The sequence below is a fragment of the Nesoenas mayeri genome, assembly GCF_963082525.1.
Source record: "Nesoenas mayeri genome assembly, chromosome: Z".
NCBI lineage: Eukaryota > Metazoa > Chordata > Aves > Columbiformes > Columbidae > Nesoenas > Nesoenas mayeri.
This window is the reverse complement of record NC_137542.1, coordinates 30,937,429-31,009,517: the sequence shown is the minus strand read 5'-3', so window position 1 is coordinate 31,009,517 and position 72,089 is coordinate 30,937,429. Positions and strand designations below refer to the sequence as shown.

At 37.8% G+C, this 72,089-nt stretch overlaps 2 protein-coding genes across 4 annotated transcripts in view; both read left to right on the top strand.

The window, feature by feature from the left end:
* The first annotated feature begins 15,500 nt into the window (after positions 1-15,500).
* Positions 15,501-50,658, top strand: SPTLC1 (serine palmitoyltransferase long chain base subunit 1). Of its 3 annotated transcripts, XM_080362936.1 has the most exons (15): positions 15,501-15,583; positions 17,312-17,419; positions 24,822-24,916; positions 28,824-28,917; positions 29,383-29,455; positions 35,054-35,186; positions 36,947-37,076; positions 38,881-38,970; positions 39,689-39,796; positions 41,286-41,381; positions 41,691-41,787; positions 43,020-43,074; positions 47,719-47,836; positions 48,705-48,778; positions 49,259-50,658. In XM_080362936.1, exons 1-15 carry the CDS (start codon positions 15,521-15,523, stop codon positions 49,350-49,352), a joined length of 1,428 nt encoding a protein of 475 aa, XP_080219062.1. In that variant the 5' UTR covers positions 15,501-15,520; the 3' UTR covers positions 49,353-50,658. The 3 variants fall into 3 exon arrangements, 2 of the variants coding, with proteins under 2 accessions (XP_080219062.1, XP_080219063.1); XM_080362937.1 differs by lacking the exon at positions 41,286-41,381; XR_013923548.1 differs by lacking the exons at positions 43,020-43,074; positions 49,259-50,658 and having other exon boundaries at positions 48,705-48,771.
* Positions 50,659-72,042: 21,384 nt separating this feature from the next.
* The window catches only part of ROR2 (receptor tyrosine kinase like orphan receptor 2), a gene marked incomplete at its 3' end in the record, with an annotated part of 144,992 nt that continues 144,945 nt past the window's right edge, over positions 72,043-72,089 (top strand). Inside the window, exon 1 of the mRNA XM_080362410.1 lies at positions 72,043-72,089. This exon is cut by the window's right edge and continues 149 nt beyond it.

Genomic DNA, 72,089 nt, shown 5'->3' with positions numbered 1-72,089 from the left:
TCTGGCAGTAGTTGATCAATCTTTCGTAATACTGACTTAATGTATCATCAGGGTAGGTTGAGCAACCATAAGAAGAAATATAATAAAAAAAGAGTTAATTTTGTGTGAACTGTGCAGGTTTTTATCAGGTTCAAATCAGCAAGCCTGAAAGCTTGTAAGACTGGAATGTCAATTCTCAATGCACGTACGTATGATTACCCATCAGTAACATTTCTTTCCCTTTAAGCTAGGAAGTAACGATAGAAATAGGAGACAGCAATGTAATTAGGTCATTTTAATAATTTCCCAGTTACATCTTTCCTCGCATAAGTTTTCAAGACAGATTTCAAGAATGACCGGGAAAAGATTGCACAATTGAATTTACAGAGTCTACTGATTTCAGTTTGGAGACTTGTAAACCTTATTATTAACCCCTGAAACCATGACTGTGTTTAGATCAGGCTGAGTAGTACAACCTTTTCTAGCTTTACAGCCACTTCATTCTTCATTTTAGTAATTCACACATAAATGTCTGTTCACTCATGATTGAACTACAGTAGAATAGCTAAATTGGCCATGACTCCCACCTGCCAGTAACTGGCTGAAATGCATACAGTGATTGAGGAACGTGCTACCAGTTTCTAGTTCAGGAAGTAAAGGCTACCCAAAAGTGACCATTTTAATATGCAGGAGTTCAGCAGCAGCTAGGTGTGTATTTTTAGCTGGGGGCACAGTGAGTAGGGTGATGACCAGTTATGCTATAGCCTCCAACATACCTCATACTTGAGAGCATATTGACAGTATAAAATTGAGTTTTATGAGCACTTAAGAGGATTTAAGTGACTTAAGAAATATTTGGAGTACTCCTAATATGAATGTATTTGTATGATATTTGGTGGATTTCTCAGATGTTCAGTAAAAGACTAAGAAGAGTGGAAAAAGAATGGCTTAACATACAAAATGAGGTTGCACTTCATTACAAAGAGAGCCCTTTTAGACTTTCTTAATTGCCAGCACCCAAGTCTGGGAAGAGAATGAAGAACAACAGCTTCTGGAAACTCTCTTTTTAGGCACTGCAGTAAAAGGTTTATATCAGTTGAAGTCCCAACTCTGGATTTTCAAGACAGGAACTCATTTGGAAATGTAAATGCACACAGCTGCAAAGCCTGTGCACCTGCTGGTCAAGAACACCTACAAATAGCTAATCCATTAGCACTTTCTCCCTGCTATGTTTTTGCACTGCACAATAGTTTCTTCTTGGCTCTATTCTTATACCACAACTAGGCAACAGCCCTGTCTAAAAATCAACTGATCCTTTCCCCAAACAGCTATCAATCTAAGGGACCAATGTGGCAACAGTTGAATATAACTCAATATGTAAGACAGACAAAACTGGTCTGCGTAACAGAAGCCATCAGAGTGCAGCAGCTACTTAAATAGCAAAAATGCTCTATGCTGGCAGAGTACAGAGGATGATCTGCTGGGACACTTAGAGAGGGTGACAAGGTTGTTTAGTGTTTGTACAAAGCTCCTTGAAGCTTGCATTTTGCAGTACTTGCAGATTCCTGTTATGATCAGGTTGCTGTATAAAGCCAATCAAAGTTCCATGTGAAGTAGACACACTTGTGTGTGTGTGTGTCTGTGTCTGTGTGTACAGAAAAATGCAGTTATGGGAAACTAGTGCCTGGGGAGCTGTTCAATTCTGTAAGAACTGGACACCTGGATGTTCTGTCCCAGACATACCTTAGATGGGCACTCTATAAGCCTCTGTTGGTATATCTACCCACACTACTATTCTACAACATGAAAAAATATCTGCAGTACTAAATTCAAACCTAGTTTGGCTCAATATTATGCTACAATGTCAAGGGATACCAATTCAACTTAATTCTACTTAAATCCAGATAGATTAACATTAGGATGCATGTTAAATTTGAAGACACAAGTTTTAAAGAAAATTTGGAGCACAAGCTAGGAAAAAATGAAGACTATTTCTTATGGAGTCAGTACTACAAAATAAACAGTTCAGATAGCTTACCTGAATTTTCCAATTAAAGTACCCAGGACAGTTAAGGTGGTACGGAAACAGCTGCACCTGCTATTGTTCCCTGACTGATCTGTGTACATATGTATGGTAAGTGTGCAAGAAAATCTCATAATCTCTCCTCATAAGGCGATGATCTAGCTTGGTTCCAAATCACCCAACATCACTATTTTTTTAAGCAAGGATTGCCATTTCTACTCACAGCCTGTGATAATGGGATATTGTGACTTTACATTGTTCCTTTTGTATGATGTTTAAAAGCACTTGCATAACTGTAAAAGATGTGTATAACCATAAAAGACTGTCTCTAGTTAAACCAGTCCAAAGTTAACAAGTTTTTAACTCACTGCTCCACAGCTGTAGTTTCCAATAATTATGAGATTACTACAGATATAACCTGCTGCTTTTAGGAAGTATTGTGTCAGATATAACTTGCACCACTTCTAAATGACTTGAGAAAATAGAGGCAAAGCAGTGCTGCTTACAGCATGCCTAACGGCAGAAATTGCTCAAAAGATTCTTGGCTAGTGTTTCTCAGGAAGTCAAACAGAAAATTAATCAGCATGCCAGAAGATATATATGTGCAAACTAAGCTTTTATCTGGGGAGAAAACTGTCATAAGACATTTGTATTGGACCTGGGAGGGTGAGGGGTGATCATCAAAAAGTAGAAACACTGAGTACTGGAGAAGGAATGGAAGGTCTTGTGGTTAAGATAACAAGCCTCACAGCATGACTCAGGAATGAATTACTAGCCACAGGAAGAATGTAGTGCAGCATGTCAGATACAGGAATTATATTTTTCCAGTGAAACAGTGTCAGCATTTAGTCCTTTCTGGCTTGATCTTCCTCCTTCCATTAGTTGTTTCTAATTTTTAGACTGTTATCGAAAAACTACTCTTGACAGTATAATATAATTGGCAGTTTGATCAAGGATAAAACATGATGGTTTGAGGGCATTCTCTGCTTTAGGGCATTCAGATTTACTGTTTTATAAGAAAATCTTAAGCATGTTTTGATACAGATAGAAAACTCTCCTGACCTGAAAACCCTGAAAACTGGGCCTAGAATTAGGTAACAGCTTTGTTTTCATTCTGGTCCCCTCTCATTACCAAAAATGAAATTTAGGAACTGCAATTTTTTCCCCCCACTTTTTCTCACCCAGATAACTTTTTTACTAATTCCTTGAGTAGAATGTGGATCAATAGTGCTTAAAGGAAAAACATCCCAACCCTCCTGCTCCGGGAAAAAAAGGAAAACAACCAAACAACAAACCAATCTGCCCCAAAAAACAAACAAACAAAAAACCACAAACAAACAAACAAAAAATCAGACCAACCAATCAACAAAAAAAAAAAACAACTCAAACAAACAAGCAAACAAATGGCATGAAAAACAAGAAAAACCTTTAGTTTATATTAAATTTACATGCATTAAACACTCAATATGTGTTTGTGGGCCAACTGCTATGATTTGGGTAATAAAAAACAGGTAATGAATGAATTATTCTTCACAAGTTAAACTCTCCCTTAAACAGTCTATCACGCTACAACCCCAGCATAAAAGCTTTCTGCAACATCAGTGCATCTTCCCATTTCAGCACCTTCCAACCCCCCTCAGAAACCACCTGGATAAGACCACCTTTCTATTGCTTCTGTGTTCTCACTCAGCACCTGTCCCCATGGTGTCTGAGCTCCTGCTAGGTCTTAAAACAGCGTAGATAACATCTGCCATATGTTGTTTGTACTCTCATCCTTCCCCCAGGGAGGAAGTGTGCTGTAGAGTTGTGTTTTCAAGAGGATTTGCTTTTGTTGGTTTTTTTTTTTTTTTTTTTTTTTTTTTTTGTTTTGGGGTTGTTTTGTTTTGTTTTCTGTAGCACATGTGGAAAATAAAGTTATGAGAGGTTTGGCCCCCCAAAAAGGGAAATTCATTTGGAGTCAGGCTGACAAATATCGCTGAGTCAACAAGGTTCCCTTTGTGGGTGGCAGAGCTCACCTCAAGAGCATCCTCACTGCAGCTGCCATATTACTTTGTGGTCTGTCTCCACCCATAGGAGTGCCAGAGATCAGCTCCCAAGCCCCTGAATTTCATGTGGAAATCCAGAGACACACAATCACCTCAATATTATAGTTACTTGGTTCAAGGCACCAAGCAGTGACATGTTCAATTTCTGAGCAGTATTAAGGTTAAGACCTATGTACAGATCTATGTGGCCTAATATTGTGGTGTATGCAACTTCTTTCTGTCATTAATGACTCAACCAGGAAATACACTTAATCACAGCTACCATCTAACAAGGTTAATATCTAGCAAGGCGGGGGGGGGGGGTGGTGTCCTGAATCTTCTTCTACACTGTTTTGTGGTTTTAGTTGTTTTGGTTTGGTTTGGTTTTTGATTTTAAAAACCAGAGCAAGTCCATATAGTTCAGAGCATGGGAATCATCTGCACTTTTTTTTCTGATCCCTGCAATTATTTTGCTTAGCCTTCTCTGAAATTGCTTTAGGTAGCTAATCTTTAATGGTTCCTGACTGCCACAATGTTTTTATCAGTAAAGCACATGAAATGTTTTTGAAATTGTGACAGTGAACACACTGACTATGTGTAACACTGGGAAGTCAAAAGATATTTGAAAAATCCCTTTTAACATCTTAGTTTTGTCTTTACAGTAATTTGTTTGTCTCTTGACATTTAGGTTAAATGCCCTTATTAATAGGAATACTCTTACTGATAGGAAGTGCACTTTCTTAGCCCCCTCTCACTCCCAAGAGTAAATACCATAAAAAAAAGATAAATGTATGTCTGAAAAAAATTACTGCAGCTGTCTAATGATAGACACCATGGTATAGATTTTCCAAATTGAAAACTAGCATAACTCTGGCATCTGAAAGTTATACAACTACAAATAGATGAGGTGCCAGGAATAAATAGCTCATAATTTTTCCAGTGAAATATCAGTGTGCTCCTATCTAAAACCCCTCTGACAATCACTCTGACAACACCCTTTCCACACTGAATAGATTTAAGAAAATAAATTTCTCAGTATCACTGTTGCCTTTTACCCATGGATATATTTGCTAGGGACTGAGTCAAGACTGCTAACCAATCCTATCCAAATCACATATACTTCAAATATAAAGTTATGTGATGGGACCACCACCAGGTCAGACTCGAACTTCCTGGTCCTACTGTTTACCCACAGCACACAACTGTTCCATGAAGGAGTCTATAGGGTTCAGCTAACACCTTGTTTGGCTGAATGAAAGGGCTTTCAGGATTTTTAGAGACTACAACAGTTATACCAAGGAACATAACCATCACTTCAAAGAGCTGTTGAAGCATCTAGGTGAGCAAGCCCTTCTTACAGCTTGGAGGTGAACAAATCAAAGAAGATCTGGTTTTCCAGCTACCCCATCATGCCTTATTGCTGCCCTTTCATAACACATAACACACAAAAACAAGCACACACACACACACAAATCCTCAGATCTCTCCTGGAGTCTGGCACCAATGTGTGAGGTTAGCATGACCTCTGTTATTTCTACTTCCTTACAACACTATTGCATGAACTCTAGTGTCAACTGGCTTCAGTGCATTGCCTCTTGCTGGCAGCAGATGTCCTCTTGCAGCCATCACGCTGCAGTTGTAAAAAAAGGTTAGCAGTGGCCAAATTACATGAACAGTTTTCATCTGCTGAACAACATAATTTTTTTACTTCATTTATTTTGACAAAGGCCTGGGAATATGCAAAATATGTTGCTTCTATGTTCCTGTAAATCAAGACTGAATAATCAAAAGAAAATATCAAAATTCTGTGAATTTCAATTCAGTTTTTACTTTATGCATTCAAAGAGAAAATCAGGATGATTATTCTTAGTTGACTTTGTCAATTTGCCACAAAAATCATAACTCAGTCCATAAAAGACACTCCACTGGGATGTAAATACAATTCCTCTCTACACAGAGCTTGTTTTTTGTAACTGGCCACCTAAATGTCCATTTTCAGATCCTGGTTTTGGCAGATTAGAAGTCTAAACCAGAAAGCAAGTAAAATAACTGGTAAGTTTTGGATTTGATATCTTGTTCTTGATCCTGCATTTCTGAGGGCAGCAAAATTCATTTCTGAGTGTGCACTACTTTACGTATGCATAAGTTTATAGCTGTGGATGCTTGAACACCACAGCTCTTCTAAGTTAGTAGGAGCAGGACTAATCCTCTTGAGTCAGTTACAGCAGGCAGCCACTGTTAGCTGTCAGAGCTACTTCAGCGGAGTTAGAAATTTACACCAGTGACCAAGAATTGCTTTAGTCGCAGGGTCTCAGGGTCTTGCCAGTAATTACGTTATTTCAAATCCTGCAATGTACTTTTGCAGTCTTAAGGAAAACAATCTGGTACAGAAGTTTTGCACAAGAGGCAATACAAGTGTGGTTAGGGGGAGAAAGGGCCTTCTTTCTGTAGCTAGCCACACATGTCCAATTTTGGTTAAAATATTTAACAGAAAAAACACTTGGAAAATGTACTGCAATTTTGCAAATGGTTTTTACACATTTGTTTCTCCATATGGAATAAAGAAATGTGTCTGGGAATGCTGGTACCACAACTCCAAATTCTTATTGTCTTGCTCACTTCCTGATGAGATCCATACACAAAAAGCCTTGAAATATGAATTGACTGTAAGAACTCCTGTTGCATAAGCCACCCGTTTCATGACAAGATTGTTGGGCAATTTAACAATGTACAATTCTTGTTTCACCAGCTGTGCTTGGAGAAGAAGGAAATTCAGGTAATGTTACAGCGTCACAAAACTGAACCCAAAAATTAAGGAACCACCAAAGGAAAAATGCCACAGAAACTATCTAATGGTTTCCTTTCCTTTCTACATAAATACAGATACAATCCAAATAATCAAACCAAGACTTTTTACCCTCCAGATCCAGAAAGAACTAAGATTTGCTTGGAAGTACCTCTAAATGTTCTCAATGGTTTTGCCTTTTTGCTAAAAAGTAAAAGCATTATTGAAAAACACAGCAAACCTACCAGGATAGAAAGTGATTAGATTACATTACTTCCTGGTTTTGATAGCAAGCATCAGAGCTGATAAAGTTGATCAGCTTCTTTGCACAGAGATTTAGCAGAAAGTGTCTTTTTCAAGAATGAAGCATTTATCAGACCTTTCGTCAGATTTCTTCCCCTCCCTCAATAATCAATCATTTGTATTTGCATCAGTCAGTGGTCTCTGCTACAGATATTATTTGAAGAAACTAAGATCTCATCTCACCTTCTTTGTTTGATAAATGCCCAAATAGTGAACATATTTGTCCTTTCCTGCCTCCTGGAAAAATAAATCAGAATCTATGGACAGTTGTTCTGTTTTGTTATTATGTTTAAGCAAAGACCAACTGATTGTAAGCTGCTCTATCATCTTACATGTTAATTAAGACTAGCATAATATTTTCAAATAATCAGTCAGAATATAACCCAGGAGTACAGAAATAAAAGTCACAAAGAAGAAATAGCAACTGACAACTGGCTTGCTTGTTTTCCAAACCAAAAAGACACAAGCTAGGCAAGCTCCAAGCCACTGCATTTCTCAGAAAACTGTTCTAAGACGTCACCTGTCCTATTTTTAATATGAATTCTAAAGTGAAACAATGGTATAAATGGGAATCTTTATTAAAAATATCCTAGCATGACAGCTGCAAAATTGCAACCATTTTCTTCAAAGGAAAAAAACTATTATGATAATAGAATAATTAGGGGATTATTCAGAAGAACGGCAAGCCAATTTGTGCCAGTTTTTTTCACTTGAAACTGTGGACTAGCTTCAGCAGCTGATGTAAACAATTACATGTAGCAGAATTGCCTTCCAGTGCAAAGACCTAACAGAAGCAAAGCTACAAAACCATTAAGTGTTTTACAGTGCTGAAGAGTGCACTGGGAAATTCAGAAAAGCTTAAAAAAACAAGTTATATTTTATTCCAGTAGGCTTTCACTTAGATTTTCAGAGGTGTCAGAAAGATCAGAATCTGTCTTATAAAGCCACCAGCACTCACCCATTAATAAGGATGGTGTTGTTGTCTCAGTACCCTTTTCAACCCTACTGTTCAGATCCCTCTGAAAGACATATTTCAACAATTACTTTGTGTGGTAAAAGTGTGTGGAGGGGTTCTCAATCACTTTATTTCCTGGCATTATTATTTTATCTAGTTTATTTTACCTTTTAAATGTCAACTGGTTACAAGTACCTAGTTTTGTGAAATGTTTAGAGTGCCCGTGGATGCGTAACAATGGAGAATACAGTTTATATTTCACTAATAGGATATGAAACAGCTGATGAGTAAGTAACTATGTTTTTACTCAGGCCTTACTCAGGTACAATCATACAGTTTAAAAGCCAGATAAGAATTTCAGAGCTTGAAAGAACATTGCTCTATCAATTCAAAAATGTTTTCAGCCACATCTGTTCTGAATTCATAGCAGTTAAGTTGCAACTCTCTGGGTAGCAAACATATGCAAGGTGTTGCCTGTCAGACTTGACTGGCTCTGCCAACACATGCACACACATTTTAGCCATAACCACAAAGAATTTCAGGTTGTGTTCTGGTATGTGTTACGTGGATCTGTAAACAATACAGTGCCTTTCTGTGCTGTGGGAGATTGGCAAGAATTATGAGTTGGCAAAGGACCACCGTGTGTTTTTCTAGCCGAAATTTAGTTGCTTCTTTTACATGCAGTTTCACAAATTCAAGGAGCCAGCTCCATGCACTAAAGTTACCATACCATACCATGGTTACCATACCATGCTGAAGTTACCATAACTTTTCAAACTTCTCTCTATTCTGATAACACCACCTGAAGTCTTTTGTTTCTGAACTCAAGTATGCTAGTAGGAGATTTACAATCACATGCAGACTACACTGCTACCGTTCAAATGCAGTATGACCTAAAGAGCAAAGGAGCTGAACTGAAAAAAACAACCAACCAAACAAGAAAGCTCCATCAATATCTGTAGAAGGTGTCACAGAGTCAATGAACACATTAGTAATCAACATTTGCTAGAGTCAGAACAATGGAGTTACTGAGAGCACTGAATATTCTGCAGACCTGAGTGAAGAAACCCAGTCATTACAGTGAAAAACAAAGATTATGTCCTCATAGACAACTCAACCTGCTCTCAAAGCTCCTGGAAATGGTTTGTGAAGATTTACAGCTTGCTTAGAACTTGAAATAAAAATTAAGTCTGAGGATGTTAAGACAGCATGGGATACTAAAATACTTTAACACCTCATGTTGTTACATGGATATAAGGAGCTACCAGAAATTTGAACCATGTCCACTACAGTGAAGGTATTATCAAGAGATGCTTTTGCTTTCACCAAAATGTGCAACTATTTGCTGTCATTTCATCCTTCCTAAGAATGAACGAAAGGTGAAACAAAGGTGAGGAAAAATAGTGACTGCACAGAGCACAATTTCATCCCAGTTTTGATCTGAATTCTGCAATATTGCAGGCCTGAAAATGTTCAACAGTTCTTTTCCACTTTTCATCAGAAAGATTTGTTGGCAGTTAACTGTGGAAGAATGAGGAGGATAAATCTGTTGTTAATCTTTAAACATGATCTGCTGCCTGAATGGATTTACCATTCATTCAAATTTAAGACTATGAACTGAGTGTGTGGTACTTGATCCAAAGCCAATTCATTAAGGCTGGTTCTAGAAGATAGGTATATGATGCATCTATTTGTATCAGAAGGAAAAACTGCCATTTTAATCTTAAAAATTCAGCTTTGGATCCACTATACATTGTTCCCATAAGGTTCATTGCATCTGGAGAACACTCTAAACCTGGAATTTTAGGGAACGCTTACAGTCACAGTCCAGTGCAGGAAAGAGCTTCTCTCTGGTATGGGCACAATCTTTCACAGTCTCTGGGTAAGATCTCTTTTCAAACTGAGGTAGGAGATAGCCAATTACCTATAACATCATGACTTTGTAATTGCCTATTCATGTTCTTTGCGGGCAAATGAAATCTACAGTACACACTGCTCCAAAAAAATTGATTGAATTATCAGTATCTGATTAGAACAACCAAATCCTTACCTCCATCTAGGACTCAAAGCATACTGGTACTCTCATAACTTTAAATGGGCAGATTCGTGCTCATTTACTTTTAAAAAACTGATCCTTTTTTAAGGCATCTGGTTGCAACTATGGGAGGTGACTGTTGTATACATCACACTTCCGTGCCTCTCAGCACTTTGTTATGTCAAAGGCTCTATGCATCAGAATAACCTGCAAAAGATGGTTTCACTGTTTGTTGTTGTTAAAGCACTCATTAGAGACCCCATTTTTATGTAAGACAGCCAGTGGGTAACCATACTGTAAAAGTAGAGGTGTTTGTACAAATCAGTGTGACCTTTATGTAACCACACAGAGGTTAAAAGGCTATTGAGGCTGCATGAGAGACAGCATTTTACCTCAACAGAGCATGAAAAGAATAGTTCTTCACCATGAGCGTAGCGAAGCACTGGAACACGTTTTTCCCAGAGAACCTGTGGATGCCCACACCTGGGAGCATTCAAGGTCAAGTTGGACACGGCTTTGAGCAACCTGGTCTAGCTGGAAGCAATCCCTGCCCATGGCAGCAGGGTTGGAACTAGATGATCTCTGAAGTTCCTTCCAACCTAAACCATTCTATGATTCTGTAAAGTTCTCCTTTAAAATGTCTATTACAAAATAGTAAGCATGGAAAACACCACTGACAAGAAAGCGCCTTAGACATTTTGTTTTAGATTAGAGCCCAAATCTTCAGGCCAATAAGATGAATTGACTCAGGGTTAACATCCCTTTGCTTTTTTTCTAGTTTCATTCTCAACAGAGGAGGCCTACATGGTGGTTGTTAAAGGAGGTGTGGAATGTGAACCTTTAGAGCCAAACCTCATGAACTTCTGTTGGTCGCTGTAACAATAGATGGCATTTATGTCAATTGTGGTTTTATTTTTCATCTTGCAGGTCATGAGCTCTAACTTGCATATGGTGCATGTTACGTGTGTTACATAAAATTCATGCCAGATTAGTCCATTAAAACACTTTTTTTTTAAAAAAAAAATAGCTTATGAAACTTACTTTTCAGCTTAGAAAAAGTAAGTCTGATGCATACGCATATAGTTATGACATATTCTGCACACACTTTAGAATCCAGTCAGGTTGGACAAGTATCTCACAATATACTGTAGTATCTATTTTGACTGAATTACTTTCTTCCTGAAGTGATTGTGACTTCATTGTGGCCAACCTGCTTCAACTCCATCAGAATGACCTGGGTACAAACTTTCCATCAGGTCTGCCATGCTTCTAATTCAAATATGCTGTGTGAAACAGCAATTAGTCAATCCAGTATGAGCAAAAAGAAGAATAAGTGAAGAACACCAATTCCTAGCTAATCTATTTAATACAGCGTTCATGTTTCTAAAATAAAGGAGATTTAAACTGACACAATGTGGAGTGCTGTTTGGACTAAGGTTTTGAAGTAAAAAGTAGATATCAGTCCAGAGGCCTATTGAGGCAGGGGAAGGAAACAGCTGAGCAACCCAACTATTTTCTTCTGCAGTACATACAACCAGCCCAGCAGAAACTTCTAGGCTGCAAATCCCCACCCTGAATATGTCTGAAGTCCCTAATCAGAGATACATGAGATTTATCACACAGGATACAAAATCTAGCTCTGCAACAGCAATATTGCAACACCACATGTGGGTAACTGTGTCTCTGCAATGCAAACACTCCCATTTAAATTAGCATCTGTTCTGCTAGTGGTCCCAGTAGCCTGGCTGAGCAGCTCTTACAAGTTTCTAATACAAGTTTTCTCTAGTCATCACAGAATTGGGCCTATCTGGTGTCAGTTCTATTTAAAGACACTTAATTCTGCCATGTATAGGAAACTTAGGTGCTGAGTGCAGTGCTGCCAAGCCCACATAGGGAAGAGACACTGAAAAGAGCTATAAGCAGGAGATTGACTGCTATGCCCATATTCACCTCTGTGATAGATTACCTTTTCTTCCAAAGGTCCACCTTTGGCTGAGTATGCTTTAAAAAGAGGACTTTGACCCTCACATACAGTTAAAACAGTCGTTAACTCACAACAGTTGAGGTCAAATTTACTCCCCATCATATGCCAGGAAAACATCATGACATTTCCACTTCATACTTCTTTGTCACTACAGTTGTTCAGAGTGCCATGGTACAGTTTGGATAGATAGAATGCAGCAGTGCTGTGACCAGTAAGTATCCTTAGTCCTACAGAAAGCTTGTGTGAAAGGTGTGCAATCTCCAGATGTTTCCCAGGCAGATCTAAGATAGGCTTCTGCTGGTGAAGTTAATGCAGAGCTAATTCACTATAAAACTAGGATTAAGCACATTTCCAAGATGCGGTGGTGCATGGCTTGAGACAACACTAAATTTATCCTGCACTCCACTTGCCTTGTGAATAATTACTCCTTTGCACATCAGGTATATTGCAGAACTTGACATTCAAGTTCTTCTTGGCACTTGCACAGGACTCTTGCAACATTTTTCTACTTCCCACTAGGAGCTGGGACACGATTTTTCAGCTTAATACTAAGCTTCCAACTGACTTTGGACATTTTCTGTGCTTGCTGCCAGCACCATCTTTGTTGAGCATTAGATTTCAAGACAACAAAAACTAATAAAGACTAACTAGTATTATCCTGCTATTCTCCTTCTCATAACAGGATTGCTTTCCCAATGTTTGCTTTATCTTTTTTATTATTTTTTGAGGGTAGCCACAGAGCCAACAAGTTATAACTAGGCACACTAAAAACACAATAATATAAGCTAAGATTTCACCACCTAGAACATCTGAGAATGGTTGCAAACATTTCCTTATGTCCCTAATTTTCTTAGCCCTCATGCCCCTCTGGGTGTGTGGTTGGAGAAGGCAGGGGGAAAGTAAATGACTCTCAGGACCTATTCCCACCAGTTCCCGCATTTCTCTTCCCACCATGCCCTCCATGTGCTTATCTCCAGTGCAGCGATAGCAGTAGGATGGCAGCAACCATGGTTATGTGTCAGTTCCTACTGCCATTCTCTTGCCTCCCTAGCTGATAAAGTATCAGGTTGAAAGGAGCTAGCAGTGAGACCCAAGACTGCAGAAAGAGGGTGGACATCATTCCCTCACTTTCACTTCCAGCTGCTACTATGTCTCAGACTTGACAGAGTAAGAACCAAGAAGCCAGAGGAAGAGCTAGTAGAGCAAAGAGGACCAAAGATAACTGGCACTTGTTACCTTGGTGATATTTAGGAAAAGAACAACAACAAAAAAATCCTGATAGCCACACCAAGTCATGTTTTTCTGTTTCTGGACTGATGAGAGAACAACTGCAGATAACTGGCATGCCAGCACTGACCCAAGGGGACTGAGCTGGGAATTCAAAGCAGAGTGTGGGAAATGAGTGGGTGAGGATGGACCAGAATAAGAACGGTTTAGGAATACTGTGCAACTGGGGGGTATAAGGGGATGACAAAATTTGCCACTTACAGAGCAGGAATTTCCATAGGGCACTATCTCAATAGCTTTTTTTCAGGAATTTAAGTCCAGAGATAGACTCTCTGCTTTCTTTCCAGCCATAAACTGCCATTGTAAAGGATTTCTCCCTTCACCTCCCCCTTTTTTGCTGTCAGAAGTATAGCAGCCTTAAGCAATTAACAGCAGTTGTGTTGGAACAATGAAATTGCTGAACAATAGGGATAGGCTCATTACTATGACAGACCCAACCCTATGCTAATCCAGACCAGGAACTCTGAATTCACTGCCAGAAGAATTACTAGTTAGTACAATATTAACTTGACTGCATTTCAATCTGGAAACAATTCATCCAGTGTTTCACAAGATCAATACACATATATGTTGGACATTTAAAGACAGAATCTGATGTTGAGAGCAGGGGTGTAACTTACTTTGCAGCCCACCAATATAACTAATGTGGCCCACTCTTCTAGAGACAGTTTGGGACTGGGATGCATATCAGACACATTATTTGAGGCTAGCAGTAGCAGCCATGTCCCAAGAGCCCAAAACTCCTCTACAGCACAATGCAATGGGCAAAGAAGTACTTAACAGCGAACAGAATGATCTTCCTGCAGCTAAAAAACAAAAGGGACATTTATTGTCGCTGTCTTGACTTTTCAGATAGCCTCAAACCACATTTTCTCTCTTTAATGTGTAGAGCCTGGAATTTGACAAGTGTATCATTAAGTTCTGAAACTCGGGGACAAGATTCGCTATTATGCACTTCAGTCAGCATGGAAGTGAAGTTTACTGACTTTAACCATCCACTACTGTAAAACTATAACTTAATGTTTGCTTACAGTTAGCCAAAGCACCCAAGGTTTTCACTGTCATCTGTTTAATCAACTACTGCTCCAGGTTCCTCTTCTCTAACCATGGTGAAGACTAGCAAGTGGAGCCCCAAGGGGTACAGTTCCACAGTACTCTCCCAGAAGACCATCAGAAGCATTTCCTAAACATCTGTAGCAGCAATGTCATTTGTTCCCTTTGCATCAAGTGTCACCTCACTTTCTAAGCCAACTTTTTTCCAGCTCCTACTCCTCACCATTGCTCAAGTCCCACACATCTGTGCACAAGGATTCAGTCACCGCCTCACACTCAGGTGCAACTGCGCGCAATCTTCACCATTTGTCTCTTTCTCCATGGGGCTTTTCCCTCTCCAACAGTGCTCAGCTTTTATGACTCTTAAAGCTGTAATTTCTCTCATTTCACTCATTATTTCCATTGTACTCTGGTTTTCCTTTTGCCATTCGTTAGCCAAGTATCAGAACAACTGTCACTTAGAGCAAGGAAGCCACCAGGCAGGTGTAGAGGTAGCGAACACCCTGGCAGAAGCCAGCAGGTGTGGAGAAAGCAACACCAAAACTACGCCGTCAGGTTCAACAAACAGGGCCAGGTCTGAGATTTAGTGAGGAACTACGCACTGATGCACCCGTGTTCGGCTTCTTACAGAAGTTCAATTTATAGCTAATTTCACTTATTTAACACTGAAGAGGGCTTCTTCCCAGTCCAGCCATGCTCCCTGAACCGGGCCGCCGGGACAAGCAGCAGTTTGGGGCGAGGATGGGAGCAGCAGCTGTGGAGTTACCACACGCAGGACCGCGGGACGGCCACGCTGCCACAAAAGACGTTTCACGATAAACCACCGTTACAGAATTTACGACAAGTGGCCCGAAGCCCGCGCCTCCTCCCGCGCCCTCCGTGGCGGCGCCGAGCCGGCACGGCACCGCCCGGCCGCTGCGAGGCTGCACAGCCCGGCCCTCCGCCCGTTGACGTGCCGCCTGCCCCGCTCCGCCGGGCCGGAGGGGGCGCTGTCCCTCGCGGCCGTGCGCCGGCCCCTCGGCCCGCGACGCCGGCGTGCGGCGGCGGAGACGCCCGGACGCGGCGCGGAGGCGGAAGTGGGCAGGCGCGGCGATGGCGGCGACGGGCATGGGGCAGCAGTGGGTGCTGGTGGAGATGGTGCAGGCCTTCTACGAGGTGCGGCCAGGGGCGCGGGCCCGGAGTGCTGCCCGACCGCCGGCGCGGGGCGGCCGTCGCCGGGAGCGAGGGGGTGGGTGTGCCGGAGGGGTCCTGCCGCCGGGATCCTGCCGCCGGGCCGGGCGGCGTCGAGGCGGGCGGGGTCCGTGGCGCCCCGTGGCTGGCGAGTGTCGGGACGCCGCTGCCCGTGAGCCGCTGATTGCGGCTGCAGGGAGCGGGAAGGTGGGCCCGGGCCTGCCAGGGGGCTGGTAGCCGGGCAGCCTCGCTCGGTGGCAGGGGAGGCGGTGCGGTCCCTTCCCCGCGCTGACTCGACCAGTGCCGCCTGCCTGACAGCGCACTCGCGGAACCGCGAGCACATGTGCACGGTGTTTGTGTATCGAAAAAGTAGATGCACGCACTTACCTTTTTTTTTCTGTTCAAGTTTATAAAGCTACATTTAGTCTTTATACCAGAGCATTAAACCTTAATAAGTTTCACAGCATTCAGGGTTTGAAACTTACAAGTTTTATTTAAAGAGGAAGAAACAACTTTTAAATGTTTACACTTGTCTCGTGGAGGGGATCAGCATGACATGTTTGTATCCAGGCTTTGTTTCATGGTATTAAAAAGGATGTCCTGATGATAAGCAGTATTCTTGTATCAACAGTCTGTTTACACCCTTCCTTTGGCAAAGCTTGGTAGCTTTCTGAGAATTTATAGTAGGGTTTGCAGTACAGCTATGGGAGTGCCTACCTAATGCAGACGGTAGCACAGTCTAGTACACTGAATTCAGGATAATTGTAGGCACCAAAAAGCATGGGAAAGTAGTTTGTATGGACCTGTACTGCACTATGTGTTCTTTAGGTATCATGGTATGCGCATGTATTTTTAATATGTTTGGTGAACTGAAAAGTACTCTGCAGATGAGAAACTTGCCATTTGCATTTGGATATGCCATAGAACTTCTAACTGGTTTTAAAATCCTGTGCAGTTTCCTTTAGTTTTTGGATATGTGGTGCATTCCACTTACTTTTGTTGGCAGTTCAGGTCCCACCAAAATACGCTGATGTGTGGGAGCTGTTCCACTGAGTTGAAGACGGAGTGCAATAGTGTGTGTGCACTTTGAGTCTTTTAAAAGTAGTAGACATCCACAGTGTAGACACAAGAGAGTAAATGACACAGGGGCAAAACTATTTCTCTTGACAGTATTGGGTTATACCTGCTCTAAGTGCCTGTGAAACTAACAAAAATGGGCTATGAGGACAGGATTAGGTTTCTTTGTAAATTATAGAAGCTGGTCGATGCTGGTGGACTATAAATTATAAGAACGAAGGGTTGAAGTTGATGTGTACAGGTGACATTGAAGCTCTCAGGTGACTTCTGCTTGTTGTGAAACCTTTCCACTTTTACAGGTACTGGTGCAACCCGTATGGCTTATCTGCCTTTACTCTCAATATTCAGTTTGTGTGCGTGTGTGGAACCGAAGCCGCTTATCAGTTTAGAGTGTGCCTTCTTTATTAACAACAGAATAAATCTATTCAAACTCAAGTTAACAGCTACAAGTAGTAGTTACAAAGCAGTCCACTTTCATATAATTATAATTTTTACTGATTTGGAGATACACAGTAGCTGATGATCAGCTTTGTCTTTTTTTTCTGAGTGAAACTAGCAAAAAAGAAACTGTTGCATAGTGTTGCACTGATTCAAATAGAATACTGTATAGACTTATTTTCATGCTTTTATTTTCAGGCTCCTGCTTATCATCTCATTTTGGAAGGAATTCTAATCCTATGGATAATCAGACTTCTTTTCTCAAAGACATATAAGCTTCAAGAGCGATCTGATCTAACACCTAAGGTATTGTGGAAAAATACTTTTCTTTAGAGAAACAGTTTATAGCTATTGATATATTTGGCTGTTGGACCACTGCTGCATAATCAATTGTGCCGATTTTTTTTAGGATTTCAAAGTGTAAGCTTACTTTGGACTAAGGAACTACTTATTGCTTAAATGCTTCAGTTTGTGCTTTTAAAATAGCACCGTGATTGAGAGTCTGAGAAATATAAAAGAATTTATATGACCATGATGGCTTAACTATGAGAAGCTGACATAAGCTCTGCTCAGTGGATGGCTTTGTTTTAAAAATGGAAGCTACACTGAAAAAAAACCGCAACAAACAAAATTAGTATAGAGAGTAGGAAAATGATCGGTCTGTACATGTGGTATCTGTGAGTAATAACTCTGAGAGTTTATGGTGTTAAGTAGGTTATAGAAGACTTTGTAGTATAGTGGCAGTTTTCTTCTTTTGCAATCTAGTTGTCTCAAAAAAAGAATGCTGTAATTATTGATGGAAACTGGAATTTCTCCATGATTTCTGACTGGAGATCATCAGGAATGAGTAGAGTTTGTTTTGAAGATGTCCCTGGACTAGTTTGTCTGAGACATGGCCTATAATTTGGCTTGCTGCATAATGTGAGAGGATGCCATTGGATATATTCAAAGGATGATTGGATGCAGTCTCTGAATGTGAAATAGTGAGGCAAACAAGGACACATGGATTATTCTCAGTCAAAGGTGAACTATAGCAATGTATTGCAATGTGACTACCAGCCTATGTATGTAAGGAGTTGATCTGAATGATCTGAAGTCCCATATGACAAACAAGCTTAATTTGCTAGAGCTTCAGAGGAATTGTAACCTTTATGAATTGACTAAACCACTAGAATTTCTTCATGGTACTGGGGAAGTTTCTGAAATAGATTTATAGGTATTTTATTTTACCTTGTATTTCCCATCTATATCATGCTTGCATGCTTTTGATCTTACTCTCGCTGAGGATACATGTTAAGTATGTGAGCTCAATGTAATGTGTTTCAAAATCAGTGAACAGGATGTAGGGTCTGGAGGCACAACGCTGTAGGTGTGAGCTAATCTGCAGGCAGTATCCTCTTTTTGGACTACTCTTACTTTGGAAGTACGTTTGGAAGTACTTTCCATCTACAGGAGGCATCTGTAGCAACAGGAGACATTAGGCTAGCAGGCTCTTGTCCTACTGGGGGATTTCAACCACCCTGACATCTGCTGGAAAAGTAGCATGATGAGCTGTAGGCAATCGAGGAGACTCCTGGAGTGCATTGAGGAAAACTTCTTGAGCTAGGTAATAAATAGACAGCCCTACCAGGAGGGACGTGATACTGGACCTAATGGTCACCAATGCAAATGAGCTAATCTATGACATCAAGATTGGAGACAGCCTGGGTTGCAGTGATCACACGCTCATGGAGTTTGCCTGGGGGATGTGGGACAGGTGAAGAGGAAAGTAAAGGTAGAACCCTGAATTTTAGTAAAGCCAGCTTCCAGCTCATCAAGGAGTTAGTCAGCAGGATCCCCTGGGAAACTGCCCTCAGGGACAAGGGAGCAGAACAGAGCTGGCCGATTTTTAAGAATGTTTTCCATTGAGCACAAGAGCTCTCTATCCCAGGCATAAGAAATCAGGTAAGGTGGGCAAGAAGCCAGCATGGCTGAGTGGAGACCTGGTGGTCAAACTAAAGGGCAAGAGGGAAATGCGGAGGTGGTGGAAGCAGGGACGTGGATCCTGGGACACTGCCTGATTGAGCATGACATTGTATGATATGGAATATCTCTTTGGTTAGTTGAGGTCATCTACCTGGTTGTGTCCCCTCCCAGATTCTTGTGCACCCTCCAATCTATTCACTGTTGGGGCCAAGTGAGAAGCAGAAGGCCTTAACACTATCCAAACACTGCTCAGCAAGAACTACAACATTAGTGTGTTATCAGCATTGTTTTAGTCACAGATCTAAAACACAGACCTGTATGAGCTGCTGTGAAGAATACAGTACAGTCTGTTTTGTACCACACGAGATCACACACAGCCAGGCTTCTGTGTGCGTGTTGAGCTGCATGTCATAACATGCGAGTTGTTCAGTGTGGACACTACTGATTTGCCTTCTGATTTGTTCCAGTTTTATTCATGCTGTGGTACACCAGAAAGAAATACTGGGTTGCTCAGGTACAGGCACTGGAGATAGGCCAGCTCAGGCTGCCTTCATGTCAGCCACTCATGATACTTGGAGCTTCTCTGTGAATTATTGTTGGAGATCCTGCCAGACCAGAGCTGAAGAATACCACTACTGCCATTTTAATGTGATCTGTCAGGACCAGTCTGTCCTGGGGAACCAGAGGTAGATGAGATATTGTGCAACCTAGTCCACTTAGGAGTCATACTTCTAGAACAGTGAAGAAATACACCCTGAAGGTGGCCTCTGGGTTCTGTAGCAAGAGTGCTATAAAATCTAGTGCAGGAATCAGCTTTCAACTGTCTGTTATCCTTTAACAGTGTTTGTATCTATTCTTATTGGTTCTATTACTAAAATAATGAGAACTCCTAAATCATTAACTAAAAAGGTGGAGTACTTCTCTGCGACTCTGAGTTCATGATGGTTTGGGATTTTGGGAAGTACAAATAAGTCTATTGCCAGACAGGGTGCTAGACATACAGATTTGTGTGGGCTTTTCACCCAAAATAAAATCTATGTAAAGCAGCAAAGTACCACTGTAGACTGCAGTGGGCTATGGGAGGTTGCATGGCATCATTTGGCCACAGTCTTTCTCTGCAGCCAACACCCATTTGTATGAAAGCAAGGTGCCCTCCAGATGTATGTCTTTTGCTCTGCAGTAAAAGATACTGAGCTTTTCTCTCAAAATTGCCGCAGTCTTACTAGGAGACACACCTCACCATTTATGGATGGGCGTAATATTTGTTTTCTTTGTTTTTAGAATTTTCACTGCTGTAATAGCGTGGGAGCAGTTCTATTACAGCAATATTAGTCAGGAAGCTGAAAAGTTCCTGTCAGAGACAAGTGTTTAATGCATGACTGTGAACTACTGTAGGCCACAAGAACTCTCTCTTGCAGGAGTAGCCTTGAGAGATCAATCTTCTAGAGGGAAGAGGAGATGTTGTCTGTTCTTATAAAGGTTTTAAGTCACTTTGAGTTAAGACTCCCTATGTAGGTGAAGATTCTCTTAAGTATTAGCATAGCTTGAAAGAGAGAAATTTCTAACTAGCATGCCCATTGTTTGTGCCAGTTTGTGCTGTGCTGATATGTGATTCTATAACTACTGTGAAATTAAAAACCTTTTACTTGACAACCAGCAAGTAAAAAATATAATTGATCTTTGGGTATTGACACAGATGCATGTGTGACACTGTTTCAAAGCACTAGTGCTAACCATGAACTATCTTCTTGAACATAATTGCTAACTTTTCTAAAAAGCCAGGGTGAACAATGCAACTTATTGAAATAATTTGGGTTGGATGTGTTTATACTAAAGTGTTTCTCTTACCCAAGGTATCTGACATTTAAAAAGTAAAAACCAGAACCAGTAAAATATAACCACCTAAAGCAATTTTATTTATATATATGTGTGTATATATTTAGCTTAATATATTTAAAATGCTTATATATTTTATAGAATTTTTAGAAATTTTATATTGACACTTGTATTTTATTTAACATTTGTGTTCATATAAATTAAAAATATTTATAAAAGGGAAAGAGGAAGAGCTGAGAAATGAGTTCATTTACGTTACAGCCCAAGAGAGTGGAAGTGGAAAGTTTTGAGTTAATTGTTTTCATCAAGTGGATATTTCCAGTAGCTTGAACTGAGGAGAAACAAGAGAATAACCACACATTTATGATGTTACATTGTGAATGAAAATCTGGTTTCTCTGTGTGTTTGACAATTAATATTATTGTTCTGAAATTTGGTGCCTCTTCGGAAGGCAGAAGATAAAAGTGCTTCTTCTGGATGTGAGGTCACTGTGCGAAAGTCTGCCTCTGCTCTGTCTTTTTGTTCAGAGGAAGATGGTCATGAACCATCATCAGGATGGACCAGTGTACTAAGATATTTGGTGAATGGAAGGAGGAAAGGGCGTGGACTGTCCCATCTGCAGTGTGGATGCCTGTTTTAGGTTGAGATTTGTACTCATTTTAATCACCAACATCTCCAGTCTCCCACCATAATGAGGGAACTTCTATGATAGAAGCTACTGCCTGTGCTAACTACATGTGGAAAGAGGAGACATAAGATGTGTTTGTTGTTTATGTTCCTCTGTCCATGAAAAAGCAAAATGCCATGTAACAGATGAGGAGAATGAATGTGAGCTAGAATTAGTAAAGTGGTATTGTTTGAAATGAGAATTAGTCTTCTGCTGTAGATCTTATTTTGTGGTAAGAAAAGCATCACGATGTTGCTACATATCATCTGTGGCTTGGCACCTCTGCTGTTAGTTTGTGTGCTACAAACATTTCAAAGGAAAGATTGGAAACTTCTTGCAACTTAGTACAAATGGGAGAGAGAAGTACTAATTAGGTATTGCTCATTATCGTGATGTTCACAGATCTCAACTGCAGTTGTACTGTCTTCATCTATTGTAGCTAAACAGCGTCCTTCTATAAATAATATTTTTCTTTCTACTAGACTCTGTGGAAAAAATATTTCAATTGAATTTGTGTATTGGTTGCTAAGCTGCTTAGTGGCATTTTTGTACCCTTAGTTCAAAAAATTAGATGTAAATGAAAAAGCGGAGTGCATACTTACACAGATTTAGTTCTGCCATCTTTGAAGAAAAGGTATGTTATGTTGCCTACTGTGCCTTTGAACTATGTTGTATAAAAGCTGTTCAAGTGTTGTTTGCATTCAGGTTTTAAAAAGAAGAAACACCATTCTTCTCAAGTCCTTTCCTTTTAGGCATTTGATGTCATCTAATTTTTTCCTTATTTATCCTTCCATAACTGACAGGCTGTACCACTTCTCACCTGATTTATTCTACTTTCTCATTAAAAGAAAAAAACAACAACCAAAACAAACAAAAACCCCCCACCCTGTGCTCTAAAATGAACACAAGATGATTGGTGCAAGCTGCTCCATCTGTCAGGGATGTGGGGCATTTCAACACAACTGTCACAGGAACAGAGGAAAGGTTGCATGAGTGTAAATCTTACTTTCTGATTTTCAGAAGTCTTTCTGAACTCCTGTGAGAAGGTGTAAGATACTACTGGGAAATGGTAACTCAGGATATGGTTGCTCAGTACCATCTGCCAGTCTAGGTTGGAACTATGTTGTATATCCATCCTGCTTTTGCTGAGTTAGTTTTCATCTTGATCATTTTTCTGAACAAGGTTATTGTCTGGTTTTGTAGCTGCCTATCTCAACACAAGGAACAGGAACATGTATGTGTCTGTGAGAGGACTGTACTGTAGCAGCTGCTGGCTTGTGGTGATGTGGGTCAGCACACTTAGTCGTAAATTACATCTTTGATTTTGTTTTTCGAATAGAAACACAAGATTGGGATGCATACTAGTACCTGTTCTGAGACAAGGATGGAATAGCTACTCTCTTTCTTGGATCCATGGAGTTTAACATACAGGGTTATGGTTCTTCTCTGAGATAAAACTGACTTTGGGCGCTCCTTTTCCACCATTTTGGTACTGTAGTGCATATTCATCTTGATAGAGTGCATCATCTGGAAATCTTTTCCTGTAGGGTTCTTGAGATATTTGCGGAGTCACGTCAAACATGAGGATTGATAATAGAATGCAGCAATGAATCATAGTCAATAGTATTTACACAAGCTTAATTTATTATTGTTCTGTTCTCTGGTCCTCAGTTATCCGCTTGGATTTTTTTAATTGAAGCATTGAAATATGCTATTAGACCTTCTACAAGATGGCACTATTACAGGATAAATTAATAAAACCCCTTAGTTTAATGTAGCACATGTAGCAGTATGTATGTTGCGTAGCATTTCGATATTGTGTACAAGGCTCCAGCTGGGGTCTGTCCTGTGGTGGCTAAAGAAAGTAAGCACATTTTCTAACATAAGTGGAGCCACTTCAAAATATTGGATAAATTCAGCTCTGTTGCACATATTAATGACATTTTGTTTCTTTTGAAAGATATGTCCCATGGGTTAAATTTCAGTAGGAAATTTAACATGAGAAAGTTCAATTAAAAGGTATTTAAAGAACCTCTGCAAAATATTAGAAACACAAGTGACTATGCTTGTATAAAAGTTGTATTTTATGAAATACAAGACTATTGAAATTTCCTGTTGTTTTTTTTGAAATAGACCTCTGTGGAGTTCCTGGGATATTAATTAATACTTTGGAAATATCTGGAAACAAAGTTATTAATTAGCTTAGTAAATGGAAAGCTATGAAAATGCAGGATACTAATTGTATTGTTGTGTGTAGGTAATTTTTTCGTATCTTAATTTGGCTTTTACATCAAAGGCTTTGAACAGTCTGTTTGGAAAAAAAGCAAAAATGGAAAAATGTATTTCTGTGGTGTTTTCAAAAAATGTTTGCTGAATTTATATTTTGGTATTGAAATAAGTAGCCTTAAAAATTCTACTGCTTTTTGAAATAGTAGACAATAAAAACCCATTGTATTCATACCGTTCCAAAGTAGTCTGTTAACATCAGATATGTCTTGCTGTGTTAGTAAATAATCCTCTGGAAAAGTTCTGCTTTCATGGTATGAAGGATGATGTTGGTGATTTGCCTGAGTGGTTGCTAATTTGTGTGAAACTAGTCTAATGCACCTGTTATGCTGGTCCACTGCATGTCCTTTGGAAAATCATCTAGCTGAGGTTTTCCAGATAGTTTTAAGCACTTTGAAAATGAATATACATTCAGTATTCCTCCGTGGTTAGGTGTCAGATAAGTGATTTAGTAGTTGTTACCATTTCTTAAGTGTTTGGCAGTTTTTCTCCATTGTGTCCTGCTCACATGTGTGTTACTTTGCCAAGTATTTTAATGCCATGGTTGTTTAAACAGCACTGTTGAAGACTTGAGAATGTAAAGTGAGGCAGTTTATATTCAATTTTTATGTAATTCATATTCAGTTACATAGACTGTAGAGGAGGATTTTAATAATTAATAGATTGAGTGAAATAGTATTGATAAACCTTGGCAGGGACACCAAGTTACTATCTCTTCTCTTGATCATCATATGAGATCTTTAATGCTGGGCTATCTTTATATCCCTTTCCCTTTGAAGAATTCAGAGACCCTCAGTTGAACGTACAGAGATAATATAAATTCTAAGTGTCTCAGAAAGGTGATACCTATTAGCATACATCATTTCTTATACAACTATTACTAACTGGTATTAGCAAAAAATTTCTTTTCTAGTGGAAATCCTTTTTGAGCAGTATTTCTTATCTCCTGTTCAGGAAAAAGAAGAGTTGATTGAAGAATGGCAGCCAGAGCCTCTTGTATCTCCTGTACCAAAAGATCATCCAGCTCTCAACTACAATGTTGTTTCAGGGTAAGTGTAACCAAAACAAATTTTGTTTTTATTTCAACTGAAAGACTTGATATCTCTGTTTTTAAGTGTATTTTGTACTAAGCATTTCCATGTCCTTAAAACCTTTCATAAATGAATTGCATTTTTGGACAGCAGGACTGAATTTGCCACTGAAGAGATGGTTTGGGTTTTACAACATCATCAAGACTACCTTATTAAGAAAGTCTTTCTTTAAATGTTGTAATCTTTTTTTATTTTTTTTAATTTTGGGGTGCGAAGAGGGGCACTATAACTTTGCCTTCATTATGGCTCTCTATTGTTTAGTAGCAGTTTGTGTCATTTTTCTGAATATGTAGCCCCCCAAAATGGTTACCACCTTCTATGTAGAGGTTGGGGGAAAACTGTATCATCACGAATCACTTCAGAAGAAACTGATACTGTGGCCAGCCACTTGGCAATTCATGAAAAGTTGTTTCTCTTTGGCCAATCAGGAGTGGAGATGCTTGGTGGCAAAGTTGTTTTTTGAGGAAATTATGGCTCAGCATTACTTTCTTGTGTGTTACAATGCTTTTAAAATGGGTGCTGACTTTTGTAAGAGTCACAGTATTTCAGAAATTGCTTTGAAATTTCTTTCACAAGCTACAGATTTCTTTATGTTAGTGACTTTTACAATCTAAACATTCTTAATACCTCTCTAGTGACACTAATAATTTAGAATATTTTAGTGACAGAGCACAATTATTTGCTGTCACAGAGAGCTCCATTTTGATGATTCTGCCACCACAGGAAAGTCTTCCTAGGGAAAGATAGGCCTATTTTAATCAACTGTGATGTGAACAATCCTATTATTGTTCAGAATTTTGAAACAAGCAGTACTGTGGAGTTAAAGGAAGTGTTGGATGTTTGAAAAAAATCTGAACAAATATATCTTTTAGATTGGCTGAGAAAACATTTAAATTATTCAGAACTTGCTGGTGCTTACAGTTAGGGAATGTATTGTGACAGAATGTTGATATGTGGTGACTGGTGAACTTAATAGTAACTATGGGGAAAAGTTGGCATTTGTCTTGTGAGATTTAAACTGGCAACTAACTACTGTCCTGCATGTTGCTCAACAGCTACGAAGTTATAACTTGGGCTATAAACTTAACCCATGTTTCAGAATTAATACAGAAATGAGAGTGCATCCTAATTCCAGCTCAAGAGCATTTCTATCCTCTCTTTACTTAGTACTTTAAGAGGATCCTATTGATGCTAATGATATAGTCTTCTCTCAGTGATTTCTGTGTGTTAAAGTCCATGTGAACGGCGATTTACATAGATCTTCCTTATCTTAGTATGTGTTGGTTTAACATTGCATATTTGCAGTAATGCCTGGATAGGCTCATAACCACTGAGGAAGTATGAAATACTTCAGTAAAAATTTTGACCTGCTGTGTGGGGAAGGCAGACTTCCTCCTTGTGTTAGTGTGCTCCTTTCTGCTGAACACTTGCATATCCCAGTAACACCAAATGGTAAGCAAAGCCAATAACACAGAGAATTGTCCAAACCAAAAAAGCGACCAATCTTGAGTCAGTGGTGAAGAAGTTACCTATAATGGCTCGGTCACAGTCCAGAAATCAGTTAGATCTTGTGGTACCCTTTCTGTGAACTAATCTATGCATGATAGATTAGTTGTACAAGATGTGGTTCAGAAAATGTAAACCTATTTCCTGAAACAGTATGTCTGCAAAATTTCCATGCTGATTCTCATTTTGCTTTAAAATAAAAAGGAACTAATGATCTGGCGATGATTAACTTTATAATCTTCTGTGGCTGGTTTTTCAATACATACAACACTTAAGAGATGAGTGAGACGTCCCAATACAGATGGAGTGCTTTCAGTCCTTAAAAGACAATTCCTGAAGGACTTACTGGCAAGTTCTTTGAATGTAGCTTGAAATTTATATTTATATTTTTATTTACAGTTTTATTTACACTTCCAGCTCGATCTTGTCCTAACCATGATACTTAATGAACTGTATTGTACTAGAGGAAGGGAGAAATGTGAAAGAAATTAAGTGTTTCACTCTTTTCCTTTTGCAAAGACTTGTGGTTTTTGATGTTGAAAGGAAGGGTTTATGATTCTGTTAGCATCCATGTTTTGGATATAATTATTCACTGGAATAAACTTTTGTATGAATATTTAGTGCCTAAGCATGAGTGTTCCTTTAGAAGTTTGGGTAAAATTCTGATAGCAAAGTGTGGCCATATTATGAGGGCTGCAGCTTTGTTAGGGGCAAGTTGTTGATGAACATGAGTGTATTTTCTAGGTTTGAGATGTGGAGCTGTGGAGGCAATTTGTTTTAAATTTACCAGGTTCAATAGTATGCTGGGAATATACTGAACCTTGTGTTAATGCCAAAATGGATAGATGCTGGTCTACTCTTGTGATTATCTGTGAACCTAAGCAGTTGTTTCATGTAACAGGACTTGCAGCATTTGATGCAGTTCATTGATGAGCAAGACAGAGGAGTACATCCAGGTGTATTTTTAATGGCAGTGAATTCTCCAAGACAAGGTGCTGTGCATCTGTATGATATGCTACTGCTATGCAGAAGATGCTCAGCTGTAATGCAGGACTGCTCCTTTGTGGAGTCTGCTTGACCTTGTGTCCATTTAATGTCATGGAATGACAGTAATGAAGATGCACGGCACATGCACCGTGTTAGCAGAAAGCTTTCCAAAGCTGCTTGCAAGCTTTGCAATTACTTGGTTGAAGCAACGTGCTTAATTTTTGAAGTGAACTGATACGAAACAAAATCGTGGAGGTTTTTTAAGTGAAGTTCAGGCAGTTCAGTGTTTTTCTTAATTTGTAGTGAATAGCTTAGACTTACAGTTTATTTGCTTTGCACTCCAAAGATGCCCATTGGAATATTGGAGCAGCTCTGCACAGACATTTGGTATTTGAGCAGCCCTGTTTAATTTTGATTGTGAAAATTGCTCAGTACTAGTTTCCACATGGGAAAAGCTTGTTGAAACTATTGTGTTTGAGGAATAGTATATGATCTCATCTGTAATATTTGACAACGCATACAGAAATGGGCAGACATAAGGTTTTGTATTTGGCTTGGCTTTGAAACTTCTCAACACTCTTGAGTGATTAATTGTAACTTTTGATTTTGTAGTATTGAAGTGTATAATTGCCAAAACTGGATTGCTTTAGAATACAGCACACAGATGTGATGTTTGTGTTTAAACGGGTAATAGCTATTTTTAATAACTGTTTTTAGGAATCATAATTTTTTAGGACAGAAAATGTCTCGGCCTTTTGCTGTTCTTGTTTATTTGTTAATATTGAGTGTTTTCACACTTTCTGTATTTCCTGATTACATGAGTTGTTCAAACTGTGATGGATTAAACAGAATTGGAAACTTAAGGTAACAGTTAACACAATACTTTTGTCTGCTTACAGCTAGTACCTATGTTTCAGGAGCCCCACTCAGTACAAGATTGGTATTGTGCATTTGCTTTGTGACAAAAACATTGGTTTTAAATTTGTTTTTATCACGAAAGTAAGCAGCAATGGAATGTCCTTTTTACTTGCAGTATTCCTTCTTTCAAATAGATATTACTTTGCCGCTTCAGCAATCATCTTTGTATGAATTAAGTTTTCCACAAGGAACCATTAAATATCTCAGGAAGGTATTTATGATTTCTTTATTAAAATACAGGAATACAGCTTTTGCTGAATATGGTAGTATATTTGTTACTCAACACTGAACTTAAATATTGATTGGCAGCTGCACAGGAGGAAGTGGAAAGAGGGACTCTTGAAAAATGCTGTGTGCCTTTCACTGTTGAAACACAAAATTCCAGCACTGTTTGACTGTTTATGAAAATAGCAACTGTTCATTCATAACAATAGATCTGACATTTTTTTTCCAGTCCTCCCACCCATATAATCACTGTTAATGGCAAGGAATGTATAAACTTTGCATCATTTAACTTTCTTGGACTTTTGGATAATGAAAAAGTTAAGGTGAGTTTTTCCAGTTACTGTATTTCTGTGGTTATTCCTCTTTGTATGTAATCTTCACATTAAGAATGACTTAAGAAGGCACAGTCTTTGTCAAGGAAGCATGCTTCTAAAGCAGCAAGGGGGATTATAAAACTTGTAATTTTATGCTATTTGAATTTGTCTTTTTACTGAATTTAGTCTGGTGTACCTACTACGTACTAGCTGATTATCAAGCTAGATTAGTATCTAATGTCCTGATCATGAGAATACAGTGAATGATTCTTAAACACTTGTCTGAAATAGTTTTGATGTTAAATTAATTTGTATAATTTAGTTTATTATTATATTTCTATAAAGCAGGTCATGTTGCATGATGCAAGAATTAACCTGTATACATTGGTACAAAATTGTCAGTGTGAAGTATATGGAAGACTTAGAGATCTAGTATATGAAAAAATATTTCTTGTAATTTTTTTCTGTTAAAAGAGTGCAGCACAAGCATCTCTAAAGAAATATGGTGTTGGTACTTGTGGACCTAGAGGATTCTATGGTACTTTTGGTGAGTACATTTCTTTGATCTGTCTTTAACTGTGGTCAAGCTGGTTTCTTAAGTCAGCCAAAATAGTATTATATATAAGCAACACATTATTTCTGTCAGTATGAAGAATAGTTACCCTTTAACACACTTCTTGCTGTTACTGTTAAGGATTAGTAGCGTTTATTGTTTCTGGCTTTGCTGCTTATTATTTTTTTGTGTTGACTTACTCTTTATAATGCTGGTCTTGGAGGAGAGTTGCAAAGTTAAATATCATCTGTTTTAGTTTTGGTAACCATAGTAGAAAGATAAAATAAACATTTTAGAATTTAATATTGCATAGTGAATTTAAGTGTGAATTAATAAGTTTCTAAGTAGACCACAAGAGGGCAGTCCTATTTCTCTGATAAAGATTATTAGTAAAGCTTATATAGTACTGTAGTCAAAATGAAGTTTTCCTTTACTGATAACTTTAGTGTTGTAATCTAGAGATTTTGTGACACAAGCAGGTGTTACTGAGGGTTCTTTCATTCATTTTAAGAAGTAGCAAGTTGTTAAATATAAGTCTCTGGAAATAGTTCTTTACTGGTATTGCTGTTTCAAAATACTGCATGGAAACCAAAGGGTAATGCATGAATTAGCCGCACAGTTGCAGGCGAAAACCATCAACTCATCATCTTGTGAACTTTCCAGTCTTTTTCCAGTCTCTTCAGAGCATGATTGTATTCAAATGATTCCATAGAGTTAGCTTCCCATGCCTTCAAGACAAACTTGAACTTTTCTCAGTTAATCAAGCTAGTCCTTTAAGTGGTAAGCCAGCCACTGTACCTATTTTGATTTGTTAGGAGTGTATATATCAGAGTGAAAATGAGTCTTTGATATTAATCTTGTAGTTTGTTCATTAGCCTATAACCTTAATTAATTTCAAAAGAAGGTGATGGTAGCCCAGTGATTAGTAGAGATCTTTCAGGAAGCTAGATTTCCTCACTGACCACAGTTCAGCAGTGATCTGGTGGAATTCGCACAGGCTTTTTTTTCAAAAAACATTGAAAAACTCAAAGAAACTTGTGAACTAATGCCTCCTGCCTTTTGAGTCCAAGCCAGTTTTAAGTTTTGTGGAATCTTTCACTTCAGTTCTTTCTAGCAATTATTTGAAACTGACTAGTTAAAAGTTTATTTTCTCTGGTGAGAAATTCCTTGAATTGTTTCTTGCCATCTTTAGAGGTCTAATCCTAAGACCCAAACTGTATATGTTTTACAGTTGGTTTAGTTGCTGTTTATTGGCTTGAATTTTTTTGGTAAATGCTCCATTTCACAAAGCAGGGTATAATAATCTGTGATATTGCTGCATGACATCACCAGTGAGGAAATTGTTATACTCAGCTATTTGAGATATCTTTTACAGAAAAAGTAATGGAAAATTGATTTTAAAATTGAGATAAACACCTGCTGGGTTAAGAACTGGCTGGAGGGCCGGGCCCAGAGAGTGCTGGTGAGTGGGGCTGCATCTAGCTGGCGGCCAGTCACTAGTGGTGTCCCCCAGGGGTCAGTGTTGGGTCCAGTCCTGTTTAACATCTTTATTGATGATTTAGATGAGGGGACTGAGACCATCATCAGCAAAGTTGCAGATGACACCAAGTTGGGAGGGAGTGTCGACCTACTAGAAGGCAGGAGAGCTCTGCAGAGGGATCTGGATAGACTGGAAAAATGGGCTGATTCCAATGGGATGAAGTTCAACAAGACCAAGCGCCGGGTCCTGCACTTTGGCCACAACAACCCCCTGCAGCTACAGGCTGGGCACAGAGTGGCTGGAGAGCAGTGAGGCAGAAAGGGACCTGGGGGTGCTAATTGACAGGAAGCTCAACATGAGCCATCAGTGTGCCCAGGTGGCCAAGAAGGCCAATGGTACCCTGTCCCATATCAAAAATAGCGTGGTCAGCAGGACAAGGGAAGTGATCCTTCCCCTGTACTCTGCATTGGTGAGGCCACACCTGGGGTATTGTGTTCAGTTCTGGGCTCCTCAGTTCAGGAAAGACATTGAAGTGCTGGAGCGGGTCCAGAGAAGAGCAACAAGACTGGTGAAGGGACTTGAGCACAAGATCTATGGGGAGAGGCTGAGGCAGCTGGGGTTGTTTAGTCTGGAGAAGAGGAGGCTTAGAGGTGACCTCATCACTCTCTATAACTACCTGAAGGGAAGTTATAGGCAGGTGAGGATTGGTCTCTTCTCCCAGGCGGTCAGCAATAGAACAAGGGGGCATGGGCTTCAACTCTGCCAGGGGAAATTTAGGCTGGATATTAGGAAGAAATTCTTTACAGAGAAAGTGGTAAGGCATTGGAATGGCCTGCCCAGGGAGGTGGTGGACTCACCGTCTCTGGAGGATTTTAAACTGAGATTGGACATGGCACTTAGTGCCATGATCTAGTCAATGGACTGGAGTTGGACCAAGGGTTGGACTTGATGATCTCTAAGGTCTTTTCAACCCAGTTGATTCTGTGATTCTTGCTGGATCACAGACTGTCTCCCTATTTTCCCTTGACTTCAAACATTAGAGATTCACAATCCTGCAATACACAAATGAGAAGCACTTCTTACATCAGCAGTGTTGTGTGCCTCAAACTTTTCATGCAACTTTTTGTGGCTTTGACTTTCGTAAATGAGTCATGTTGTGTCCAGAACTATGTATTTTCCTCTTACTTAACTATTTAGGATTTAATTGATGATTGTCAATTGTTGTCACTCAGAATTATCCCCTCTTAGGGACCAATAATTAGAGGTCTCTTTCTTTGGAAACATAGATACCATGTTATAATTTATTTTGAATGGAGACTTGATTCTTCATATCTCTGCCTGTTTGAAGGGATTTGGTAGATGTAGTTAAGACATTTGTTCTTTGTGCTGTATACCTGAAAACTTTATCCATGCCTTTATTCTATGATAAGCCTGAAATACTATTATATTCACAAATAACTGAATTTTTATGTTGTTGTTCATTTTTATTTTCTCCATAATGACAGCTGAGGGTGTATCACATCTTAAGTGGTGTTTTGGTTTTTTTTTAGTGTTGATAGCCTTGCAGCCACAATTTCAGTGTTACTGTGAAGATGAGGACTGGCTACCTGATAAAATATATAAAAGACAAAGTGGGATTTTGTCTCAGTTCTGCTTTTGACTTGTATGTGAGCACATGCTGGGCACTAAACAGGCACATCATAGCAGCTGTGGACAGTAACAGCTTTGTTAAGGTTTCATAGTTTCATAGAAAGCTTTTCCAATCATATCTTCCTCTGTGCAAATGTACTCTAGGCAGTGTTTGCAGTTTTCACTTAAGCTAGGCTAATCCAAGTAATGTAACCAGACTAAAGCAAATCATTGCAACAAAGAATATGAGAGCCACGGAGTGTTCTGTTTTTATCATTGTAGAATGGTAGTGAAGCCTTAATACTGTCTAAAGCTTTTTAATCTCACAATTATACAAATAATTCATTCCCTTATGTAATGATGTATGAAATTTGTATATACTGTATATCATTCTGAACTTAAATGTTCTTGCCCTTGGTAAAATTTACTAGGCTTGTAAAATTTTTTTCTTAACACAAATCTGATTATATTAATTAGCTCATTGTTGCTGACAGTATTTCTTTCATCTGCTGTTTTTACCTAGACCTTTCTCATTGTAGCTGTGGTTGTTGCTGAGTAAAGCTCAGTGAGAAGCATTGAAGTTTTCATTTTTAACTGTGATGGTCTCACCGTCTTTTCCAGTTTTTTAGTAAAAGGATGTAAGCAGTCTTTTACACTCAAACAAAACATATTTTCCCAGTAGGTATCAATAGCTGGGCACTCAAAGTAGTAGTTCTGTCCTTGTTTCCCATAATTTGTTATCCTCTATGGGCAGGGCTTCACTGATAAACATTTTTGGCTGAATGTTGTTTATATTGCATGATTTAAATACCATGTGGCCAGTCTCTTTTTGTTTGGTGCTTCCTGACAGAAAAAGATCTGTCTTGGGATTTTTGTTCAATAATTGAATTGAAGTTCATCTATCCTGTTTTGAAGGCTGACTGGAGATGGTTTGATTGGTTTTGAAGTCCATATTACAATGAATGAAAAGATACAAAAATTCTGAAAAAGGACTGCTTAAAATCTCTGTCAGAAAGTAGATTAGATAAATCAGTATCCTTCGTTCCAGAGACTTTGGAGAACAAAGGCTGTTCTGGGTTTCTCAAAATGTTTGGTATATCCGATACAGGTGGATCAAAGTAGCAAAAGAAAACTTTCAAATAATAAGTTATTAAAGTTTTTGTTTCAATTTAAAAACCAGTGGAAAAATAAATAAAATAATTCCGTTCCATTTTGGTTTTGATGCCAAAGTAAATATTAGGAAAGCATTGTCAAAGATTTATAGTTTACAGTCTATAGATAAAATTGCTCTTGAGTGTGATTGGAAGGGAGTTGTTTGGAGATAAAAGTTTTACTTCTATTGTAGAAATATATAAATCAATTGGATGTGCCCTTTTAGGTTAAGGTTATGCTAAGTTTTTGTCTAGTATGGTAAAGAGATTTACAAAGTCCTTTTGTCCTACACCTTTGTTGTTGGTCCCTGTCTAGAAATAGCAACATGGACATAACTATGCCTCATAGGCTATTGAAGAATCTGTATTTTTAACTGATGTCTGATTTGATTTTAGTTTCAATGAACTTCCAATAATTGTGGAAAGGTAACATTTGGTCAAAAGTGATCTTTCAAGTCACACACTAAGAACCTCTATTTGCCCTTTAATCTTGCTTATTTCCAGTTGATAAAAGGCATAATTCTCTGAGTAACATTTTCTAGCAGAAGCAGGTAGTGGTAATACAGTTGCACAATTAAAATAACAGCTTGTCTAATACAGGTTATTTTGCTTAGGCAGAATACCTAATGCTGTGGTCACCTTTCTGCAGTGACAATCCACTCACCTTGTGGTATTACCCTTCTTAATCTTTTGATTTAGTGGTGTTTTGTTTCTAACATGGGTCACTTCAAACAAATTGGTTTGGGAAACACTCTGTGTGTAATTGTGTCGATTTATCTTAAGGGTGAGTGATGTCTGGCATGGAGATGATGACCTTTTCAATTGTCTGAAGTGTGTTCAGGAGATGGTATGTGATTGCAACCTGACGAGCTGTTTTCTGTTACGATAGCTGTGCTGTGTGCAGTGGAAGCATCAGCTTGGGAGAATGGACAGTCTGCCAACAGGACCTCATAATCACTATAAATTACATAGCTATTTGTTGTCTGACTGTAGTAAGTGTGCCCCCTAGTCATAGTCCATGAGCGCTGCATCGTTCACTTGTAGTCTAATCACAAGTAGATTTTAATCACCATTGCATAAGAACATGAGAGAACCACATTACATAAATGTTTTCAGATCTATCAAAGCTTCTACTTAATATTGTGTTACTTATCAGTTTGAGTGAGGCTGGATCAGTTGCAGCTGTTTTTTGGAAGTTATTTGTTGTAATGCTCTTCCTATGAATGAGTGTTCTGTTTGCTTCAATTAGGTGGTTGCTGAAAGCAACAATAGTCTTTCTGATATGAAAACAAGTAAACGATCTAAGATCTTTTCAATTCTTCTTTCAAATAGATGTGCACTTAGAATTAGAAGAACGACTAGCAAAATTCATGAGGACAGAGGAAGCTATTATATACTCCTACGGATTTGCAACAATTGCTAGTGCAATTCCTGCATATTCAAAAAGAGGTGACATTGTGTTTGTGTAAGTATTGTGATCTACCAGGGAAACTGCAGATTAGAGTTTTCCTTTCATTTTTTCCTTTTCAGTATTGTTAATCATATTAAATTAACTGTTGAGAAAATGATGCTGCTTTTGATCAAGTATTTTGTTGTACAAAGCTCAAGTATCTTTTCTTCATCAAATACACCAAATCAAATCAGCTCCTGCTTTTATTGTGGAAGAGCAGACTTAGGCACTCCACTGAAAAAAAAACAACAAAACAAACAAACAAACCAACAACAGACTCAAACTAAACTAAACTTGTGAATGCCAGAACCAACAGAAGTCTAATACCTCGTTTTCTTCTTGAGAAACTGTACAGTCATATTTGCTTTCCTGCTATTTACTGCTGGCTTTTCACCTTCCTTGCAAGACAGTTGTTCCCATCATGCATATTTGCAATGGATTAGTTGAATAAATATTGGTACATTTTAAAATAACACAAAACCAGCTATGCAGGATTCAGCAAGCCCAGTATGTGGTCTGTGAGAGTAGCCAGTTGTAATTTCTCCAAGGAGAATTAAAAAGCAGGAGAAACAATGTACCTATACTCAAAACTTTCTGAGCCAGAGAGGAGGGTTTTGATTTAGTAATAGTTGATGGATTTTTCTTAAGCCTTGTTATTCTTTTAGTACCTTTGTAAATCTTTAATATACACAAAGCTTCTATGACATGTAGTTTCACAGTTTAACTTGAACATTTTATGAGAAAAAACATGAAGTAGTACCTATTTTTAATATTGCATCTACTAATTTCAACTGATGCATTTTATTTTTAGACAGTGAACTGATGCATCTTGTTCATGGGAGGAGTGAGTGGCTACTTGGAGCTTAGCTGCCTGCTGGGGGTTAAGCCACAACAAGCTGATAATTTTGAATTTGTCTGCCATAATCTTTCTTAGTACTCTCTTTTCTAAGCTTAGGACTTGCAGCCTATTTCACTTCTTTTGCAAAGTTTTTTTCATAACTTTGATCGTGGATTTTTTTTGTCATCTTTGAACGTTTTCTAGATCAGGTTTTTTGAGATGGACAACCAGGATTGTTTGTGCACACTATTCAAGATGTCAGTATATCCTGGATTTAGCTATCTTATACTGTTTCAGCTTCTCAGTGAAAAAAGATCTCACCATATTGAAAACCAACTTGACTGAAATTACTACATTTAGCATGTGCAGAAGATTTAATTTAGTTGCCACTTTTAGACGATTACTCAACTTAAGCAACCATGAAATTGCATACCCTATCGTGCCCAGAGGTTTGCTTTTCCAGTACTTAAAAATGACGGATAGTTCTTTGAATGCTGAGATAGTAATTCCCAAAGGATATTAAAAAGCAGATTGTGAATACTTGAAGGACCACTATAAATGTCACAGGCACTTTTTTTCTAAGACCCAGAGCAGATGGAGTGAGAGGTTTCTGGGATGATTACCGTGGTAGTATACCCGATCCATGGAATGCTGTGCTCAAATAAACTGGTGTCACATGCAAACAAAAGGACCAGTGTACACTTCAACAAAAAAAGCTGTTGGCTCGAGTTTAGTGGCTGTAGTGCATAGGAAAGTTGAGAAGCTTTGGAAATGAGTTTTCGAAGTGTAAAGAAAATATATAATGCTTTAATAAATCTAGTTTTAACTACACCTAAGTACAGATATTTGCTCAAAAGCAGTACAGTCCTAATAGCCAGCTTTCTTTGAATAATTGTTAAACCTAGTGCAAACTTAGAAGGGCTTGCTGTATTTACAGAGATGAAGCTGCCTGCTTTGCTATTCAGAAGGGTTTACAAGCATCTCGTAGTAACATCAAGTTATTTAAGCATAATGATATGGCTGACCTTGAGCGACTGTTGAAGGAACAAGAGACTGAAGATCAAAAGGTACCATTCCTTTGAAGAAATATTTGTACTCTTTTGTGCCACCTCCCCCATGTGTTTTTTTACTGTGTTATATAAATGAATGGATGCAATGCTTCTAGGAACTTACTTGGTTTTCCTATATTTATTGAATAGTTAATGTTGCTTATGTAATTAAGGTGGATTTAAAAAAAAAACAGATTTAGTTGTGTTTGCCTGCATAACCACTGGAAGTGAGCTTACAGGTGTTGGTAGTGGGGGAATACTTTTATGGGCAGATGACTGAAGTGTGAGATTATTTTATTTTTTAAAAAAACTATTATGGAACTATTTTTTTGACTTAGAAATTTGTATCACTGCATTTACCTAATAAATAATGTAAGCTAATTATCAGTTTAAATGCTGCACTGTAAAATCAGTACAAAAATGGCTAGTCCTAACCTTTTAATTTATAAAATCAACATGGTTCTTATTTTTTTTTTTCTTAGACTCTTCCCCTATCTTGCACTCAACTCTTAAGATATTCTCTTTCTTGAAAAAATTGGGTCAGTTTGATGGCTTCCTTCTCATTCTGACAGGAATACAAAAGGGTGTCCAAAAGCAGCTACTGAAATCAGGATCAGCAAGTACAGATAACTTCATTAATTTTAAAAGAATTAGCTGAAGAGCTATCACCATTATGTACCTTGTTCACAGAATGCTGCAAAGTTACAGACAATTGGAAGAAAGCCGATTTTGTGCTAACACATAATAAAAATAAAGTAGATGAACTGCATAATTATAAGCAAATCAGCTAACATCAGTCTAAATCAGTAATGGATCTGATTAATAGCAAATTTCTAGACAACACAGTAGTTACATTACCTTAATGGAAGATACATCTTGTCAGATAATCTTTACATGAGTTTTTAGATGTGGTTGACAGAATAGTGATGCAATTTGTGTAACACATTTGGTTTGTTAGAGCAGAGTGCTTTGATTTAGCTGCATGCTTCATTTCTTAATGTAATTAGCTGAATGTGAACATAAAGTTGGTGGCCAAGAGCTTGATATAGACCATGTGTGTTTAACTCAGATGTACTGACTAGGAAAGGGTAGATCATACCACTAGAGTTGGTCCAATTTACGTAGTGGACTGTGCCTAGTTTTGGTGCCTACCACTCAGAAAAGTCAAATAGGTGTTCTCTGAATCCTTATAGAAGAACTGAAAAAGGTAAGAAGCATGATTTAATGTCCTTGCTCAAAAGATATAAACACGTTTAAAGTAAATACTATGATATGACATTTTAAAAGAGCAAAAATCAAACCATTGAAGTTTAAACAGAAACCAGTGCAGGATATTCTTTTTGCCTTCGTTGTCCAGAAATCAAACAAGGAGTTTGTAACTTGAATGTTACAAATACTTACGGATTGTGTTTTATGAAGACACTACTTGTGTTTGTGCTGCATTGAGAATCCTGGTGCACAAAACACAAAGCCTTCTAAATGCTCAGATTAATGATTAATATAATAGAGGCAAAGATTTGTTAGTATTTACTTTGTGGATGTATGGGTTTGTTATGATTTGTTGCAAAACCAGGCATTTTAAATCTTGTGTGAGAGTTAAAAGCTTTAAAATTATTACAAAATAAAAAAAAACTAGTCCAATGAGGCATTACAACTTTTATTACAAATGATAAACACTATTTAAACTTAAGTAGAATCTTATTTGAAAGAGACATTACCTTCCTTCCCTTCACATTACTGTCCTTCCCTATCAAAAAATCTCCAGAGCCCCTTGCTTGTTAGTAACAATTTATATAATCTGAAACCATATCTTTCTCTGAAGAATCCTCGCAAGGCCCGTGTAACTAGAAGATTTATTGTAGTGGAAGGATTGTATATGAACACAGGAGATGTTTGCCCTCTTCCAGAATTGGTAAGTGGTTTCAATTTGCCTTTTAGGCTCTCCATATGAAAACATGTGGCTGATGAAATAGCAGTAACATATAGTTAAGCCTACATAGAAAAGCTCTGCATGCAGTTTTTTTGTTTACCTTATTGCTTTCTTAAACTCTACTGATAAACAGTAATTCCACATCTTACATTGCTTTGAAACTTTTGATCAGGATTAGGATTCTGAAGCTATATGTAATGAGACTTGCAAATGAATATCTCATTGTGATCTTAGTTTTTAACCTGTAAAATATACTGTATTTTCAGCTATGCTGTATGATACTGAATCATTAAACTAAGTAATATCTAAACCACCCCCCCCCCAAAATTGCAAACAAACTTTGTCATAAACAGTGACTCCAAGGAAAACATTTGCTATTCAGCATAAATTGACTAATTCTAGTAGATAATGGAAGAAGTGCTGTGAAAATACATCATCTTGAAAGTACTAGATAGCTTATTTTAAAAGAAAATATCGAAGTTGTTTTAGTATGTGAACATTTATGAAATTTAGTCTTACATGGTGGAAGAATTTTGAAGGCTTTTAAAATGTCTTAATGCCAGAACACAACTCTAGAGCTGACAGATTTGCAGTATTCAGGATACTGTACTTGTCTGTCTTTACCTTATCTGCCCCATGCATTTTCTTACCAAATTCTGATGAGCTTGACTTGTATTTTATATCATTTGCTCTATTTTAGATAAAATTGAAGTATAAATACAAAGTGAGAATATTTTTGGAGGAGAGCCTTTCCTTTGGAGTCCTTGGAGAACATGGAAGAGGAATTACTGAACACTTTGGAATAAATGTAAGTGCTTTTTTGTGAGTTTTGTTATGAGCAAGAGACTTGTACAGGAGCAAATTGAGCAATAGATTTCTTATAGCTGTAGCATTAGCAGTGTTTAGTAATGTACAATAGAAACTTACACATACTTTGTCGGTTTTAAATCATTCAGATCTTGGCACTTGTCTTTCATGTGCTTACTTGAAGTAATTTTACTTATGTTTAATGGGGAAGATAACAAAAGAATTATTAAAATGCATAATTTTATGGTTTTTTTGGACACTCAGTGAGATGAGTATTTTCCAGCCACATACACTTAAAAGTATCATACGTGCACAGAAATATTTGGAGGCTAGGGCTAAGTCAGAAAAATCTTTTCAGTGTATAACCAGTGTGTCTTGCTCTATTGCCTTTTACTTCTCTGAGGGAAATATAGAGGGTGTTTGAAAAATGTAGACCCAGTTTCAAAGAAATGTGATTTCAAATTGGGTCCATCCTTTTGAAATACCATGTAGGATAAAGCTTTTGATGGTTCTTTCAAATAAGTTGTCTTACTACTCTACTAACAGGTTAAGCCAAAGTATTTTTCCAAGAGTCTACCTTTTGTAGTGTTTATTCAGCTGCAGAGTACTTTGGAAATCCTAAGCAGTGTCCTTGCAGTTGTTTGCTATCACAACCACCTGAGCTGGGGAAGGAAGAAGTGTTCTTTCAATTGCCAGTGTCTTAGCGTGGAGCATCTCTCACTACATTCTGACAGTGTCTGAGTTCAGCTTGGAAGTGAAATATCAAATTCTGAGAATTCATTCAGTCTTCTCTTATCTCCTATTGTTTTAATTGTAGGCGTCTTAATACTAGATGTGGAAAATAGAAAAATGAATGCTAAACAGCTTTAGAAAAGGAAGCAAACAACGCTACCATGATGCTTGCCAAGTGCCATCTGATTAGTTTTCTTCTATGTTAAATTCATTTACAAACATAATCTTTCAGTGCTGTCTGCTCAGAATGGGAATTTGTAGCAGTGGTCATGAGTGTGCATTACAGAGCCTGGCAAAAAAATATGTTTGCAACTAACGAGTGAAATAAGACAACTGTGTCTCTAAGGTTCACATTCTGATTTAACTAGACTTATGGTCAATTTTGATCACATTCTAACTCCTACTGGCTGCAGTTGGACTAATTACATTCTTAAAGCACACTGTCACAGTGCTTTGAGGAATTGTCACCTGTGTCTATGTAATTTGTTTTTTCTGTTTATGTTCTTCGCATTGCAATGCCTGGAAAAGTGTGATCCTATGTAAATCAGCTACAGATCCATAGATCTCAATTTCTCAAGTCCTCTTATATTGCTTAAAATCATTATTTCACTTGTAGCTTCATTTTAATATGTGATAGTTTGGTAGCTCTTCTCTAGTATTGATGGTAATATGAAAAAAGATACATCTTTAATAGATTTACCTTATAGACTTGATGTGCTCAAAAACATCTGTTAATAACTTGTCAATTTAACTGGCAGATTGATGATATAGATCTTATTAGTGCAAACATGGAAAATTCACTGGCTTCTATTGGAGGATTTTGCTGTGGAAGATCTTTTATTATTGACCATCAGGTAAGCCAGGTCTAATTTTTATATGGTGTGGCAGGATTAATTAATTAGAAATAAGAGTTAGTTAATAGTATCAATTTGCAAGGAGTGTTATAAGTTATATGCAACATTTGATTCTATACAGAAACTGTCTGGTTCTATGAAATATTGCAGGTGGAATGGAGACCTACTTTAAATCCTTCATGAACCTGGAAGAGTGGAGAAGAGGCTGTTTAAATGTACATGAATTAACTTTTAAAACAGTGTCTATACTGCTATAAACAAAAAAATGATTTTGAGAAATTATTATTATTTTTTCTTTTTCCCCCACAGCGATTGTCTGGTCAAGGCTACTGCTTTTCTGCATCCCTACCTCCTTTGTTAGCTGCTGCTGCTATTGAGGCTCTGAATATTATGGAAGATAATCCAGGTACTTAATTCAGGAAAATCTTATTTTTTAGTCTTTCTTCACCCAAAATTAGTTGAGAGAAGTATGAATTACTTCAATCCTCATCTGTTTAGTCTTCTAAGTCCTTTCTCTTTTTCAGCTGATTAATTTTACATGCATGATTTTTTTCTTCACCTAACTTCCCATCCTACTTTTATTCTTCAGTGTTTCCTCCACTTCTTCCACATGAAAATGGGAGAGTTAGTTGAGGCTAGGAGGGACAGAGATGGTTATCACTAAGCAAATAAGAAGTTATTATTCTGCTTTATAGACTAGTGATATGCTTCTTCCTTGAAAATAGATTCCTTTAAGACAAATGGAGCAAGGACAAGTTAAAGAGAAATAAATGGGAATGTATATCCTCAGGACTGAACAACCCATTCCTTTCCACTTGCACTACATAATTTTTTTTCTTCTCCAAGTAAGCTTCAAGACAAGACCAAGTACAGGACCTTTGGATAAAGCTGGCAGGCAGGAGTTTCCACTGTAGGAATCAGATAATTGCTCTTGTTGCTAGAATCTAAGAGACATTTCTTGGCAGGGGGTGGAGGAGGTAAGAAGCATGTGAAAAGGACAAAATTGGCCAAATCTGTGTGAATTTGTTTTTAACCTTCATTAGCGTCAAGAGACTTGAGAACATCTGCAGAGAGGTGCAGTATTTAATTTGTCACAACTAAATAAAAACTACTGGGTAGCCCACACCTAGTCCTCAGAAGTTAAACAAATGCAAGAAAAAATTGAGTAAGTTATGGGACTATTAGCTGTAGTGGAGGGTCAGCCTTTACTGAGGAAAAGAACCAAGGTTTGCAGATCCAGGAGTCAGGGTTCCCTGTTTAAGAATCTGCAGTGACCTGGTGAAAAGAGTAAGGAACAGAGTCTGCATGGCTGTAGATATTTTATAGATATAAATAAGCTGGACCTGCCATTTCAATCCCGTTACCAAGTGTTTGTGTCATCCTTTCCATATGATCATGAACCAATGCAGCTGGAGTAACAAGATAAAGGCAAGTAATGCATTTGTCAGATTTTAAAAGCCTCGAAGAAATGGGAATCAGGAACATTATGAAGAGTAGTGAAAAGATGTGGTACTTCGATAGATATCTATATTTTAGTCTTCCTTCCAAATGCTTTTAGAAAAGTTTTATACTTACAGAAATGTAATACAGAAACAGGGTATCTAAGCCTTTCCTTTATTTTTGTGTATGTGTGTGTAGACATTTTTCAGACTCTCCGGGCTAAATGCGAACGAATTCACAAAGCTTTACAGGGGTAAGTGTGTCTATTGGTGTTTTTCTGGCTGTTGCTGATTTGACCGTGCTTCCGTAATACCAGCTTTAAAGAACTGCCCTTGCCCAAATCTGTTTCTGGCTTTAGAGGTGCTTAGACTGTGATATGTATGCTAAGTAATGTATGTCTTAAATGAAGACATAGCAGCTTTCCCAGCTGTCTCTGTTATGCTGCTAAGACAAGTCCAAGTTTTTAAAATCCCTGTACAAATATAGAAATGAGATTACACCTTAATGCTAGTGAGGATGTTTTCAAGCCCTTACGAATTTAAGTCTTCAGGAGAGTGTGATAGCTTTCAATGGTACGAAGTGTTGATAAGCATTTGGGGAGAAAAAAGAAGTTTAAGTAAAACCATTTGGGGTGTAGCTTAACAGATGGTCTTTCAGACAACTCAGTGCATCGTGCAATCACTTTTAGTACAGTATTGTTCTTACATATGAGACTGTAATGGTGAATAGTAATAGAAAGTACTCATTATCGTAGAGGCACATAGAAAATTCCTAGAATTTATTTGAAAAATCAGGATTCTGTTTAAAGTTTCCTAACACTATCCTGTTTTAAAAGATGGCTATCCTGAGTAATAGCTTTTCTTCCTGACAGGTTTTGATACTAAAAAATATAGAAATTACTGTGAGTATTCAACAACTGTTTAATATGCAGAATAGATGTCTTAGCTGGTATTTTACAAATAATTTTCTTCAGAAGTGTTCTGTTACGTGTTACAGAAGTGAACAATGCTTAAACGTGCACACAAAATCTGTAATGCACAATTTATTATACTAGCTGATTTTTTGTGGTATTAGTCACTTAGTTATTCAGTGTGAGTTGCTTGTTGTTCCAAATGTGTGGTTTCATGCTTAGTTGATGTTTTACGTTAAAACTTTAGCTACATTCAGCTTCTTTGGAATAATTCTACCACCAAATAATCCTTGTCTCCTTTGGCTGTGTTCTGTTTCTACATGGTTTGTTTCCACATGATTTAAAATGCATAGGCTTTCATGTCAAAGATAGCCAGGTGCTTCTATGCTTGAAATTAAAATTTTAGAGTAACTTGAAAACTATTAGCATCTCTTCTTTCCTAGTAATGTTATGATTGAGCTAAAAGAAGAATAATTGTAATATTCTTCTCTACCTGTCATTTTTAGTTGATAATTATAAATACGTTTAAAATGTGGAAAAAAAATAAAAGGAAAAATTATCAACCTTTTACTTGTTAATATTCAGGACAAACCAGAAGTGAATAAGTCATGGCTGGTACTTTTCCATCCTGTGATTGATTCTACTTTTTCACTTAAATTCAGTGATTAGTATGGTCACAAATCAACAAGTAGGCAAAATACCTGCGTGCCTGTAATAGGACTTTTGTATTTTTGCCTTGTGGCAAAATGTGGTAATGTAGAGGCCCCCAAAAATTGCAAAATAAATAGTTCTTCTAGGTCATACAGGAAAACTTGAAAGATGTAATAGCACCAGGGAATTGGGAAGCCCTGTAGCATGAAAACTATCCTAACAATTGCATAAAGCAACATCAGAGAGAAGATTTGAATTAACATTTGCAGGGTCCAGTGTGTTGTTTTTTCTTTCAATTAATGACCACACTAGAAGTGTGTGATTGCTGGAAAAGAAGGCTAAGTTTTCAGAAAAAGCTTTTTTTTAATGCTGTGGTGTTATATGCACTCATCTTCCTTGCCTAACCATGGCTGCTGCTTGACTACAGTTCTTTACAGTGCTCTCACTATGATAGAGTGGAACTAACTGTTGGTTTAAAAGAGTGTTAAATGGTGGTAGAACTGTACACAAAGAAAGTGGGAAAGAATACACAGCTTTTCTCCTTTCTCGTGATAGAACAAATACAGTGAGAGGAACAAATTAAAAGTAAAGGAAGACTTTATTGTGGCCAAAGTGTCACTAACACATGGAATTTAGGACTTGATATATAAGGACCAATGCATAATTAATGTTCAAAAAAAATTGGTCTATATATGGACAATGGTGGGGGAAGAAACTGTAGTGTTGCAAGTTAGAGGAATATCTGGTGTTCATTCCTGTTCTGGGTATAAGCCAAGTGCTGGTTTATAGGAGAAACGGAAGAATTCTTCTGAATCCTGCATAGAAGTACTTGCTTATTGTCTATGTCAGTTTATAAAATATATGAAAATGCAATAAAAGATGGGATTATTAACAGAAATTAGGAATATTCTTACCTTTCTTAACAATCTCAGATAAAGGAGATTTCTGTCTTGTATTTAAAAATATCTAGTGTCTTAGTGAACAGAAACAAAGAAGCTCTCTTGCAGGGGGCCAGGATGGGTGGGACAGAATTTTGTGTTTTTTTAAAAAGCACAACAGTAGTAGGTAGCATCCCTTGAAAACCAGGAGATGTTCCCAGCAGTCAGTTTGGATGTGGCCACTCTGACATGGTGACTCAGATTTTGAAAGTATGGATGGAATCAAACAATATTAGGGATTGGAAGGGATGAGTCATCCCGTACCCATTCACCACAGGGCCAAAGAAAAATGCAAGGCATATTTAATTTACTAATATAGAACTAGCCTTAAAAGGAGCATTGGAGTTCAGGAGGCTAGTTTTGTTCCTTCGTTACTTCAAAATCAGATCTTTCAGGATACTCTCTCTTTTGTGTGGAAGTTTTTGTTTGAAAATGAAGCTTTCCCAGCATTTCCTAGGAAAGTGAATTCTGATTCCAGGAGTGTTACAGTGTGCATGCACTGGATTCTTAAGTACTTGTTGAACCCTGATTTGACAGAAGCTCAGAAAAACATAGTTAATACTTTACAGGAAAGGTGTCGCCATCAGAAGGGCTCATGTAAAACTCCAGGGTTTCTTCAAATAGTTGGGTAAGATGAATTATGTACTTCAGTATGCAACAGCTGTGACTAACAGAAAAAGTTCCGAGATGAAAATTAATTTGAAACTTGTAAGCTGCCTCTATGAGTAAGTGTATAGCAAATTCAAAGTATGCTGTTCAGGCAAGTACTCAGTTTGAATGGATGTGATACATGGCTTTCTTCCTACTCATCTTTTCTCATTAAATCTTCGGAGGGGGCAGTTCATGATTATCTGTTTCAATTAAAGAATTATGTCTGGTTTATAACTAGAAGCTAATACTGTGTCTCTCTAAACAAAACCTAATTGTTTTAGTAGATTGTCTTAAACTCTGTTTTCCAGCAGATAGATTTAAATTACAATGAAACTTCATCTGACTTCTAGTCTGATTTCCCTGCTTGTAGAATGCTTCTTCTCACGAGTCAGGTCACTCCTAGGGAATGTAACTAAGAATGGATATGTTTTACAGCTATACTGTGTATTGTCTTTCTGTCTTGTAGCTGGACATTGGAGTGCTTTTCCTTGTCCTTCTTGTTACCAAATGTTTTTATCCCAGATCTCTAGATATGCATGCAGTAGTGACATGAATGCAGTGTGTGTACTTGTGTGTTAAAGAAATCACCTGTTTGGTTAGTTTTCCAGTGTAGGTGGATGACACCAGAATGTTTGCAGTTTTGTGGCTGAAGAAGTATAGCAATTTGATTTGTCTTCTTGGAGTGGATTGTGAACTGAAACAGCATTGTAGAAATAATGCAAGATTATTTCAATGCTAGAGTATAATTTTATTTTTTCAAGGTTGTAATTGATTTCAGTGTGTTTGTAGTGCCAGTTTTCTCTTCTAAAGGCTCCAGTTCTGCTGTTTATGGACATCTCTTCTGCTCTCATTGAGTCTTGAACTTCGTAAAAATAGAAAACTCACTTGAAAATGAGGGTATACATATACAATGCATGGGAGGCAAGCTCATCAAAGTCAGGAAATCAAAATTACAGCTGATTGTGGACATGTGTTTATGGGAGTTGTTAATTTTGGAAACTAAAGGTCTTGCTTGGGTATTGGATACAGTTTTTTGGAGGGGAATAACTAAGTCCAGAATATGGTGATATGAAGTGTCAGGACAATGACAATCAAATGTTAATAATTTTTGACAACCAAATGTCAATTATTCAATCAAATTCTAGGAGTCCAATTAAAAGCTGTCTCCATGTACAGATGTGAGAGCAATTGTGGTAATATAACTAGTTTTAGAGGAGCTTCTTACTACATGACAGATTATCTTGTAAAGGTTTTCTACAGGAAATAGTTGAAAATCAGAAGTCTTGCCAAAAAAATAAACCATGTTTCTTCTTCCTATCTTATAGATGGATCAAAAGATTTATTATTATTTATTTTCTTAATACAGACTCCAAAGGCTTGACTTAACTAGCTGTGTTTTTATAAGCAACATACAGGCTAACACAAACATTTCTACTACATCTTTGTAGGGATCCTTTCATAATTTCTGAATTATTAATCATATTTGCAAAAGGATCAGTAATTATTATTACACAGACTTGCTGAAACTACATTTAGTAAACTCCTTAAAGACATTCTTTTGATAATTTGTATTATCTTTTGCCTATTGTAAGCTGAAATGCATGTATCTTTTGTCTGCATTAGTATTAGGAAAGTGAAATATCTCTCTCTTCTCTCTCACCACATAGAAAGTGGAAACACTACTATCCAGAACTTTAACACCTATGTTCAAGTAGGATGTGCATTAAAGGCTTTGTATTTGTTTTAGGATTTCTGGCTTAAAAGTAGTGGGAGAATCTTTTTCTCCAGCATTGCACCTGCAGTTGGAAAAGAGCTGTGGATCTCGAGAAGATGATGTGAAGTTACTCAGAAGAGTTGTGGATTATGTAAGTGTCCCCATAACAGTTAAAATATATCATTGCCTTCAAATGTGAGTAATAAAGTGCATATGGGTATGGAGGCTTCTTGGGTAACTTGTCGGAGCTGTAAGAAACTCAGTTTCTTTGCCGGTTGTAGGGCTACAATAAAGGCCATCTTCTAACCATTTATTGCTTCAGATCTTTAGTTCTGTAGCACTGGATTAAAATATGTATTTGATATTTTACTTCAGAAAATAATTATTTGCTTTTACATGCTTCAAAATTCAAGTTAAATCGGTATATAAAACTGTTGCTTAGAAGACTTCTTCACTGTTCATAAAAATAATGGCTATTGTTTGAACAGAGTTCTGGTGATGTATCTTAACCAGTTGAGGTCTAGTTTTCTGTAATTTGGTGTGTTTGAGTCCATAAACTGGCTCTTTTTGTGTGAAGAATCTCATGTTTTGTATGTTTTATTTTTTTCATCTTCAATACACATTGGTTCTCTTTCTCCCACGTGGAGGAGATGAAGGTTGATGAGCAAGTTTTATATTTCAGGTGGCAGGGAAACAAGACTACACAACAAAAAGAGACTCTGAAGTTGATTTCCTTGAAATATACTTAAATATGATTTAATAGCCTACTTAATACAGCATTTTTGTCTGATTACTTGGAGAGGAAAGCTGAAGAAAGTACATGCTGACCTGTTCTATGTATTTATGATGTATCAAAATCAGAGGTGATTTTGCACAACCTTCAAAACCTCATGTGAGAAGGAACTTAAAGTTATCCTGACATCAAACTCATAGAAGTTAGTTATATGTATTTGGTGATCAAAAGGAAATGCCATCAGAAGGTCCCAGATTGACGACTACTGTATGTTCTTTATTTGTAGTGCATGAATAGTGGTATTGCATTAACTCAGGCCCGCTATCTGGAGAAAGAAGAAAAATGTCTTCCTCCACCCAGGTTAGTAGAAAGTCAATACATTCTTTCATTTTATTGAATATGACACTTTGTCTCTTTTCATACGATGATGGGGTTTTGTTCAGTAGGCTTGACTGAATAATTGGTCCTGTAAAGCCGGGAAACACTCCATTTTGAGGTATATTTTCAGTTGCTGTTACAGGATGCTAATACCCTGAAATAACTGTATCAAAACTACCTAAATCTCAGTGATCAGCATGTTGCCTGTTCCCAGGCATATTTCCATGATATGCAGATCTGCAGTTGAAAAAGGTAACAATCACATTTTAGAGGGAGGGAAGAGAGGGCAGGAAGTAGTCTGACCTTTTCTGTTTAGTCTTGTCTTGTTCCTGGTTGAATTTGAATTGATAATAATTTCCCTGGAGTTAGTGATCTTAATGTGTTAAAATTAGTACAAGAAAAGTCTAAAGCTGAAGGCAAGGAGTAAAGTTTACCATGTATGTTCTGGTTTTCTTTTTCTAGTATTCGAGTAGTGATAACAGTGGAACAAACAGAACAAGAACTGGACAAAGCTGCATCACTTCTTAAGGACGCTGCACAGTCTGTGTTGAATTAGAGTGCTGTTTTGGATTTCTTTTTTCCAAATTATCAGGATGAGTGTTTACACTGTATAGTGACTTCAGATATTCAGGTTCTTCCACTGATGGCATTGAAACCTGACTGAGTAACACAGTTGTTCCAGAATGGTACAAATGCAAGTGAGGGGAAGAGTGCAGAATTTTGGAACTGGTGAATGACAGAGTTTACTTTCAGTTCAAACTCTGCCATTTACTAGCATTCCTTAGAAAGGGGATAACTCTTCCCTAAGTTGCATCTTTAAAAGTTCTAAATCTATTTCTTCAAAACCTGAAATGTTTTTAAAAATGTATGTGAACATTCAGCTTTCACCAAAAACATCTAAAATGTATATTTTTCTCTGCATATTCTCAGAATGTAGGAACTTCAAATAAATTTCAAGGGATTATTCCTCCCCACCACCCCCAAATGAAGATAGGCTGTTCCTAATACGCTTAAAGGGAGAAAATAACACATTAAGAGATAATTTTTGCTGTATTATATCATTTATTATTGAATTACAGGGGGAACTTCAGTTCTTTGTTTCTGTCTTTCTGTAACCATTTTTGGAAGCCGGTTTTTACAAATGCCTGGCCAGAGAATTCCATTATCTAAATGGTAAATTTGTATTAAATACTATTTGCTTCCTGCATTTAATACGTAATTATATGCATCTTTGATATTATGGGTGAGGTTTTTCATACAGTTAACTTTAAAATGGCTAAACTGAAACCTCTGAATTGTGAAACTGGTGTAATTCCATTACAGTGTGTTCAGTCAGGGGGACTTTGCACTGATCTTGAATACAAGTCATAAGCAGCATGAAGAATGAACCAAGATTTTGAAACATGAACTAAATACTTAGCTTAGTCACAGTACTTTGAAGCACTGAAATGGCGTGTGCTAAGTTTTATCTCTGAACAGCTATACCTTAGAGGGGAGTACTCACAGATAGCTAATAAGAGTTTAGGTGGTACAAATACTACTGAAATACAACACAATAGGTGCACATAAACCCCCAGTTTAATTACATAGCAATATGTGGAGGTTATGCTGTTAGGATTTTCAGTAAGAACAGATGGACGTTACACTGATGGACACATTGCACCAATCAGAGGAAGCTGGTAAGGAAGAATGAGAGTAAGGTGTATCTTTTTATAAAATAAAAACTGTAGCTATGTATTTCAGGTTTTTGCTTTGAGAATGCCTGTTTAAAAACTTTGTATTCTGCCTGATCTGTATTCTGGGTTGTTTTGTACTTATGTACCTTTTTGGTTGCTGCTATAAGGACTACAGGACTATTTTAGAGAAACATCATTCTTTAAATAAAAGGTTTAATCATGTTTGATTCAGATTTTTACTTGTCATATAATCAGATTCTGTAGCATGATCAACAGTATTTTGTTGAATATTCTGCATCAGATGAGCAGAGTCTGTATTGCCTCTTTCAGTTCATAGTGTCTGTCTCTGTGCTGGCTTTCAAAACTTCTCACTAGTATATATTTAGGTAAACCAGCTGAAGTTGTGCTGGGGCACTTTTGTGATTATTGCTTGACTATTCAAAATAGTCAAACCATTATCTGTGCAATGTAGAGAAGCATTCATCCCCATGTGAAAAGAGCATTCCTGTTGCACTGACATTTAAGTTTTTCTCTAACAGTGAGTAAAAACCTGTGACAAACCAACAATTTAACAGAGCAAAAATGTGGGGAAGGGAGATGATTCCCATTTTACAGACTGGAACTGCAGTGCACAACAATCAATATTCTCAAGATCTTCAGAGACTGTGAGAAATGGAAATGAAAACTTATCGCTATACTTGGAGACTGTGAGCCATTTTGGTTTGATAATTGAAACCTGAATATTCAAGTAAACTCAAACTTTTGATGTATAAGCTGGGAACAAATGAGGTACTTGGATACCAATGCAGCGTAATAAATGGTTTGGGGATTCAAGGTAAACCAGTGAAGGTAACAAAATAACCAGTTAGCATTGAAATAGTAGGTTGCAGAATCTACAGTCACTTCTTGCATTTTGTTTTGGAGTGTCTGGAAATGGAGGAAATTTTTTGTTGGCACTTTTGAGAACTAGCAACATTCTTTGGATACATGGGGTTGTTTTGTTGCTTTGTGGTTTTTATTTGTTTGTTTGGTTTGGGCTTTTATTGTTGTTGTTATGTTTGGGTTTTGTTTGTTTGGTTTGGTTTTTTGGTGTTTTTCTGCTTTAAAGTGAGGTGATAGTACCTGAGTTGACAGGAAGCACAGTGGGATTTCTGGCAGTTTCAAAGCTGTGACTAAGTGATTCTGATGGAACAACAGTTCAAGTATGTTGCTAAGAGGTCCTATCATCTGATTCACTTGGCAAACACATACTCAGCATTAAAACATTGGTAAAATGGCGTTTGTCCATTTGTTTTTTACAAGAATATAGAAAAGAAGCCTTTAGATGACACTATAGCGAACACGTTATGGTTGATAACAGTTGGAGTACTGTTGTAATGAGTGTTTTACTGACAGGTTATATACACGATCTCTGAGAAATTAAGACACTTATGAGATGTAGCTGGCGGAGAGAATATCCCTGGCCATTTTAAGCATGTCTGGCACTCTTCATTTTGGCTTTTTTGATAAATGTCTCTGACACAGCAAGCAGATGAAGAGAAGGATGGCTCTGGGGAAAAAAATTTGGTTGGGGTTAGGAAGACAGCAGGTGATTCTGGTTAAACTTTTGACATTAAAAAATCAGAAGCCTGCTAAGGTGCTTAAGTTCTCAGTGCTCTAGGCTGATAAATATATGAACAAGCCTGTTGTAGTTGCTTTGTGGTTATATTTGGACAAAGAAGGACGTTTTCATCCATTTCTTCAGATGTGGGAGCGAGACTGGGGTCTTAATAAATAAATGGAAAGCAGTTCAGCAGGATACTGTGAGGTGAATCAAATGCACAAGGGCCTTATCCCAGTCTTCAAAGTTTCTATTGTAAATAAATATCTGGATTCTTAATTTTAATTCAACTGATTTCATGTGTTTTGCTCTGCCAGCTATTTGGAACAGAGTTTAAGATAAGTGGGAGCATCAGGATAACAAATAGTGATCAAAAATAAATGTTTTGGGGTTTTTTTGTGAAGGATTAGTATTTGATATTTGAGAATGAATGCATTTTAAGTGTAATAAGGTGGACATTTATTGAAATTGTCCTGGTGAGAGCAGTTGTTTGTAATATGTGGGGACTGGGATGGACTGGAAATTATATTATGAAGGCATTTTGGCTTGAAGAAGCATGTCTACATGATATGTATATACATATATATATATATATATATTTTTTTTTTAACAAAGAGGTCTATTTTCCTTGAGTATTTAAAAATAATTGATTATTATTTGTGTAGGTTCATTGTTTTTATAGGAAAACCTACAGATGTCTTTTCTGTTTATTATAGTAATCATTATTTTTGAATACGAGGTGAAGTGCATAAGGAGAGTATTAAGAAAGAGAGAGAGGTATGGCTGAATAACTTTGATTATTGGGTTTTTTCCCCCACTTTTGAAATTTGATCCCAGTCCCTGCACATAATGGTGTACTGTCTCCTTTCTGTCACTCCATCTGGACTTTATTATTTTAAACAGGGTTGTGGAGTGCTAGCATTCACTGATCTATGAAGCTGCTACCGCGACAGTGTCTTGCATCTTAAGATGACTCAAGAAATGTACATGAGCTGTAAATGCTGCTTAAACAGAGGAAATATTTACAACTGACACAAAACATTTGTACCTTAAACTCTTTCAGTGTCCTAATAAAAGGAAGTGTCTGGATAACATTTCTTGTGTTTCTGTGTTCTCTGGCAGTTTTCATGCTAACAAGATATTAGACTTATTCTGTCTTGCTGTTGATGGATTTTTCAGATTTTAGTTTCCTCTCCAGTGTGTGCTAGGTCATTGCAAAATATGCATAATAAAAGTCATATAAACTAATAAATCGGCTGAGTTGAAGATTGCTGGAAGTATCTATCAATGAAGGACAGTTCTCTATATGACCACTTTCTAACACTTCGGTAGCAGATACTTACAGAGGACTGCTGCTGGAAACTAGACACTCAGCCAGATACAGTTTTGCTGTGACTAAGAGTAGAATTTCTGATGTATCAACAAACTCATGAGTCCAGATGAAATATACACCGGCTTTGAAGACCTTTACGGAAGAAAATACTGCAGTCTTGCCTACCTTGCTGTACGTATAAGGTTTCTCTTTACCCCTGTTATTTAAGGTGTTACCACCTGACTCCGCATGCTCTTTGGATAACTGAGCTGCATTTTCCAGCAGGGGGATCCAGTGTTGTCAAAACCCAATAAGTAATGGAGTCAGAGGGAAAACTGCAGAATTGGAATGTATAATCCAGGCTACTTCTTCACAAGGAGCTACATGACGAGAAGGGGCAGTAGGTATAATTTGTACCAGGAAAGGTTTCATATTGACATAAAGAATTTTTTTCCAGTATGACTGTTCTTCTCACTGTAAAACAACCTCTTCAAGGATGTGATGGAGTCCTCATCACAGGAGGATTTCAAGACTTGACTGGACAGGGTGCTAGGTAATCTCATCTAGGCTCCCTTTCCCATTAAAGGTTGGACCAGATGATCTTTTGAGGTCCCTCCCAGTCTTGGATGTTCTGTGATTGTGTAGTTCTATGATTATAACTCAAGACAGGAAGTAGCAATAATTTTTGACACACTAGTCAAAATTACCAAAAAATGTCACAGTAAGTGTTGAGGGGAATACACGAGAAAGAATTTAAACTCCGTGCATTACAATAAGTAAACGTAAAACTGATTTTAAAGAGAGAGGATTAAAAAAAGTGATAGCAGCACTTGACAATCTGAGAGGTGGTTGTGACTCCTTACCATTTTTCAGTGGTTTGGACTTTTTGTGTTCTTTCACATAATGAGATAGTGAAATGGCTGTGCTGTACAGTTAATTGCTGAAAGATAAAATATTCTTTGTTTTAACTTTACCCAGCATAGTAGTTTTTTTTTATAAACTAGCTTCAGTTGTGTTTATCATGTTTCTACTGAGTAAAGTTTTGCTTTGGTGTCAATGGTGAATGTGAACTTTACATAATCTAGACAGACTATGATACCCCTTACCATTGTACACACCCTTTAGATTTAAAATCTGAGAGTATTTAAGTGGCCTTTAAAGTAGCCTCTATGGAATACTCCATGGTAACAAAATTACTATATGACTGTTCAGGTAGAATATTTTATTGGTGAAAGACTATGGGTCTTATTTTGATCCATCCTTAGATTACCATGGTCAACATACACACAAAGGATTGCTAGCAAACAGTAGTCAGCATTTGCAACTGTAAATTTCCTGACTTTCTCATGGATGACAGAAATACACAGAAGTTAAGCCATACTCATGATTGTATACAGATTGTTTTACTGAAATGTGTTGATTTATGAACTTTGTTAATAAACATATTTTAAGTACTTTAATTGCTTATACTTAAGAATTTTAAAATGTTTAATGATTTTAAAAGATCAGAACTTTTAAATAAGTTGCTCTCTTTTGTCTTGAAGTTTTGCTATTTCCTGCATCTTTGTTTTCTAGTCATCTTCCTGCTTTTTTTTTTTCCTTCATTTTCCAGGATAACCACTGAAAATAAACGCATTGTTAGTCGCATAAGAATTACTTAAGCAGTGGAAGTGTTTGGTATACAGTAGACCTTGTTACAGTGATTATGTTCACATTTCATAAATAGAGAGGCATGTTGCTCTTGCCTGACTGGGTGGGAGGCAGAGGATGTGCAGAAAGTTGTATTAAACTGGAGGTTTAATATTATAGTACCAATTAATTTGATTTATCAGGCAATGATTCCAGTCTAAATGCCATTACTTGCTTTCAGTCTGATTACAGTGCTCATCTGTTCCTTGGTGCACAGTGTTGGTGAATGCTGTGCGATTTACTATGCACGAATATTTGAGGTTTGAAGCATGAGTTAAAATCTGGAGAAACACATAATGACTCAAGTGTCAGTGATCACCTTGAAGTACAGAAGGCCAGTTCTGTGATTTTAGTAACTTTTTATTATTTGAAACTATAGAATTAAGTGTGGGTAAGATATCACAGCTGTAGTATCAGACATGCTGGAGTTACAGGTCAAAAATGGAAACATTTTTTGAATGCTGTGAGGTGAAGACAAAAAGATAGTGGTTTTTTTAACAAGGGTGGAATTTGGTAGTATTTGAGGGGCCCTCCATCTGAATATGAAACATAAAGTGCTCATTAAGTGCTAGTTAAGAGTAATAAGATATAAGAATGCAAAGTGCTGCAGTAGAGCTGCAATGGAGAAAAATGACTACAGGATCCTAGCTATCACTAGTAATTAGACTAGGTTACAGAAGTTAATTGTCACCAGGATTCTTGCTCATCCATTGTTGGTCCACGCAAGTCTAGGGAGTAGCAATGCACACTGGAGAACGATGAGCTTGGTTCTGAGTACTGGAAATTGTTGTGTATCAGGAACTGTTTGTGTTTGCAAGAAAAAAATAGTAATAGTGACTCACCTCACTGCAAAATTAGATGGAACTGGGAATTCATGAGAAATTAGCGAATGAATGAAGTTCTAGATTTCCTTTGCAACCTGAAGGAAGAGTTCAATGTGGGACAACAAAGGGAGTTTACTGTGTATCCACACATATTTCTAGAAATACTTTTGTTGTGTTGGGCTAAGGAAAGAGTTGAGAACAGCCATGTGAAAATAAACAACAGTTCTGATCAGAGGTGAGAGATGGTATCAAATGGCAAAGTTTGAACAAGTTTAAGTTTATGCTACCTCAATCCTTAAAAAAATAAAAAAGTTCAGCATAGGTGTACTGCTTCGGCCACAGAGATTGTTGTGCAGCCAGCGGAGCAAAAGAAAGGTGTAGTAAGCTGACTCATGGGTGAAAGAGTTCTTGTTGTCACAGATGGAAAAATTGGAGCAACATTTGCCTTTGGGGTAGTTTACTATGGAACTGTCGATGGGAAGCATGAAACTTGCACAGTGTCAAATCTCTTTAGCATTTGGGTATTTTACTTGATGACTGAAGGGCCTGACACAGCCCTTACTTCCAGAAAACAAGGGCAGCCTCAGAAGGGTACTATAGTGCTGGTGCACACCTTTGTGTGTGTATTTATCATCCCTTAAGGTAGTATTGATGTACTTGAGAAGAGAAAGAAGAGCATCCTGCTGTGGAAGCAGACTGTTCTAGCTGCTGTGTCTCTGTTCAGTAGGATATAGCCCAAAAGGCCACTGATTAATCCTGCTCTCTTCCTCTTCACAGACATCACAGTATTGCTTTTGCCAGGCACTAATGACAAAGAGAGAACATCGAAACTCTATGTTAGCGATGGAACAGCAACTTCTAGACCAATGGATAACTTCAAGTGCTCATATGTTCCCCCAGAGAACCCAGAGGTGAAAGAGGGTTAATTTTCATGTTTTCTTGAAAGATGCAGGTGTGGATCCTGTCTTCTCATTATCCCTTTTCCTGTGAATTATCCACTGCCTTAGCATTATGATATAATTCCTGAAGTTCCTGCAAGAGCAAGCTAGGTTTCTCAGACAGCATAGGAGCATCTTGCTGTGCTTCCCAACAGTCTCAAGATGTATGAGCCCCTCATTACTTGCAGTTCCCTGCCTATTTCTTTCTGTAAAAGTAAGCTGTTTTAAATATAGATTTTTTTTCCCGAGAACTACGTAAAACTGTGGGATGTTCCTGAGCAGAAATCAAGGGACCTAATACACCTATGAAGACAGGCTACATGAATTCACATAGAAGTACTCAAATTAACTAGCTTGTTTTCTTGGCTGCTGAATAATTATGTTGATGATGTTTCCCACTTAGAGGCACTGAAATGTCTAGGCAGTATGCTCAGCAGCTAGTATAAATATTTTGGTGTGGTCAGCTGAAATTACTCATTTTCATAAATCCTGCGGCCATTTGAAATGTCTCAACTAGTCAGACATGACTGGAATGGAAATATATGTTATTACATTGATGTGGTGTTTGTTATCCTTCCCATGGTACAGGCGATTAGGAAAAGCACCCTCCAGCAGAGATAATATGTTTCCTTTGTTAAAGGAAAATATTTCACTGCTTCTGGCAAGTAAAAATAAATAGAAAAGTGTATTTTTTGTGTATCTGAGAGAGAAAATATGCCTTTCTTTTTCCTCACTTGTATCTCAAGTTTTTCTTATACCATTATACACAATATGAATGACCTCCTATGCAAAAACAAGTTCAGCATTGAAGAAAGTGCAGTTAAAACTCCACCTGCCATTGATAAGCAACTGCTTTCTGAAGACATATGTATATTAATATGTATATTTCTTTTAGAGATGTGCAAAAAGAAGAACATAATCTTGCATGTTTTCAAAAGCTGAAATTTCTGATTTTTAAGCTCAGCTTCAGGTATGTAGGTTTGCCAGAGAAATCTTCTGCAAGTGATTGCAGAGATCTAGCAAGCTGTCAGTTCAGTCATAAAGTGAAAGAGAAGCTTTTAAATCTAGGTTTTTTCTTAGTATTTATGTTCTTTCAAAATGATCGGATTTGTGTTTAAATTTTGAAAATAAACTAGTCTGTTTAACATTAGCTTTTAATTTGTGCTAAAGCTTCAAGTACTAATAAATACCAAGTTTTTCATTAGCATTGGAGACTCCTTAAAATGCAACATGAGGGAGTGTTTTGACATTTTGAAAGAGAGTTAGACTTAATAGTTCTTTTACATATGACTTCGTGAAGTGGGATAATGGAAAGTACTTGACTCATACCTGTGCTGTTATCTTTACAGTTCAGATACTGGAGCACTGTTTCTGTCTGACACTGTTTCTGTCTGGTATCAGTACTATAGACAGCATTTAAATCATTAGGTATCCCAGGCAAGTTTGGTACTCCACATAATGATAATACTACAAGTATGTAGAATATGTGCCTCATGGAAATGAGAGTGTTGGTTTCTACTGAAGTCATGGTTTCACTGGCTTTGTGAATTTATTACTGCTAATATTTACCTCACAGAAGAAGTAAACTGGTGACCTTATTGTGTGCATAAATTACTGGGTTTGATCTGTTTGTACATCCTTTTAGCCAGATAAACCATATACAACCTTTATACTCTAGGATTAGAGCGTTTGTGTTGATAATCTGCTCCTAATCCAGAAACTGTAGCTAAAACCAATTGTGCTGAGTGTTAATGTTGCTTTTTACCCTCAGAATACACATGTGTCTAATTCTGATTGAGAGATGTGAGCCATCTTGGCCAGCTGTCCAATGCCTAATCTCTAAAGGCCTACCCAGCATACTTGTTTCTTTTTCCTTGGGTTTAGGCCTTTTGCAGTTACGTGTAAGTCTGAGTTAGAAGAGGTTTTCACTCAAGTAGGCAAACCTAGACTTACGTTTATGAGACTCGTCAAAAGCTACTGAGAATCTTGAAGGATATGGGCAAATCGGTGTTGAATATTTTGTTGGTATTAAGTGCTGCATTGGTTGGCATGAGAACTGTAATGTGGGAGGCAACTATAGTCTAACAGCTAGATCAAGAAAGCAATACTTCTACCCTCAGGCAGGTGGTTGTGTTTTTGACCCAATATAGCTTCTTTAATCATTTAGCTACACAGCAGATCTGAGAAGTCTCCAGATGGAGGCTGAACCTACGACCCCCTGACATAAAAACATCTATGATACCAATTACACCATCTGTTGGTCATAAAACCACATTCTCTATCTTTTCTTGGCTCTCGTGTTATACAAAAGCTGAAGGGTGATATTTGGAGCTGTTCTAGTTTATCCATGCAATTTAATGCAGAACACATTTTCACAGAGAGGGAGAACAAAGCACAATAGCACTAAAGTTCAATTTACATTCTCAGTCAGTGAAAACAAAAATGAAAATAAAAAACAGTTGTCTGAGTCATTATTTACACCCAAACTATGGCTTCAATTGTAGTTTTTCCCAGTGCTTGTGATTTAAAAAATCCTGAAGAACAACTACCACCACCACCACAACTTCTGAGGGCCCGGATTTGAATAATCTGTAAAAATAAAATTATGGCAGCATGGAGATATACGCAGATCACATTATTAGATGATGTGTGCCTAATTCTAACTTTTGCCTTCATTTAGGGATCTGTGTTTGGGAATGTACAGTACCACCTGAGTGTGGAGTATTGTTAAGCTGGAGATTCAACTTGTCCAGTACACATACCCTGAGAATACCTCTGGATATAGGTCTTCCCTATCTGAACTCCCTGATCAGACTCATGAAACTGGTGCTGTGAAATACTTAATAGACTTTGAAATTAGATCTCAAATTTTGTCTTCCTGTGGGTACAATGGTGAGTTACTGTGGTCATCAGAAACGGGAATGGAATACTGAAGACTGGGATATAAGGAATGATGCACTGAAATACAAGACATCATGTGTTAGGGATAAATCTGATGGCATAGGTCCATCAAAGCAAGGAAGTGAGAGAATGTGCATTACTGGTGCAGAATGGATAACTGTGGTGAGGTAAGATTTACATCTTTTAGGAATATTCTGTTAATATAATAAAAATTTTATTTGTCTGTGGTATTTGAATGGATTGTAGTAATGACATCTTATGGAAGCTGTATGGTTAAATTCAGTGACTGCTTTTGAGCATATTGTCTAACTGGAAGAACAGTTTAGACACCTTTCTTACTATATGGTGGTGTTTTGATCAATAGTTGAAAAGACGAGAATGCTACTGCCAGAAACAAGCTTCACCTATGCATTCTGGTACTGTAGCTGGTGGTTGGTTCTGCACTTCATGACCAGTGATGTCCAGACGGCATTGCTTTTTAAGAAACCTTGTTATTTAGCTGTCCAACACAAAAATAAATGTCTTCTATATTATGCAAGTGATGTAGGTATACAGTAGGAGGGGGAAATATTTCATAAAAGAAAGTCCAAAATATTGGCATCTCACTCATCTTTTTGTGACTTCAAAGCTGGCTTCCTAAGATGAGAATAAAGCATTGAATAAAGCACAGTTGAGTTTACTGTTAATACATTGTTGTTTTGTTATTGTTGCCTCATCAGTACTTTTTAAATAAACCACCTTCTTCTTTCTTAAAAATAATGCCTAATCCATACAAATGGAAGTGAAAGAGTTGAAAAATGAAATTGTAAAGTTTGTCATTGGTTAAACTGAGGAAAATATTTGAGTTTTCCATTTTGATTTATTCCGTTTGTGTACATCTCCATAGGGTTATACCACAAGCTTGGCAAACATGAGTGGCTATGTTGAAGCCAAAAAGAGGAAATAGGTAAGTGCACACCAATCAGTAGGGTAGATAAAGTGACAAAAGCACAATTCAGACACATTTTTCTTCTACCAGCAGAACAATTGAGCATTCTTTCACCAGAGCCTTTATCATTGGTTAATACTAACAATGTCCCCTAAAAAAAGTTATTTTCATGATTTGTCATAGGATCTATACTCTGAAAAATAATACTGACTATGACTTATAATGGCAAAAATTACGTCTGTGTTTTCTAAGTCCTCAGTTCAGCCTCAACTTTGTTGTACTCATCTTCATAAACAAATTTGGATACTTCAGTGTTTGCTCATGTCACTGAAAAACACTTGTCTGTCATGGTAAAATTTAACGTTTCATTGCGGTCACAGTTTTGCTTTTTGTTTTTTATTTAATACTTTGTGTCAACAATAGGACCCATCTTGCTGTTTTTTAAAAAAATATATTGGAAGAGATCTCGAAAGGCCTTGTAATCTGTTCTGAAGCAGAATCAAGTACATATCAATAGTTGGTAGTAGAGGATAGTCTTGCTGATACTAGAAAACTTCTGCTGAACAGAGTTAATAAAAGACCAACCACAGTGGATCAGGGTCTGCCTGCCCAGCAACTTTTTATCAAACTAGAGAATACCTGTAAGAAAGACAACTTTACCTCAGTTAAGAGTATAATTTCTGTTTCTTAAGATCTTGATCTTAAATGTGCAAAAGGGCTCAACACCAGAGAACCATAATAGTCAAATCCTGTAGTGCTCATCTCATTTCCTTTACTTAGTGTCACCATAAATAATGAAAAATACATCTTACTATCTGAAATATCCTTGTTGTAGTTTTTTCCATGTTTCAGAACATTGTACCTTGTATATTAATGTGTGCTCTTATGCTTCCACATCACCTTTTAGCTCTCAGTATGTTAGAAGTAATGCAAGTAAAGCTTGGCAGAGAAATCTTCGCTGCTTGAATAGAGAAGGAAGGTTTTTGGTTTGTTGTTTTGGTTTGGTTTGGTTTTTTTTGTGTAGTTGAAGGCCAGTTCTCTGAAGCACAAACTGAAAGTCAAAGTGCTATGAATTTTCGTATCCTGATCCAAGATGCAGGTTTTATTTCTCATACAATCACAATTCTTATAAAATTTTGGTCAATCTCCCCTTGGTTTTAGTTTTCTCACCTCTAAAAAGTGTTTACACAGCTTCTTTAAATGTGGGTTGCATAGATGTGTGTTTCCGTAAGACTTTGAAAACCTCTGAGCCGGTAAGTTGTGTAGTACAAAGTATTTATTATGAAGCAAATCTCTATTTTCAAGTCTTCTGTCTTCCACTTCTGTGCTGTGTAATTTACAGTAAAGCTTTAGATCTCTTTAGGAAACAACTGTTTCATCTGAACTCCTCCATAACTTCTGACAGACCTGTCTAAATATAGCAACATTGGTAGTAAAACTTTAAATAAATTTAAATATGGCAGGTTGTGAAGGTTATGGTTATCAGTGTATATGTTTTGGACAAAAAAAGTCTCTTCTAAGGTTTACTAAAGCCAAATAAACCTAAATGGAATAAAACTGGTAGAACTGTATTGTATAAATGTTAGGTATAGTCTTCATCGCTGAAAATAGCGAAAGATGACCTGATAGACAGGTATGTATTGGAAATTATTTTGCTAGTTGGCTATGCATTCTTCTCCAAGGTCAGTGCCATTAGATTGCTCCAAGTATTCCTATATATGGTAGTCCTAAAAAATGTTAACTGCAGTGTTTAATCCCTTTGTTGGAAGGTATGAATGTTTTTGTTTATATAGAAGTTAGTTATACTACTTTTGTTAGGCATGTCTGATTAAAATTTGCCAAGAAGGTTGTAGAATAGTTCCCATGTGGATACTAAGTTTCTTTTTATAACATTTCAGATTTTATTGTTTCCATAAGTTTTCAACTTCATTCAATCCTTTGTTTCAAGTCTTCCCAACAAATTTTAGTTATGATTGTTCAAATCTTCCTTGTAATATATTGCATCAGATTTTAAAGCAAATGCTGACAGCAGCAGTATTATACCCAGCATACCAAGTGGATACCACATGGTTTGAATAACAGGAACCCCTGCTGAGGGTGGATCAAATCAAAATCCTTGCATAGTCATATAAAATGCACTGATAGAAATCTGTCTTTAAATCTGTTTTTTTATTTTAAAACTGATTATTTTAGAGTTTATCCTGCCACTGATGCATAAATGGAATTCCCACTAATGCTAATGAAAGCTGGAAAAGCTATGTCTTCAAGTAGCCCTAAAAATCACCCCAGCCTTATATACCACTAAATAAACACAATGAACCCTGTAGAGTTCATTGTATGCAATAGGAAGGCTAACTTTAAGATCTTAAACATCACTGTCCTTTGGTGTTACTATCAATGCTAAAGACAAGATTTTTTTTTTATTTAAATTATGCCTTGGTCTGAAATTCTTAGCAACAGTTGCTGCCTTTCTGCTATTTAAAATATTGAAGTTGTAAACTAAAAGTAAACACCAAAAGTTAAATTCCAGGAGTAGCATTGGCATTACCTCATTTATGTTGAACACAAGAAATATATTTATGTTTTGGCTAAATTTTTGTAGGGTTTTTTTTGCGTGAGAACAAAATAACAGAACATTTTATGAAATTGGAAATGTAAGTGGAAACTGGAAGTAGACTGAATATATGCAGAACTTTGTTTAAGAACAATTATCTTCTCCTTATTGCACTCTTAATTCTGTTTTCTTCATTTTACTTTAATGGCATTGTTTCCAAATAATTTAAACAAGAAGAAAAAAAAAAAAAAGAAAGAAGGGTTTGGGATACTTGTGGTTGGTTGTATGAGAAGATCTTGTAAGATTATTTTAATAATATACACACATCAGTATAAAACAATCTCCATGGTACATCATTTAAAAAATACACATAAGCCCAGTATACAGTCTCCATGTTCTAGGAACTCAAGCTCTTGTTCACAAAGAAACTTCCATAATGACATTAGCGTCCATGGCAAGCTATAGGTTTCACATTCAGCCCCACTGGCAACAGTTATGCTAAAAATATTGCAGTTTTTCCCCCCATATTACAGCGGAAAAAAATATTTCTCATGGTTCCTTCCACCCATATGTATTTATTTAGTTGTTTTTATTTCTAGTGCCATGTGCAGCTCAGAAGCATTCTGATCCACTCTGGTTCATTTCAGCGTGAGCAGCCCTGTACACTGTAAGTCACAATATAACAAAAGTCTCCTGACTCCTTTCCTACCCACTCAAAAGTCTATGCTGTATTTTCTCCCTTCCTGTTGAATTGAAAGCTATGCAAGTGTAGAAATGCGAAGTTTAAGCAGACCACCTTCTTTGCTTTCCTTGTTATCCACAACTGACAGGCAAGAGAAAAGTGCTGTTCAAACTTTCCCTATTTATCCTTGAGGTTCCCAGAGAGCTTTGGCTCAGAGTTGGAAATGAGCTGTCCTGTTTCTCCACTTCCTAATTTTTGTATCTGGGTGATTCCCAGGCTGCTCGGTCGCTGCTGAGAACCTGGGAGCGGACAGTTGCACTCAGGATTTGGGTCTCACTGTGCCAGCGTTGCCCAACATCAGACATTGCACCAGGCAGCGGCTGGCACATACCGGGGCCTTTTAGATGAACTCTTCTCCACAAAAATGACAATGGTGTCTCAGAGATACCATCGAGTCTATGCAATAGCTCTGAGCATTATTGGAGTCTAATTTAACCATGCTATTTAATTTAATTACAGATTTGTTGTAAGAAGTTGACTGTTGCTGCTGCTATGGCTGGTTGGGAAAGTTATCAAGAACTGTTAGTTTAAGAGCCTTTCATGTAAGGCAGGTAGACACTTGTAGTGCAGCAGCTGATGTTGTGCAAGTGAGATAAACCTTCATCAAAACCTGTGGCTCAGCAATTTCTGAACAACACAGGAACCAAAGTAAGTTTTCTCTCCTCTTTGATCTTGGTCAAATTACAGCTGTTAGGGGACAACAGTGGTGACTGATCTGACAATCCATCTTTGCCTGTTTGCTCGAAGTGGGAAATGCTGACTGATGTCAGATGAGGGGTATGAACCCCTGTAAGCAGAGCCTCACATTAGGCAGAAATTCAATTGCACAAATGGGACTGAATCCAGGAAGTATATTCTCACAGTTCCTGAAATGAATCAGGACATGGAGCCACTGAAATAGCTGACCAGGTACAAAAATTTTTATTCTCCTTTTATTAAAATGTGAAACCACTTACTTGCCTTCAGTCCCTTTTCTTCTCCCTGTGTTGTGTATGGAGACCTTTTCATTCAGGAGTTATCTAATCTGCCCCTAGGTTGAGGCAATTACCTATCTCCCTGGGCAGATCAGACTGAGCTTGCAATTTAAACCCAAGACAAAACATTAATCATTTTTCTCATTATTGCTAGTCTCCAATCTTGTTGTGCCTCTTTTGAGAATGAAAGACAAAGAATGTAAAAGGGATGATAATAAGACCTTGAAGAGAAAAATGTATTTTGGTAAGGTTTTTCTACTTTCAGAGTTTGAAGAACATAACTGTACAAAAGAGATGGGATAATTAGATATTGAAAAATACACTTTAAAACAAGTTCTAGGAGACGGACAAAAAAGGCACAGACTCCTTTTTGTGGTTGTGTAGTGAATAACTGTTCAGATTGTTCCAATTCCAGTAAAGGGAATGAGAAGAGATAAAGAGCATCTTTAAGTGAACAGAAGGATCTCCCTTTTCAATTTTTTTGTGAAATATGTATTTATGGGACTTGTACACAGACAAAGAGAAGGTGAGAAAAAGAAGGAAAAAATACTATATAACAGGTAGTAGCTGACAAGACCAAAATCATTCAATAGCCAATTCAGACACAGTGAAACCTTGTAATTGTATATCACCAAAAAAAAAAAAGTATATTTTAAAATAACTGTACTTGTTTAACACTATGCTGCTTTGAACAGAAGAGAACCTCAACGATCCATGTGGGAGTTGGGGAGCCAGTTGTTTTCTTTCCAGCTGATTGTTTTTGCAAACCTCTCCAGGGAGAAAAGGTTTTATGCAGTCTTTAAAACGTTTCAAAAGCAGAATCCAATGTAATCATGTCTTCTTTAGTGTACTTCAGTATGGTCTCTGTTATCTACACCATTGACTAGTTGTGTGCGTGTGAAGCAGTTTTACTCACGCTTGTACATCTGTTCAACTCTGTGTTATAATCTCAGGTTCCTGTTCTTTAAGCACAATGGTCTGTCAATGCTGTAGAATACATTATTAGCTCATGGTATCCCAAATATTTTAATATTCTTCAATACACTGAGTTTTCTTTTCATAGGTTTTAAAGTTTGGATTGCGGGTGAGAGAAAGGAAAAATGTGACAGACTGTTGTTCCCAGTGTTGTAGACCAAAGGGCCAACAGCACTCATCTGCTCCATGCCACAGAACACAGCAGCACCGAACGGATTTTAGTTGTATTCATGTTCCCATCACGATTGATGTGTTGTCTTTGAAGTTCTTCCCATGGTTGCTCTTGCTCCCTTATGTGTGTATGCCATATGTACCTCTGAGTTTGAGGAGAGAAGAGGGAAGGAGAGGAATTTCATTTCACCACATGACTGATCCCTCGCGCAGGACTGCAATGTGTTTAGCCTGCCTCTGCTAGACTGGGGCTGTTGTCCATTTGGAGGCTGCTTTGTGACTGCAAAGGCAGTGAAACTTCGTGTCTGTGGCATAAGAAATAATAGCTTGTGCTGACTGCTTCTAGCTTTCTCCCAGATTTTACCTCTTTCTCAAGTATATCCTTTATTTTCTTTTTTCTTTATCCAAATCCAAGGGATTCTTTGATGCACTTTTGACAAGCTTGTAATGAGATGTCTCCCAGCTGCAGTACTCTTAAATGCTTTTGGGAAAAGAGCATAAATCTTCTGGTTCCTGTTTGTGGCCCTAAACTCCTGTGTGCCAGTGTTGAAGACTGCCTGTTCTCTAACTAAGGCTAACTTTAAAAAACCAAACCATACCGAACAAAAAAACCAAAAACCAAACCAACCAGCCAACCAACAAAAAAAACCAACCAAAACAAAACAACAACAAAAAGAAAACAAAACCAAACACTCCTCAGAAACTGCCCCCAAAACCTCCCAAACCAAAACAAACAAAAAAAACCCAACAAACCAAGCCATCAACAACAAAGCCAACCAAAAAACAAAACCCACCAAAAGCCCAGTCTGAAACAAAACAGCCCAGACCACACTAAACAAAACAAAACAAAACAAAATAAAATCTTTACCTTCTTTCCCCTGTCCCATCTTCCCCTACAATTGTCCTCCTTTAGACACTGACATGCACATCAAGGCTCCCAAAAGAGCATTCTCTGTAGTCAGTACCCCCTAGGGGCTGACTTTTAAACTCTTGGCTCAGCTCAGTGCTTGTCTGACACCTTCATGTCCAGATGATGACCTTCCAAAACAAAACAATATCTTGTTTTGTGGCAACTTGCAAAGTTCTAATACATGTTTAAATTGAACTGTATTGTTATCTGGTGTCTAGACCCACTGACGTGTCTGCCTCACTGAGAAAATGATGTATTTTTGGTGTTGCCTTGTATTGTAAACTGTAGTACTTAACACAGTATCCTAGTACTAAGAGCTTGTGTAATGGATTTATAGGTTTTTATCAACTCAGCAAGTAACTCAGGGTGTTAAGGGCACATAGACACACTTTTTTCACTTTGAAATCTGTCAAATGTCTGAATGTTGATGCTCCAGCTTGCCTGAATTTGGAGTTTACATAAGTTAAACAGTTACAATTTTAATTGTTCTTATGTTATTTACAAAACTGTAGCAGTCTAGTGCCATGGCAATGGCTGACATAAACAACTAAAATAAATACACATCAGTACTTAAGTACAACTAACAACGAACAATAATGAAAATTGCATTTAAAAAAAAGAACCTCAGTTTTATTTTTTGGAGTATAAGAGACTAAATGCCAAGATCACTTTTTAGTGTAATAATGACCATTTCAAAGATCAGTTGAGCTCTAAATTAAATTAATTCAGACATTCATGTTCTTGTTTAATTTGTATAATGTAGCCAAGTCACTCTCTGAGAGCCCAAATGTTGAGAAAACTCTTCATAGGTTGAGCTGGTATTTGCTATACCAATGAATACCACCACCGGTTTTCTTCCAAGCTGTGCTTTTCAGAAGACAGTGACTAAAATTGTTTGGGTGGTCAGAATGAGGTACAGGTTATCAAGACCCTCAAGCATTGTGCTAGGAAATGTTTCTGGAGCTCTCAGTGGAACTGGGCACTCAGTTGCCGTGGCTGGGGCAGTTCTCTGGCAATGTAAAAATGTCAAAGTGTGCAAGGAATGTTTAAACCAAACAGGAGGCAGCTTATTAGGTGTTCAAGATTACAAAGGCACATTTTGGGGTTACAGATTTGGGCTTGGGAGTGTGAAGCCTGACTGAGTCCTGGTTTAGATGTCTGAATCCCTTTTTCAGATTTGGGCCATAGCAGAATTCTGTGGAACGTACTTTTACTGTTGTAGAAGAAAGCCCAGGAGTTGATCCTGGAAATGTGAAGCATATAGGTAGTGTTTGCAATAATGTTTTCTGTGCTGCTTTCACCATAGGAATAGAAAGATCAGGCGCAGAATGATTTTCTGAATAAAGACAGTACAGCAGTTAGAACTTATCTAAGCTTGTAGGATGATTATAGGAACACTAAGACCTTGAAGTCTGAACCACGTCTGATCTTATGTTTTCTTTAAAGTTAATTTTGTTATATTTACTATGAAAGCAGACACACATGGCAAAGGGAATCCATCCAAATTCTGTCAGGGATTTCCAAGCAAGTTTAGGCTGAATTCCAGCTTTGCCCATTGCTCTCAACTACTCCTATCAGGCACGTACCATATGGTCATGCAAACAAATACACGCACAGCTTTTTCTTTTGTCAAATAGTGACAAAACAGTTTGGGACCATATGCTGCAGAACACAAGTGAGCACTCTAATTGCTTTCATGAGTACGGCGAACCAACCCAGAAGAAACATGCAGTTGTCCAGGCTTCTTTGCCTACTGTACATATTTTTTTACAATACAGAGGAAGAATTTGTACGGTGGTTTCTTCACAGTAGTGACTTCACCTCGGTCCTGCCAAGTGATTCTTCTTGCAAATGTGAAATATGAAATGGCAGTTTTTGTGGTCAGTGACAAAATCATTTGTGGCTATGAAGGAGACTTAAATTCTCAATAGCTAACTCGGTCTAGTCATTTAGCCTTCGTAACGTAACCAGTTTCCCCTGCCAAGTCAGGAAAATAATTCACAAATTCAGTTTCTATCGAATGCTAATCTATTTTTAAAAAATTTAAAAAGGATCCGTATCTTAGTTGTTTTACAAGATTTTTTGAGAGCATCAGAAAAATAGCAAAATACTACTTTTTGGTATGATTATTCAAAATGTAGACTAATTTATGCAAGCAGTTTTATCCCCAGTTGTGCTTGCAAGGTAAGAAACTCAGCTGAACAATCATAAGCTCCAGAGGAACATAGACTCAGAGCCTGTAAGGTTTTAGGCAGGTAACTCCTACAGGTTTTAACCAATTAAACTTTATTGTGAAAGGCACAGTATTGTCTCTGCTTTAGTTTCTTGGGCACACTGCTTGGCACTGAGTTGTTCTATTGCCTGCATTAGAAAACTAATCCCATCACCTAATAAGAGGAGTTCTTATCATCCCAACTAAACAGCACATATTGCTAGAATTGTGGAATAAAACAAAAAATGGGGGAAAGGAGACAGAACACTGCAGGCCTGGTTATGTTTTATTTTCTTTCTCTGTTGCTCCCATGTCATCTACTGAAGGAGGTGCAGTATCATGTAACTGGGAAGTAACATACACACTGGCTACTTACAGCCAGTGGCAAGTTAACAGCTTTTTAGAGAGGAGTGGAAGAGTGTATAGTCTTTTTGTTGTCCTCAGCTCATGTGGCGCATATGCTTCCCGTATCACATTATGTGGCTCTGTGATCTTGCCCATTTCCCCAGAGATCAAGGCTTTGTTCAGCTCTGCAGATGATATTTATGAAGAGTGAGAAAAAGTCATCCAGATACCTGCAGGTCTATTAGTTGGGCCTCAGGAATTTACGAAGCTCTGGAGTAGAGTTTGGAAGAAAAAAATTAACATAATGGATGTTACTAGAATAAAACTTATTTACTAAAGATATATCATGTTAGGCAACATGATATATCTTTAATATAGCCATATTTTGAATTGCAAACTGTTAGGTGGAGGGATGCTTTTCATTATTGATCTCTGATATTTAACACAGATTTAACATATTCACAAAAAGCCTCAGCACATGTCATCAGCATGCAGTCAAAATTTTTTGCTGATGCAGAGCCAAGTGGTATTCTTGACAAAAGATGGAGCAGGGTATCTTACAGAAATAATTGGTCTTCATGACTTGAGATACAAAAAAAAAGGGGTTGGAGGATTCATGAGGCCAGACACATAGAATTTGAATGCAGTTCTCTGCTGTTAGGTGTATGCTGGTAATGATAAAGAGAGCATAGATTTTTCTAACACATCATACAACGTCTGTAATCATCAGGATGTATTGGTTAGTCTTTTCAGACCAGAAAGGAAATTAGAAATTGTCTGGTAGAGGAAGCATCTCCAATACTATGCTGAGCTTGAGCCACCTATCTTTGGAAAGATTAAATCAGATTGCCAAAAATACAGGTGGATAGAAGGGTAGGCAGTGGCAGGAAAAAGGATTAGAGTGGTCAGGGAATGCAGAACTGGTCTTTTCAGAATAAATTTTAAAGTGTATGCTTTTTTAGTGTAACAAAACAAAGGTTGAGGTATCATTCTGGTCATTTATACTGTAGACAGGGGAAGTGGGAAGCTATTTATGTGAAAATGTAATAGTGGCACAAGAGATAAGGAGTATAAACTGGTTATGAATACATATAGGCTGGATATTAGGAGTATGTTTCAAACCATCAAAGAGGCAGGGTCTGAAGCAGCCTTTAATCTAAAGAGTGGACCTTGTAAAAAACATCCTCATTACTTCTACATTACATTTCATATGTTTACGAAAGGGATTATAACATGTGGTGTTGTGATGGGAAGGGACCGAATTCAATCAGTCCTACATTCCTTCCAAAGGGGGATCAGGACCTCCCTTTGTCATCCTTAGGTGCCAGGAGAATTTTCAAGATGGAACTGGAGACCTAGAGGAAAGAAATGGCATGCAAAAGTAGGAATAAAGAGTATATTGTAGAGTTTGCCTTTGTTGGCAATAAGAAGTAAATTTAATAGAAAATTGATTTTGCTGCATATGAATTCAGAGCTTGATTTGAGGGAGTACTTAAAGGAATTTGTATGTATTCAGCACTATTCAGCATCAGCTCTCCAGAAATTAAGTCTAAAACAACAGGAATGTTGTATTTATAGGCAAGATATGCAATTAAATTTGCTGTTATGTTGTAACTTTGAAAATATGGCGAAAAGTCAGGTGTTATGTGTTCTTGGAGTTTGTACGACATAGTTAACAGATGCCTGCTCACAATTCTGCCAATATCTTAGAGTACTAATTTTTTTGAACTACAAAAAACGTAAACTAAAAAGGACTTTGAAAAGCTTTTTAAAATTCTGCTCAGAACGCCCTTATTTCTGGTAGTAAACAACTGCAAAAAGTTTTGAAGTTTTACTCGGAGCAGAGTAATTTTCTGTTTGTTGAAGATGGAACGTAAAATTTACTTTCGACACCCTAACATGCGAGACTCAGTAGAGCACGTAGAGGAACATCTCACTCGTGGTGGTCCTTGCGTCTTGGAGTAGGTGCCGTGGGTCTGAGGCCGCTGAGCGCTTTGGGGTAAGGAGTAGCTGTTTTCAATCACTTCACGTTGTGTGCGGTGCCGATTATGCTGGGCGTTGGACGGAGGCAAAGGGGAGAAGCGCGTTTGGCCGACGCGCCCCCGCCCGCTTATTTTTGGGGATTCTTCTGGGGAAGCTTGGAGGCTCCAGAGGCTTGTGGGGGCAGGACTCTCCCTTCCGAGGGGGCCCAAGCCCTGCCTGGCTCCTGGGGGTCGTCAGTTCTCCCTGTCCCTGTGCGGAGGGAAAGGCGGGTGCGGGCTCCACGCGGCGGGGTTGCCCCCGGCAGAGGGTGCCGGAGCGCCCGGACGGTCCCAGTCCTGTCCGCCTCTCCGCGCCTTTCCACTCCCCGCTGCCGGGTTTGTCCCGAGTGACGTTGGGATGCTGGAGAAGGAGGAGGAGGAGGAGGAGGGGAAAGGAGCGCGGCTTCCTCCGCCCCCAGTCGGGGACAGTCCGTTAGCGGGAGCACAGGGCCGGCTTGGCGGTGCCGAGGAGAAGTTTGCGGCAGCGCCGAGCCCCCGCGGCACCGGCGCCGGACCCCACT

Bases quoted from the DNA above. Each gene is read 5' to 3' on its own strand.
- SPTLC1 (XM_080362936.1), top strand. From the start codon at position 15,521: ATGGCGGCGACGGGCATGGGGCAGCAGTGGGTGCTGGTGGAGATGGTG. The intron at 17,420-24,821 runs GTATTGTGGAAA...TCTCCTGTTCAG, and splicing joins GATCTGATCTAACACCTAAG to GAAAAAGAAGAGTTGATTGA. The intron at 37,077-38,880 runs GTACCATTCCTT...CTTTCTCTGAAG, and splicing joins AAGAGACTGAAGATCAAAAG to AATCCTCGCAAGGCCCGTGT.